Source organism: Oryx dammah, unplaced genomic scaffold (assembly GCF_014754425.2).
Source record: "Oryx dammah isolate SB20612 unplaced genomic scaffold, SCBI_Odam_1.1 HiC_scaffold_2, whole genome shotgun sequence".
NCBI lineage: Eukaryota > Metazoa > Chordata > Mammalia > Artiodactyla > Bovidae > Oryx > Oryx dammah.
Genome location: NW_024070186.1, coordinates 190132846 through 190201883, shown reverse-complemented (window position 1 = coordinate 190201883; position 69038 = coordinate 190132846). Strand labels below are relative to the sequence as shown.

The window sequence follows — 69038 nt, the reverse complement described above, 5'->3', positions numbered from 1 at the left end:
TCCAAAGAAATCCCAGGGTTGATCTCCTTCAGAATGGACTGGTTGGACCTCCTTGCAGTCCAAGCTGGCCTGGAGAATTCCATGGACTATAGAGTCCATGGGGTCACAAAAAGTCGGACACTGGCTGAGCAACTTTCACTTTCATTATCTTAATTAGCATTTCTCTGATTATAAGTGAGGTTGAGTCTCTTTTCCTATGTTCTCTAGTTGGGCGTGTCTTCTCTGCAAATTGTCCATTTCATTATCTTAATTAGCATTTCTCTGATTATAAGTGAGGTTGAGTCTCTTTTCCTATGTTCTCTAGCTGGGTGTGTCTTCTCTGCAAAATTGTCCATTCAGAGCCTTTAGCCCATTTTTCTACTGGGGCTTCGGTCTGTTTCTCCTTGCCCTGCAGGCATTCCTTGTCTATTTCAGGTCACAGTTCCTTGTTGCTTAAAAACCAGGATGTGTCATCATCCTCCCGTCTGTCACTTCTGGAACCCCTAGTTCCATCTGGATATTTTTGAAGAGCTCGATAAACTTACTCTAAAATTGACACAGAAGACAGATCCATGAATGGCCAGGTGACTTGGAAGTACCGAGAGTGAAGGGTTCGCTTGCCCTGCCCAACATTAGCACACAGAACAAAGCCGCTGGGAGAAAACAATTTGGTGTGGGTGCGAGAATAGAGAAGCTGGTGACAGCAGTTTAACACACTCCAGGTCCACGGGGAGAGGGTGGAGGTCTTAATAGGATTGAAGAGAGGGCCTCACTCGACCGAGAAAAATTACAACCTCATCCCGGTTTAATATTATCGTAAAAAGGGGACTCCAGATGGATTAAAGATGGAAATATAAAAAGCAGAGTTCTGAATTTGCTAGAATCAACTGTTGGAGAATAGCTTTGTAACACAGGAGTGGGGAAGGACTTCTTCAAACAAAACCCCTGAAGCACAGATCTGAAGGCAGAAACGGCGGGCCCCATAGCCTTATCCAGGGGAAGCGGCATTTCCTCCCGGATGCCAGCCTGGACCCTGCCCACCTGGTGAGTCATGGGCACTCTCGAGGCTGGCGGCCTGGCCCGCCCTTCCCGTCGGTCCCCAGGCGGGAGCAGCCTGCAATGCCCGGCTTATCTCGCCCTCACCCAGGCCCTGCAGACATGAGGTCAGGGCCGGGGATGTGATGGGGGGTGGGAGGAGGGGCAGGGGTCAGGGAGAGGTCAAGGGTCGCTGGCAAAGCTGTCGCTGCCCTTTCAAAGTGGGAGTGGAAGACAAAGCAGGCCTTGAGCGACCCCGCCAGCCCCTGGGGCTGGGGGCATAGGAGCAAGGCTCCTGTCATTGGGGACGGCAGGGGTGAGGGAGCAGGGACACGTGTGGCAGCCTAGCCCTAGATCAGGATCCCTAATCTGGGAGTCTCTGCACCCCCTCCCACCTCCCAGCATCCTCTCCAGTTTCTCCATCAGTTCTTTGTTACCGGCTCTTCCAACCAGACCAAGAACAAGCAGGAGTGTGTGTCCATCCGTCCACTGTCTGCGCGCATATCTGTGATTCACCCTTCGGGTCTCCCCGCACCAGCCCTCTCCCCAGGGCACTCCAAGTCCAGGGTGGGCTGAGTCCCTCTCAGAAGCAGGGTACGCGGACACCTGGGTGCCCAGGTCCACACTGGGTGCGTCTGTGACCATGTGTGTGTAGCTCTCTCCAGCCGTCCCGCCCCCTTCTCCTGTCCCCGAGTCTGCGCCGCCTGTGCTGGCCGCTCTTCCCAGAAGGTCCCTGATGAGTGGGACGAGATGGTGTGTCCTCCACCTGCTTCTGGGCATTCTAGCCAGTGCTGGGCAGCAGTCTGCAAGCTGGGCAGTCAGTGGATCAGCACATATTTATTTAGGGGTGTATAGGTCGGCCTTGAGGGGCTTACCGCCTGGTCTGCCAGCCTGCAGGGACCAGGAGGAGGGTATAGGTGCAGTTGTCTCCTCTGGCCAGCAGTGTTAGTCTCTGCAGCTCAAAGACCACCCCCACCACAACCCTGAGCCCGTCCCCTTCCGGCGGAGGGGTGTCAGATCTGAGGGTCTTTGTTCCGGGTGAGTGGGGGAGAGGGGACCTGGTCTTTACCTCCCTTCACCCACCTCCCTGCAGGGAACCCAACATGCAAGTGTTATCGAAGTTTTCTCGAGTACACATAGCTAAATGATGGTAGATGTTTGTGCCTGCTCCGTCGCTCCAGCCGTGTCCAACTCTTTGTGACCCCGTGAACAGCAGCCGACCAGGCTCTCCTGTCCATGGGATTCTCCAGGCAAGAATACTGGAGTGGGCTGCCGCTTCCTCCTCCAGAGGATCTTCCTGACCCAGAGATGGAACCCGCATCTCCTGCTTTGCAGGTGGACTCTACAGCTGAGCCAGCAAGGAAGCCCAGATTTGTACACACACACACATATGTACTTACATAGATATTCAAATACTGTGACTCATTTTTGAACTCTTTAATCACAGCATTATATTATTGGGTTGGCCAGAAAGTTCGTTTGGGTTTTTCGTACCATCTTACGGAAAAATCTGAATGAACTTTTTGGCCACCCCATTGTTCCTCTAGAAAAGCACAAAAATCATATGTGAACTCTCATCAACTCCAATGTGAATTTTCACAAACTGAGCACATTTGTGTTGACAGCACCGAAATCAATATAGAGACCTTTGCTGGGTCCCCCAAAAGCCACCTTACACCCCTTTTCCGTCTTGATGACTGCTCCCCCTGCACCCCAGGATGACCACTCTGCCGGCCTCTCTTACCATAGACAAATTTTGCCTGTTTATGAACTGGATGTAACTGGAATCGTAGAATATGTCCCCATTTACGTCTGAGGTTCATCAAAGCTATTGCGTGTAGCTGCCAGGGTCGTGTTTACGTGTTTATTTGATGCAGGCAATGGCCTGTTCCTCCCCTTCACCACCTGAGCTCTCAGGAGTCCACCCCTCAGATCTCTGAAGGGCCCCTCCTGGACCCTGCAGTCCCTTGCTGGGTACCAGCGGGTGGTGTTCTGCACATAGATGTGATGCCCTGAAGGCCATCCGAAGATGCAAGTCTGGTCGTGTGGCCCCTCTGCTTCGAACCTCCCATGGCTCCCACTCGCCTCTATAAAAGCCACGCCTGGAGGGATCCAGCCCCACTGGCCTCCCCGCCTTTTTCTTTCCACTTGCCACTCTCAGGCACCCTACCCGAAGCCCAGCCTTCAAATCTGGCTTGTGTGTTTTCTGAATTGTGGTTACCCTAATTGCTATGTCCCTGTCTCCCTTTAAACTAGCAAACATCTTCTTGTCTTTGAAGACTTGGCTGAAATGCGCCCTCCTCCAGGAAGCCTTCTCTGACTGCTAAGGCAGGGTCAGCGCCTCCTCTGGCCTCCCACAGACTCCTGCTCCCCTCAAAGTACCCCCATCTTTCCATTTCAGTAGCATCAGTTCACATAACCTGGGTGCATCCGGCTTGGGAAAGATGTCAAGGGGTCCTGGCCAGAGAGCCCAAAGGAGAACCATCTCTGCAAGGGTGAGCCAGCTTCTCCTCCAAGCTGGCTTGGCAGCAGAGAAGGCGGTGTGACCCTTCGGGTCAGAAGCCAGTCTTGGACAGCACCTCTGATCAGGATCTCCTGTGACTCCTCCAGTTTCCCCCAACCAGGATCCCACAGCCCTCTAACAGGGCCCTCCATCTACCCTGTTGCAGCCCAAGAGTAGCTGCTCATCCCCATATCTGATCATGATGCTCCCTGTCTCAAACCTTCCATGGCTCCCCAGTGCCTTGGGCCCACATCTTGGTGTGATTCCTGTGGTCTGCTGACCTCCCCAGCCTCACGTCCCAACACCCATGGCTCATCCACAGCACTTCACTCCGTCAGATAGACCCTGGGCAGTTCCCCAAACTCTGCCCCCCGAGCCTTCGCCCACCACACTGCTCTGCCCAGAGCTCTCTTTCCGTCCCCCAGCTCGGCCCCAGGTACAGTAGAAATGGATCCTGTTCTTTCCAGAGAGGGCTGACTGCTTTGCCTTGTCCCCGGGCACCCCCTGTACCATCTGTCCTAGACCTTGAGATGCTGGGGGAGCCCCTCTGGGTTTGTCTATCGTCCCCTCTAAACTGTAGATGCTGCTTGGTGCTGCACCGTGCCTGGAGCCTGGCACGCAGTGAATGTCCGATGAAGGAGTGAATGCACCCATTTCACAGACAAGGGACGTGAGGCCCAGAAGAGCGGGGACAGGGCCTCTGATCCGTTGCGGAGTGTAGACACAGCCCCTAGAGTTTCTCAGAGGGTGTGGGCCAGTTTCTAGCCTCTAGGGTCTTCCCCTCTGCACCTGACCCCAGATCATCCCCTGCAGGGAAGAGTAGTTTTGACCACCCCTCCAAGGGGCCTGGAAAATCGGGGCCCCCTGGAGCAGTCTTTGGAGAACTTTGGGGCTGCTTCCTGAGAACCAGGTCACCAGGACATCTGTTCTGCAGAGCTGGGAGCTCTGGCCAGGCCCTAGGCTCACCTCTGGGCCCCCCTCTGCCTCCCCAGCTGGGTGGGACTCAGGGTGAGACGAGCAGCAAGGGGAGGACGCGGCCAGAGATGGGAGGTGCTGGGGAGAGGCAGGCCTGACTTATGAGGCAAGCAGTGATGGGACCACTTGGCAAGGTGGGCATGCATGACAGACCCTTAGAGATAAGAGCCCAGAAGTATGTGAGCGATGTAAACAGTAGGGGGCGGACACGGCGGCCGCCCCCCCCCCCCCCACACCCCCCCGACCTCCCCCCGCCCCGTACCAGCCGGAGACACCGGGACTGGGGCAGGTTAAGGACGGAAGGTGTCAGGACCTTCAAGGACCCAGCCCACCTTTCCCCACGAGCTGGCCTGAACCTCTCGTTCATGGGGAATGGCCACCTCCACACATCACTCCATCCTCTCTCAAAGCAAACCTAGTCCTTTCTTTCATCACTGCCTTTGCTCAAGTCAGTCTCTCCTCTTCCTGGCTCATCATAGCCCTTCTCAGTCTCAGCCTTGGGGCTTCCCTGCTGGTCCAACGGTTAAGGATCTGCCTGCCAATACAGGGGGCATGGGTTCAATCTCCCATCCGGGAAGATGCCACACGCCTCAGAGCAACTAAGCCCCTTGTGCTGCAACTATGGAGCTTGCACGGCTAGAGTCCATGCTCTGTAACAAGAGAGGCCACCGCCATGAGGAGCCTGCACACCACGACTGGGAGTAGCCGCCTCTCACTGCAACCGGAGAAAGCCCGTGCAGCAACGAAAATCCAGCATGGGCAAGGATAAATAAATAAGTAAACACAAATCTTAAAAACAAAAAACAACAAACAAAGCACAGCCTTCCTAAGTGTGCCTCACACTTCGTACCACCTTGGGGGCCTTTGCACACATGATGCTTGATGCCTTGTCTCTAAACTCCTTCTCTGCACTGATCTGCTGGCAAACTCCTACTCAACCATCAAAACCCATCCCATAAGTCCCCTCCTTGAGAGTCATTCCTGCCTCCCTAAGGTAGGAGAGGGGTTGCCTTCAGCTCCTGCAACCCCCAACCCTGTCCCGGTCCTCTTGGTCACAGTACTCAGCACTCTTGCCCGCCTCCTCTTTCTCTGATGGGCTCTCTAAGGCAGAGGCCTCATGCACGCCCTCTCTGGGTCCCTGACCGCCATCTTAGGCTAACAAGGACTCAGAATCTCCAAGTTCAAGACTAGAGGCTCCCTCCTTTTATAAAGAGGCCAGAAGGATCAGACCTCCAGCATAGTCCACCTCCTATACACACCCACACTCTCTCTGTCGTTCCCCGTAACCCAATCCTGGGCCAGAGACCCGAGAGAGTCCTGGCCATTGCACTTGATCCTGATCACAGCGGTCATGTGAATGACAAGAACCCCTCAAAGAGGAGGAAACTGAGGCTAAGGGTTGGGGGGCACATACATATCCAAACCATCCTCCAACCAGCCCAGGCCGGTCCCCAGGCAGGGCGCGCAGGTGGGGAGAGGTCAGTGAGTGCAAGGGCAGAGGCTGTACCAGCTGCCTGATCAGGACTGAGGACACGCGTGGGCAGGGTCATACCAGTTGTCCCCATGGGGGCAGGGAGATGACCAGCTGAGAGCAGGACACAGAACCAGGGCGTCGGCTCCATGACAAGGCTGGTGTCCACCGGCGGCCTGCACGGACAGGATGGCAGCTGCCTGCCCACGGCGCTGCCACCCGGCACCGACTGTCCTTGGCTGTGGACACGGCCCGGGGACCCACGTCTGCAGACAGGACTTGGTGTCTCAGCAGAGCCCCGCTTCTGCAGACAGCTGAGACCCCTTCTCACAGCCCTCCCACAGGAATGCGTGACTCGGGATGGAGACTGTGTCATCCAAGAAACATTCCGTGTTTTCTTTGGTGCGTGCTCTGGGAACGTGGCAAGAACGGCTGCCCACATGGCCGTCCACATACTTGGGCGGCTGCCGGAAAGCTGGGCTGCCTGGGGCCAGCCACGGCCTCCGTCCTGAGAGGACTGGCCCCCGGGAGGCCACCGCCCCCACCACCTCTCTGGAGAACAGGTGGGGATATCCTGGGGCTGGCATCTGGATCGGAAGGAGGAAGGGGAGGATGCTGGGGACGGAGGTCTCCCACCCAGGCCCAGGGTCCTGCTGGCCAAACACTGTCTTTGAGTCTGGGAGACAGACAAGGAGGCCAGATCCCTTTCTGGCCACAGCCACATGACTTTGGGCAAGCCACATCCCTCTCTGAGCCTCAGTCTTACCCTCCAGACAATGGGCTCTCTTCAAGGTCCTCTTAGCTCTGAGGGGTCTGAAGATAAAACCTGGGCCTTAGAATCTGAGCATCTCATGACCAAAGGGCTCACTAGAACCACCTGCACCTCCCCCCCACCCCAAGACATCAGGGACATGCCAGCCTTTGTGCCTGTGGGCATCCTTCCTGAAAAACTGCCCCCTTCCTGCTTTGAGCTCAGCGGCCAGCCTGCTACGGTGTCCTTAGTCTCACACCGGCCCCACTTTTGTGCTGCGACAAAGCAAAGTGGGAGCGGTGAGGTGTGCTGTCTGCCCTACTCCTCTCTCAAAGGAGGAGCCCAGGCCCAGCCCTCCGGCGGCTCTGAAACATCTCTCAGCCTTTCCCTCCTTTGACCCCTCCCTTCCCCCAGAAAGGCCTCCCACTGAGGCAGCGGGTCTGGGTGTCCCTGGGCCTAGAGTATGCGGTTGGCTGGCAGGGAGCACCCACCTGCCAGCCCTGAACTTGCCCGCGATGGAGTCTGAGGCAGAGGTGTGCATCTGGGCACCAGCCCCCAGCCCCGGGCCCGTCACTGGCTCTCCCGGAGTTAACAGCAGTGCTCCAGCCCCTTCTGTTTTCAATTGGACATGGTGCACAGAGCTTCAGGATTTCCATGTTGCCTTAAACATCTCTGGCTGGGGCCTGGGGCAGGGGCCGAAGACAAGCGACTTCAGGGAGGAGCGGCAGGCACCACCTGCCCGCTCCTGGAAGGCCAGGTCTACACAGAGACGTGGGGTTGTTGTGGGCCACAGGCTCACAGGGCGCCAGGAGCTCGGGGGTGACAGACGAGGAAGCTGAGGCCCACCGGGCATGGGCACGGAGCCCAGATGGGAGCCCAGGGCATCCAGCCCTTAACCTTTGGCTGCGCAGCTTCTAGCCTGTGGCAGCTCTAAACAGTGATGTCTTTGGGACCCAAAGACTCAGGGTGAGGTGGGTTTCTCTATCTGAACTGGGGCTGTCCCTCTGTCTCTGGGCTTCAGGCTCTTGCGTGGGGTATACATATATGTGCATTTGAGAGGTGTCAAGGCTATGCCCTGGGAAGCCCAACCTTCTCTGACTGGCATTTCAGTTTGGGGGATTTATCAGAAAATGACCTTTCAGGGCCTAATGCACCAGCTTCACGGCTCAGGGCCTCAGTTGGGACCCCCCGGAACTGAGACCCAGGCCTGGGTCAGCCTTTGGATCCCTTGACTGGCCGGGCCTGGCCTCCCTGCCTGCCCCCTGCCCAGCTGGCGTTTGCCTTGGCCTGCCTCTCACCAGCCTCGGGGAGGCCCAAGCGCCTGGACGTGGTCACATCCGGCCCAGCCGTCTAAACAGGCCTGAGGCCCCAGGGCCTGCCGGGCCCAAGGGGAGCCCAAAATAACATCTGAGTCAGCGTCCCTGCAGACACCCCCACCCTTTTGGGCCCGCAAGGAGGGGCCTAGAGGCGGCCCAGACGGGGGACTGGGCCGAGGCAAGCGGCCACCTGCTCCAGTGGGGACCCAGCCAGTAACGGTCACAGCCCAGAGGGTGGCAGGACCGTTAGGGTCAAGAGAGGGAGGTTGGGGAGTGGCAGAAGAGGGCGCCCGGCCCTGCGACTCCCGTTTGAGAAGAGTCTGCAGGTGCGGGCAGCCCAGGGTGGTCGAGGTCCCAGGAAGGGGAGAAGTAGGGGCCTGGGGAAAGAGAAGAGAGCCCTCAACCCCGCCTAGGGTCAGAGAAGACACCCAGAGACCAGGAAGTCCTGAAGGATGGGTTGGGTACGGACAGTGTTGTCAGGGCTGCAAGATGGACAGAAGCCCTAGGCACCCCGGGGGCCCGCCCCAGAGTAAGCGGGGCACCCCCACCCCTCGGGGGTCACACGTGGGCAACCCAGGACAGCTCCTGCCCCGGGTCTCAAGCCAGAATCTGCCCCACACCATGACCCAGCAGCCGTGGCCGGGATCTCCATCCCATGCTGTCTCCCACCCAAGCACAGCAGTGGTCCCAGCAAAAGGGACCATCTGCCCTGAGGCTCCCACCTCCTCCGACCCCTTCCTCCAGGCAGACCCCAACCCCAGGAGATGCAGAGGAGGGGAGATCCCAAGTTCGGGGCAGCGTCCAGCCTGGGGTCAGCGCTCAGCCAGGGCTGGAGGAGAGGGGCTCCAGCCTGTGAAGCCGGGTTGACTGAGGGGGCAAGAGGGCCCAGAGTCAGGTGGCCCTGGCTCTTCTTTGAAGGTGGTTCCCAGGCGAGCCCACTCGGGGGGTGTTGTGTCCCTGAGAGGGTGGCAGCTCTGAGGTCGTCCTGCCCCTCCTCTCCAGCCCGGGGACAAGAGGCGGATACCTGAGTCCCCGCTGGCCCGCTGCTTAATCCCCCAGCTTTCCTGAGAACGGCTCTGCTGTTCTTGGCCAAGGGCCTCCGCTGAGCCTGGCACGGCCCCGGCTTGGCCCTCACCAGCGAGTGAGGGCTTGGCGGGGGCCCAGCCAGGGCGGTGGACATGATGAAAGCGGAGAACATGGGGCCCGGGCGGGAGGCAGGGGCCCAGCTGGGCTCCGATCGGTGGCTCTGCAGCAGACTTGGGGCTCACCTCCCAGGGCCCCCTCTCGTCCAGCCGAGGTGGCAGTGGCCTTTTTCCCAGCTTACCTGGGATAGAAAACAGACAGACCCTGTTCCTTCAGGCCTCTGAAACCAATTAGGGCTTCCCCAGAGGGAAGGAACCAGAAGATTGAGAGCAAAACCCTGATCTTTCCTTCCTCCCTCCCTCCCTCCTGTAACAGGCCTTGATTGCATGTCTACCATGTTCCCAGCTCCGTGCCAAAGTCTGCGCAGGGGGCACAGTGATGAATGTTCTACAGACGCCGGGCCACGCCCTCCGCCCTGCTCCAGCTTCTCAGAACAGCTCTGAGCCAGGGATCTGAGCAGGACCTTGGGGGTGCTCCGGTAACGGTTGCTGAACCTCATGCCCAATGTGTGTGCCCTGTGCTCGTGGATGTCTCACCTACCACCCTCTCTAAGAGATGGGGACGCTGAGGCTCGGGGAGGCTACCTCACCCAAGGCTGGGTCCCAAGTGGAACAGTGAGAGCTTGAACTTAAGATCTGTGAGCACAGATCCTTGTGGGGCAGAGAAGCTGTGTCTAAGCCTGCATTTGTCTATGACCCCATGGGTGCCCCTCTGCATGTGTGTATGTGTGTGTGAGTACCTGTCTACGTGTGTGTGCATCTGGGGAAGAGTGGAGAGCCCTGAGGCTGGCTCAGAGGGAGAAGGATGTACAGACCAGGGGGCAGGACCAGGGGGGTTGTCATCGGATGGTGCTCAGACAGTCCCCGAGAGTCATTTCAGAATCCCCAGGGTCCCCCTGGGCCATTTCATTAGCGATTTTCACATCCTTTTATTACAGGTCTCGTCTGTGGATGAGTTTTGTGAAAGTTATCTGGGGAGAAGCACTTCAATCATGGAACTTCAGGTACATACCAAGTTCCATTTTTTAAAAATTGCACTATAATCTCACCCCGGGGACTGGGACTGGAGGATGAAGAAGTGAGCGACGGCAGGCTGGCAGGATGGGAGATGAACATCATGTGAGACCCCCTGATTCACTGATTCTGTTGAATATTGGCATCAGGGAAATCATGGGATGAGGGATACGCCAGACTAGGGCTTATTCATCCTTATATCCTCAGTGCCCAGCTGTTATCGTTCAGTTATGAAGTCATATCTGGCTCTTTGCGACCCCATGGACTGCAGCACACCAGGCTTCCCTGTCCTTCACTGTCTTCCAGAGTTTGCTCAGACTCATGCCACCAGTGCCCAGTTTAGGGCCTGAAGTATTGTAGGTGCTCCATCGATGTTTGGTGAGTGAATGAATGAGCTGCTTTTTGGCTGAATGGGTAACACCTGAGCTTCCAAACTCTCTCTCTCTTAATTAAGAGCTGAGTGCCCTTGAGTGAGTCATTGAAACTCTACTTTTGACTAATCCTAGTGAGAGTCTTAGACTGGATCAGAGGCATTAAAGACACAACGTGCAGGGCACAGCGCCCATCTCTTGTTTCCAGGCAGACGTTACCAAGCAACCGTGCAATTCTCACCTGCTGAAACTGGATATCCCCAGAATCCTTTTTAACACTTCAGGCAGCTGGTGCCAGTCAAATGCGGTCGGTGATGGAGCCTATTTGTCATCCTGGTCGGGACAAGCTCCTCTGGTCCATAAATCTATGAACAAATGGAGAGAAGCTATGGGTAAGGTCCAGGCTGTGGGGTGGGTTTAGGGAAGAGTAAGGAAGGATCAGTAAGGAGGCTCCACATCCCAGTCTGGGGACCCTCAGAGTTGTGGAAACTGATGAGCTTGTCCCACTCCAGGTAGGAATGGACACGCATATGGAGAAGGGATGGGGGACCCCACCTGCTGCCTGAATCCTAACAGAGGTTGGAGCCAACATTCAGTCTGAAAACCACAGGCAGCTCAGAGCTTTTATGAAATCCAGGGCCTGAGGGAAGGGCAGGGGCTAGGGAAAGAGGCCATACAGCCGGCAACACAGGAGGGAAGGACTTCTCCCAAAGGCTGGAGCCACCAAGCTTGGAGAGTGGTTGGGTGGGCAGACTGAGGCCTGGCTCTGCTGAGATTTAAAATCCTCTTGTATCGGGACTTCCCTGTGTGGCCCAATTGTTAACACTCTCTGCTCCCAATGCAGGGGGGCCCAGTTCGATTCTTGGTCAAGGAACTAGATCCCACATGCCACAGCTAAACATTCTCATGCCACAGCTAAAGATCCCATGTGCCGCAATGAAGATCCAGCGCAGCCAAATGAATATTTTTTTTAATTACTTCTGTGTCAAAGTAGATCTGAGACCTAAAAGTGACAAGCAAAACTATAAAAACTTCTAAAAGAAAATAGGAGAATATCTTTAAGACTTTTGAGTAGGCAAAGATTTCCTAAATGAAACAGAAAAGACACTAACCACTAAAGAAATATTGATAACTGTGCCTTCATTAAAGTCAATGATTTCTGTTCATCAAAAGACAGAAAGGCACGACAGGCAAGCTACAGAGTAGGAGGCCTTTACAATACATACAACTAACCACAGAATTGTATCAGCATACATAAAGAACTCTTACAAATCAATAGAAAAATATCAAACAACTCAATTTTCAAAAGTGAACAGAAGTCTTAAATAGGCAGCATGTCACAAACACAGATATTCAAAGGCCCAAAGGTCATATGATAAAGAGCTCACCATCATCACTCATCAGAGAGATGAGAGTTAAAACCATAATGAGATACCCCTGTATATGCACCAGAATGGCTAAAATTTAAACACTGACAGTTCTAAATGTTGACAGAATGAGGAATAACTGGAATTCTCCTAGGCTGCTGATAGGAAAGTAAAATGGTACTTCTTTAAAAAAAAAAAAAACTGTCCAGAAATTCTTCAAATAATGAAACATATATTTAGCATAGAAACCAGCAATTCCACCTCTAGCTCTATACCCATGAGAAATGAGTACAAATTTCTACTAAAGACAGGGATGTTCCAAGCAGCATCATTGACAATACCAAAAAAAAAAAAAAAGGAACCAAAAGCACATTAAAATTACAATAGATAAATACACTGTGGTATATTTATCAGGTGGAATATTACACGGCATTGAAAATGAATGAGTTCTAGTTCTATACAAAAGTGTGGGAAAATCGGATAGTCACAATATGAGGCAAAGAAACCAAATACAAAGAAGAACACACTGTGGGATTTCATTCCTATGAGTTGGTATGAGCTTCCTGAGACTCATAACAAATTACCACATACCTGGTGTGCAAACAAGAGAAATGTATCCTATCACAATTCTGAAGGCTAGAAGTCCAGACTCAAGGTGCTGAAAGGGCCATGCTCCTTCCAAAGGCTCTAAGGAAGAACCTTCCCTGCCTCTCTCTAGTTTCTGACGGCTGACAGCCATCCTTGGTGTTCCTTGGCGTGTAGGTGATTCATTCCAATCTCTACCTCCATCTTCGCATGCCCATATTCTCCCTGTGTGTCTGCACCCCCACATCTTCACGTGGCCTTTTAAACTTTTATTTATTTGGCTGCTCTGTGTCTTAGCTAAGGCATCAGTTCAGTTCAGTCACTCAGTTGTGTCCGACTCTTTGAGATCCCATAGACTGCAGCATGCCAGGCTTCCCTGTCCATCACCAACTCCTGGAGCTTACTCAAACTCATGTCCATCGAGTCGGTGATGCCATCCAACCATCTCGACCCCTTTTCCTCCTGCCTTCAGTCTTTCCCAGCATCAGGGTCTTTTCCAGTGAGTCAGTTCTTTGCATCAGGTGGCCAAAGTATCGGAGTTTCAGCTTCAGCATCAGTCTTTCCAATGAATATTCAGGACTGATTTCCTTTAGGATGAACTGGTTGGATCTCCTTGCAGTTCAAGGGACTCTCAAGAGTCTTGTCCAACACTCCAGTTCAAAAGCATCAATTCTTCACTGCTCAGCTTTCTTTATGATCCAACTCTCACATCCATACATGACTACTGGAAAAACCGTAGCTTTGACTAGATGCACCTTATTCAGCAAAGTAATGTCTCTGCTTTTCAATATGCTGTGTAGGTTGGTCATAGCTTTTCTGTCAAGGAGAAAGCGTCTTTTAATTTCATGGCTGCAGTCACCATCTGCAGTGATTTTGGAGCCCAAGAAAATAAAGTCTCTCACTGTTTCTATTGTTTCCCCATCTATTTGCCATGAAGTGGTGAGACCGGATGCCATGATCTTCGTTTTTTGAATGTTGCTTTTTAAGTCAGCTTTTTCACTCTCCTCTTCACTTTCATCAAGAGGCTCCTCTTCACTTTCTGCCATAAGTGGGGTGTCATCTGCATAGCTGAGATTATTGATATTTTTCCTGGAAATCTTGATTCCAGCTTTTGCTTCATCCAGCCTGGCATTTCATCTGATGCACTCTGTATATAAGTTAAATAAGCAGGGTGACAATATACAGCCCTGATATACTCCTTTCCCAAAAATGGGATCTTAATTGGGGCATGCAAACTCTTAGTTGTGGCATGTGGGATCCAGTCCCCTGATCAAGGATTGAACCCAGGCTCCCTGCATTGGGAGTCTTAGCCACTGGACTACCAGGGAAGTCCCTACATGGCCTTCTTACGAAGACACCAGTCATTGGATGTAGGACTCACCCTAATCCAGTAGGACCTCATCTGAATTAGATTGCATCTGCAAAAACTCTAGTATTAAATGAGGTCACAGGTGGCAGCTATTAGGGCTTGGCCGTATCTTTGGGGGACACAGTTAGGCCCACTGCAAAGTTCAAGAACAGGCAGAACTACTCTGTGGTGAGAGACATCAGCCGAGTGGTTGTCTCTAGTGGGGACTGACCCGGAAGTGCTCTGTATGTTGATGCGAAGGGTAGTGACATGGGTGTGTAAGCATTTAAAAACCCTCAAGCAAAAAAATAACATAAAACAAAAACCCTCAAGCTACCCGCCTACTCTCTGTGCATTTGACTCTGTATGTATTGTGTGAAAGTTGCTCAGTCATGTCCGACTCTTTGTGGCCCCCATGGACAGTATAGTTCCTGGAATTCTCCAGGCCAGAATACTGGAGTGGATAGCCTTTCCCTTCTCCAGGGGATCTTCCCAACCCAGGGACTGAACCCAGGTCTCCCACATTGCAGGCAGATTCTTCACCAGCTCTCACTTTAAAATGCCCTTGTGGAGTTGAAGTCACCTGGCCTGGGGTTGATTAGGGCAGATGAGTGGTGGCCCCGAGGATGAGAGCTCCTTAGAGGAGGTGGTTGAGGTGTGAACTCTGGATTGGCTGGTTTATATGTGAAAGTCCCTCTCCCAGGCAAGTTGTTTACTATCTATAGGAATTAGCTTGCCCTGGGAAGGATGGCCCCTCCAGAGTCAGCAAGAGCCAAAGATGGCAAAAGTATCAAAAATACCAGATAAGAAGATGTGATTGAGTCAGGAAAATAACACCAGCTCCTCATTCATTTGAAGATAAAACAGGTTACTGTCGTTGAAGCTCCCAGCATGGGGCCTGACACGTGAGGGGAGCACAGTACCGGCTGGATCCAAAGCCACGTCCTTCCTCCTCTGAGAAGCCTTCCTGGGTTGACCCACCCTGACATTTGTTCTGCTTGATGGCCCCCAAACCCCTTTAGCAGTATCAGATTTTTTTTTTTTTTCCTAACCGGTGAACTCTACACACACATGGTTCTGGAGGGACTAGGGCTCTCAGCAGTCTGGGTTGATGGAGAAAGAGTGGGCAGCTTAGCCGAACACTGCCGGGCAGGCAGCGCCCCTAGATTCTGCCAGTCTCCAGCCCTACAAGACCTCAAAGTGCGTTCTGAAAGCAGCAGATGAGAACAGTCCTACACCCGTCTGGATAGTTGGCCCATCTGGTAACACCATGTGACCAGGAAAGACCCCTTGGAAAGCCAGCACAGGGGAGGGACCTTCTGTCCTCTAGGGGACATTTTGGAATGTCATGTCAGGAGGTCCATACACCTCCTGAAACCCACCCCACAAATCCAGGCAAGAATCAGCACCAGAGGGACTGCTTTCAGGAACGGGAACAGCGAGCATGTTGAAGGTCAGGAAAGGAATCAGAGCATTAGGAGGGCCCTTGGGGGAGTCTTGGGGGCTTTGGAGACAGACGGCAGGCATAGTGACCCCCGAGAACAATGGTGACCCAAGCTTGGGGGACAAGACCTCAGTTCTCAGCAGCTTGGTGGGAATCCCACCTGTGGCCAGGCGAGGGGTATCAGGAAGGCGTTGTAGGACTGGGGGGGGTCTCCCCCCCCCCAACTCAGCTGTCTACCTGGACGTCACTCAGTCACATCTCTTCCTCACAGCTCCCCCGCGCAGAATGTGAGAACAGTTTGTAAACGCTCATGGTCATGGTGCCTCTCGGACTGTGACATGCAGGAAAAAAAATTCATCTTCATCCAGGCCTCCCAGGCAAACACAGGAAAACCAGACAAAAGAGTTAAGATGCAAGGCTGGTTTGGTCACATGTATTTTACCCTTACATCTCTTCTTTTCTCTCCTTCTAAAATGCTGTTCCTGACCCACTAAATCAATTTTATACCCCATCAATGGGTCACAGCCTGCTAGTAGAGTGGGAAAGCCTGAGCAGAAAGGGCCAGCATCCTCCCAGGGTCAGTTACTGGTGGCCTGAAACAGGGCGGGGACAGCTGGGATCTATGCTTTCGGAAGCTACCTCTCCCCCGCAGGCAGGCAGGCAGGCAGCCCATGGGTGGGCTGAAGGGTACAGGTCTCAGCCAGGGCTTTCAGCCTTCCTGCTTCTGCAGATGCCACCCAGAGTGCATCTCCCTTTGAGAGAAGGGACCAGGATACAGCTCTGGCGTCATCTCCTCCAGGAAGTCTTCCTGATTGCTCCTCATTTCAGGATTGCTGGTGCTAGTGTTCTGCGAGTCCCCCACTCCCAAGGCTCCATGCTCAGACAAAGCAGGCAGCTCAGGAATGTGAAGGACAGAAAGAACTGACAGAGTAGATAACCCCGTCCCAGCAGGACCCCTGGCCTGGCCTCGCCTGCCTCCCACCCTTCATCCTGGCAGCTGCCCTGCCCGCCCCGTGGGACCCGCCTGGCGCCACAGGGATCAGGCCAGTTAAGGGTTCCGGGCATGGGTGGAGGGGTCTGCTCAGGGCAGGGAGTGGCCCCAAACGTGGTGTAGAGATGGAGACTGGCAGGATCCAGGCGAAGAGAGCTCCCTGCCCAGCCGTGTTCGTGGGTCAGGCTCTTGGAAGGGCTCCTGGGCACGGCGGGCTGGGGGAGGCGAGGTGATAAGAGCGTGCAGGAGAAAGTAGTGCTGAGAGTCGGGCAGAGGGAGCATGGAGGAGGGCGGGGTGCACAGACTGCTCTTCCCACCAGAGCCCTGTGGGAACCCCTGAGGGCAGACAGCTCAGCCTCGGGCCCTACTCTGTGCCCCACCCAGGGAAGAGAAGGCCCTGCTCTCCATTGCTTGATCAGAAGACAGGTGGCTGAGGGGTGAAACACCGCAAAGGCCTCAGCTCCAGGCCACAACACCTTGGGGTGAACTTGGGCCGGGTGTGTGCTTTCTTAAGGCTCAGTTTCCTCATCTGGGAAGCAGAATAGTTTATTTGGTTATGAATACCTGTAAGTGTCAGTCCTGAATCCCTCTCCTCCAGCAGCTTAGCAGGCTGCTGGCCAACAGGGCTGAAGTCACCCTCACTTTGAGTCGGAATCCCAGAAAGACAGGAGGCCCAGAGGGAAGAGGTCCTTCTCGGGGACCGGGAGAGCCCTCTGTGACTCCCAGGAGGGGACTGCCCCATGAAAGCCTCCCCAGGCCCCGGGTCCCTAGCCACAGCGCAATGCAGGGTACACAAAGGCACAGAGGCTCCCACTTGGCGATTGTTGAGCCAGAGCCGATTCTAGGCTCCAGGGCTTAGCGGAGATGCCTGGATTTTGGTTGAGGGTGGAGGGAGGAGGCAGAGAGGCCCAGTAACTGGGATGGAATTCGCTGCCCCCGCCCATGTGACAGGGGCTCAGAGTTAGAATTAAATAGATCTGCAGGAGATAGCAGTGCTTTCTGGCGGCCCGAGTTTGTAGACAGGCCTCCTAACCCCTGTGTTTATAAACTTGGTTAATAATATCTCAGATCGAAAATGGAGATGTGCTTTTGTAAACTGTCAAGTGTGAAAGCAGCGAGAGGCGTGTCCTGGACTCCTCTGTTCCGGGTCCCCTGGGGAGGGGGGCTCAGAGCACCCAGCTCACGATGTCCCCCACCCCCACCCCCGACGGCAGCAGACAGCCCGCGAGGCAAAACGGGAACAGCACAGGGCAGAACGGCCCGTCCGGGACACCCACCCCCTGGCTCGAACAGGCCAAGGACCCAGACTGACAAATGACTCAGACATACAAACACCCGGGCCTGGGCAGAAGTTACTGGATCGCAGACGCGGGCCTCGGGAGCCGGGACACCCTGGGACAGCATGTGGAGCTGGGGCGTGGGGCGGCGGGGGGGGGGATGGTCCTCCTGGGCCCTCTCCTCCCCCAGCCTCAAACGTCTGCTTCAGTGGACCCTGTCCCGCTCTTGAGTACTTGCTGTGTGTGTGTGTGAGTGTGTCTGTGTGTTAGTCACTCAGTCGTGTCTGACTCTATGCGACCCCACGTGCCTGCCAGGCTCCGCTGTCCATGGAATTCTCCAGGCAAGAATACTGGAGTGGGTTGCCATTCTCTTCTCCAGGGGATGTTCCCAACCCAGAGACTGAACCCGGATCTCCTGCATTGCAGGCAGATTCTTAAACATTTGAGCCACCAGGGGCTAGACTCTTAAAGCCGCAAGTTTTCCCTCATAAGGGCTTGTGGAGACCCCGTCCCGTCTCCATAAAAGGACAAGGTGGTCTGTCGCAGCTCACACACTGATCAGCGTTAATCCCTGTCACAGTGACAGCCACTGGCCCGTCTGCCCTCCCAGCCTGCTTCCACCACCCCAGCTGGGGGGTTGTAGAAATGCTAGCCCGCCTTCCCAACTCCCAAACCCCGCTTGGAGCACAGGCTGTACTTCCCTTGGGTTTACCTGGGTTTGGGCTGATCCCATGTGATGAATTAAGAGTCCACGAGTGGCCCAGATCTGCAGTCTTTTTTCAGCTGCAGATGCTTTACCGCCAGGAAGGTCCGCTGCGGGGGTCCCAGCCGCCTCTGGGGAGGCCGAGCTGCAGAAGGCCGCTCTTCTCTCCCGGATGAAATGCTGCCTGGTACCCTTCGGTAGGAGGCCGCCCTCCCTGGCTCGGTCACCAACGCAATGGCCTCTCCCCCGTGCTGTGTGCGCCTCGGGCCTCCCACTGAGGGCCCCCGAGGCCTGCCCTCTTCCCTCTGTCCCTCCTCCTCATGCCCTGTCCCACCGGTAACCTTTCAGTAGCAAGAACCACCCTCTTGCTACCAGTGTTCCCTTCTCACTGGTCCCAAGTCAGGCTCATTCCCCACCAGACCCAGACCCCTCGTGGTCTCACCCTGGACCCTCCACCCAGCAGCCACTAGCCGCAGGAGGCTGCTGAGCACTTGAAATGTGACTGATCCAATCAAGGTGATATTCAGAGTGTACCCTACACTCCAGTTTGAAGACTTCGTACAAAAAAGAATGCAAAATATCTCCCGAATAATTTTTTGTATCCATTACTTGCTCCAAATACAATCTTTTAGGTATGCTGCTGCTGCTGCTGCTAAGTCGCTTCAGTCGTGTCCGACTCTGTGCGACCCCATAGACGGCAGCCCACCAGGCTCCCCCGTCCCTGGGATTCTCCAGGCAAGAACACTGGAGTAGGTTGCCATTTCCTTCTCCAATGCATGAAAGTGAAAAGTGAATGTGAAGTCTCTCAGTCATGTCTGACTAGTAGCGACCCCATGGACTGCAGCCTACCAGGCTCCTCCGTCCATGGGATTTTCCAGGCAAGAGTACTGAAGTCGGGTGCCATTGTATAAATATAGCTTATTAAGCAAATTAATTTTATTTGTCTTTTCTTTCATTTCAAGTGGCTACTTGTTATTGTTCAGTTGCTCAGTCATGTCCAACTCTTTGCGACCCCATGGACTGCAGCACGCTAGGCTTCCCTGTCCTTCCCCATCTCCCGAAGTTTGTTTGAATTCATGTCCATTGAGTCGGTGATGCCATCCAACCATCTCATCCTCTGTCATCCCCTTCTCTTCTTGCCTTCAATCTTTCCCAGCAGCAGGATCTTTTCCAATGAGTTGGCTCTTCACATCAGGTGTCCAAAGTATTGGAATTTCAGCTTCAGCATCAGTCCTTCCAATGAATATTCAGAACTGATTTCCTTTAGGATGGACTGGTTTGATCTCCTTGCAGTCCAAGGGACTCTCAAAAGTCTGGTCCACCACCACAGTTCGAAAGTATCAATTCTTCAGTGCTCAACCTTCTTTATAGTCCAACTGTCACATTCATATGTGACTACTGGAAAAACCATAGCTGTGACTACATGGACCTTTGCTGGCAAAGTGATCTCTCTGCTTTTTAATATGCTGTCTAGGTTTGTCATAGCTTTCTTTCCAAGGCTACTAAAACATTTAAAATCAGAAGAGGGGAAAGCTCAGACCTTAATGTCATTGGCAGCTGGGTCTCATGGGTGAGAAGGGATGGGCCAGGGCCTTTACTCTGCCTTCCTGCTGATTCTCTCTTAGAAGGTCTGCACTGGAACCCACACTATCCAACCAGCATGCCATTCCTTCCCAAACCTCACTTAGGTTGAGAAATTCTTGTTCCCACTATTAGTGTAACGAGGACCTTATTTCCCATGGGACCACCTGGGGGACGCTCACTCACATGGAGGTGTAAATGACTGACAACTGAGACCCCTTCATTTGAGGGAACCCCAGTAGGGGGTTCCAGGTCTGGGATGACACCAAGCTCTTCCCAGGCTAACTGGCAGCCTACGCTTACTCTCTCTGGTCCGAGGTCCCATGCAGATAGATAGCACATCCTGTACTCAACGGACAAAAGGACCATGTGTAGATAAGGAAGAAAACAGAAAACACACCTCCCGGGTTTCTGGAGGTCTGTCCCTATCACCAGGACACTGCCCCATCTCCAGGAGTGCACGTCTGTGTTTCTCATCTCATACTCTTCAACCATAAAGGAAGCAGAAATGAGTCCAACCTCACACTTCCTTCAGTTATGGCCAGGCCAGTGGAGGATAAGAATGAAGTACCAAGTTCAAGTCAAGAGCCCTCAGAGAGCTTCCAGGGGCAGCGATGTCGAGGGGCACAGAGCTGGAGGAAGCTGAGACCAGCAAACTCCAACAGCAAAGGTCCAGCACCCAGCCCTCCGGATGAGTCCAGGTGCTGGGGAGCCACTCTATCAGCCAGAGGGGAGGAGAGAGGCAGAGCAGTGGAGCCAGGTCGGGCAAGGCCCTGAAGGACGTGCTCAGAAATCTGGGTTTTGTCTGAGACGCTTTTTCTGAGGGTTTCTGAGCACAGCCATGACTGAGAGCCAAATGGAGGCTGGGGCTCTGTCCTTCCTAAAGGTCTGGAAAGGCTGGTGGCCCATCAATGAGTCACCTGGATGCTCTGGACCAAGTGGGTGGGTAACACTTGTCGGTGGTAACAGTAAAGCCAAGCCCCTGCAACATTTGGTGCCCTAGGCAGTTTGACATTTTCTTTCTTTTTTTTTTTACATTGCTTCATCTGTATAGCTATGTAGGCAGGTGGGCGGAGAGCAATTCAGGACTGTTGTGTTTCTTGAATGAATGAATGTTGGTCTATCACTGTAACCCCCGTTCTTCCATTACGCCTTGAATGCATTGAACTAAGCGGCACTGGATAGTCAGTCTACTGGGTGTGATTCCTTGGAGGTGTACAGAAACCTTGTGGGATATGAGTTCAAGGAGCTACTGTGATACAGGATGCTAAGGAAAAGGGGGGACTCAGGGATGCAGGTGGGGAACAGGACACAGGGGAGAGGCCGGGCCCGGCAGCCTCAAGTCATACCCTGCAGGCGCCCCCACACCTCTCCTGGACCCCACCCCCCGCCCCCCGCAGCAAGTCCTCTCCCGCTGGCTCCAGCCTCCCTCCCAGTCCTGGAATTAATAAAGACTCTGAGCAGACTGCGGTTTGCAAGTCTGAAAGCCGGTTCCTGCCCACGTCACTGCCCTGAGAGGAGTGGGGCCCAGTTTCTCCCCAGTACCCTCGTCCTTCCCCCTCCCCGGGAGGGGGCAGGGACTCAGATCCACCCTACCCCCTCGCCTCCCCTCCCTTCCCCTAGCAGGCACATCTCAGGCCCTGAGCCTCAGCCCCTAACCCTGAGCATCCCCTACCCTCAACAACAAGGGCTGCCTTGGGCTCATCATATCATCAGCGACGCCCCACCGAAGGACCCGCAAATAACACGCACAAGAAGTAAGAGCTGTACACTTACTGTGCACGCACAGCTTCAAGACAGTTCTAGCATGCACGCCCACCCCCTTCCAAACTCTTGGAGCAGCCACTGCCTGAGACCGTGGAGAGGAAGGGGACAGCCCAGGGTCCCAGGGTGACCCAGCAGAGAGCCAAGTCTAATAGCTACAAGGCGTGGGGCTTGCAGAACTAATGTTAACAGCAGCAGCACTGGAACTACGACCAGGGGACAGAGCATTTCGGAACTGCAGACGCGGTACAGAAATATATGACCTCATCTCACCCATCTTTGCGATAAGCTCCCAGGCAGGAGTATTTATCACCATATGACAGATGAGGAAACCGAAGTCCTTTGAAGAGGTTGCCCTGATAGAAAGTGCTTGAGCCAGAATTTTAATCCTGGGTCCCACCGAGCCCAATGCCTGGCTTCTGGCCCTGCAGTCCCGGCCTCCCCCGCTGGCCCTGCCGACTGCCTCGGTGCTCCTGGCTGGAGGAGGGGTCCTTTAACTCCTGTCCTCGGACTGGTGACTGTGCTCTCCTCTTAACCTCCCTCTGGATGCAGGGAAAAGCTCTCAGAACTCACGGCCTTGACTCTTCCCCGTCGTAAGCTGGGGTGAAGTCAGGTACCAGTCTCCCCCTCCTATCCTCTGGCCCCCAGATTTTTTCCCTGCTTAGGTGGGGAGGCATCCCACTCCATCTCACCCCCTCAATCCCCAGGGATCCGATCCCGCAGTCAGGCGAGGACAACCCAAGTCCTTCTGGAAATGCTGGTCCCAGTTGTTTCAGCGCAGGGCCTCCCCCTCCTGGCCGACAGAGGAACTCCAGTCCCAGGCATCCTGGGGCAAGGAGAAACCTGGTAGTCTGAGGGCTACCAGGTCTGGTTTGGGTTCTAGGGATGCTCGGCGTTGGGACAGGTGGGGTCCGAGTGATACAGGTGGGGGATGTTGGGCCACTTATCAGTCTGAGTGGGCTCCCCCGCCCCCTTGGTTCTCTGCAGGGCACCTGGGGATCCAGCCTGATCTTAACCAGACACCGTGGCCCGCGTAAACTGCACGGGGCTGTATCTTCACCCATGACAGACGGAGCCCCTGTAATATATCAGTCTCCAATGTGACCCCCCCGCCGATGCCCCAGGGAATGACACCAACAGGGTCTCAACCCCCAAGCCATTCTGCCCACCGCCACCTGGCCTCTGCACACCTGGATCCTAGACCAACCCATCACCCCCTCCCCAGCCTCAGGCAGGAGGCTGTGACCTTAACCCACAGAGAATGGAGCCCTGCAGGGCATCAGGGGCCCCTTCCCTGCACCCAGATGCCCCACGGGGGCAGCAGCAACACGGTCTCACCTTCCCAGACATTCTGCCCACAGCCGCTTGACCTCTCCAGACCCTGGCCTGGATGGACCCCGGACCCCAGGTCTGACCAACAACCCCCTCCCCAGCTTTGGCCTGTCTCTGGCCGGGTCTGGGAGTGTTGAGGGAGTCTGGAGGGCCGAGGTGGGGGGGCAGAGGCGCGGGACAGCTGGCCTGTGTCCCCACACTGGGCCCAGGGCCCAGCCGGAGGGGCGGGGGCCTGGCCACTCAGGCCTTGGCTGGGGCCGGATTTTTGGCCGGGCTGCAGGGCCCTCCCTCCTGCTTCCTCTCCCGAGGGCTGTCCTGGCAGAGGCCCCCCTCGCACTTTCTGGCGGGAACAGGGCCAGCAGCGAAAGAACAGCCGCAGAGGGAAAGCAAGAGAGATGGGGGGAAACTCTGTGTGTGTGTGTGTGTGTGTGTGCGTGCGCGCGTGTGTATGTGCGCGCGTGTGTTTTAAGGGGAAAAAAAAAAAAAAGAGCCCACAGTCCAGTCCAGTCAGACCCAGCCTGGGAGGCTTGCGAGCTGGCCTTTCGTAATTGCCCCCTCCCCGTGGCCCCCTCCCCGAGGCCGCCCCCTTCTCCCGCCTTCCCGCCCGCCCTCTCTCCCTCCCTCCTTCCCTCGCAGCCGCCGAGGCAGCAATTACGCTTTGGGGATAAAACGAGGCGCAGCGAGCGGGCTGGGACATTTCTCCCCGAGATGGCGGGTCTGACGGCTGCGGCTCGGCGGCCCGGAGCCCTCCTGGTCCTGCTCTGCATCCTTCACCCCTCGCAGCCCGGAGGTAGGCCTCACCCTGTTCCCCCGGAGGACCCGCAGCCCTCGGGCCGCCCGCTCAGGTGGCTGAACCGACCGACGAGAGGGCGCCCTACCCTCCCAGGACCCTCCGGGGGGGTCCCAGGCAGGAGCCCCTCAGCCACTGGACCCTCGGAACCACCCCTCCCGGGAGCCAGCCGTGCGGAGCAGAAACCTGTCATACGTTCGCCCTGAGACTCAGAATGGTCCCAGACCAGCGCCGGCTTCTGCTGCCCCCACAGGGCGGATGAACCTTGCTCTGTCCTGGGGGGCTCTCTCAGGATGGGGGTCCCGAGCACGCTGGGGAAGGGCTGGCGAGGTCCCATCGGGTCTGTGAGCACCGGCAGTTGGCACACCTGTGGGCCCAGTGGCTGTGCACACGTGCCCCAGCGGCAGGGGACCTGGGCTGCAGGCAGCTCTGCAGCAGTGAGCTCTCTGACCTCGGCAGGTTCCTCGTCCCCTGGGAAGTCGGGACCCACTCCAGGGGATGTCAGGGTTAAGTTGATTGCAGGATTGCGGGTTCGAAAGCTGCCGCTGTGGTCTGTCCCTGGTGAGAAAGGCTGGGACTTCTGAGCCTGTGTGTACGTGTGTGAGTGTGCGTGTGTGCACGAGTGTGTTACATGCCCTTGCACAGGTGTGCATGGTCTGTATATGTTCAATCGTGTCATCAGATGAAGGAGGAGGCTTCTGGGAGGGGATGAATGTTCACAGGTTCATCCTGGGACAGGTGTGTGTGTGTGTGTGTGTGTGAGTGTGTGTGTTGGAAGGAGGGGTGTTATAGGATACGTGAAAGTGCCTGTTAGCATGTGCAAAAGTCTGCCACCCAACAGGCGTGTCCCCAGAGGCAATCTGGTGTCCAGGTGTCACTGGATGTGGTTTGTCTCTGAGCACGTGCGTGTGTGTGAGTGTGTGCATGCGAGTGTGTGTGGTATGGAACACCAGCAAGGACAAGGAAGCTGGGGAAGGTATCTGTCTCCTGGCAGAGGGAGAGCCCTGAGTGCTGGGGACCTGCGTGAACCTGGGGGCACTCCTGGGCCACCTGGCATGTTCCCTGCCATGGTCCCAGAGGACACCCCTCTCCAGGCTGCTACGCACCTTGGGGGGGACTCTGGGAGTGGTCCCCCAGCATCCCCCGAAGGTGCTGCTGGCCGTGGGGAGAGAGAGGTGCAGGCAGGCTCCTGAACCTTTGGTGGGGTAGCCTGGGTGGGGTCTGGTTTCCAGGAGAGTCCTCTTTGCCGTGAGAACCAGTGGGGGCCAGTGTCGGGATGGGGGAGCCACTGGGTGGAACGGGGCCAGGCTGGAGGGCAGGAGCAGGAGCTGGGCAGGGGCAGCAGCTGTTTCCGTGAGATTGACCAGCAGGGCAGGACCGCAGGGAGCAGGGGCTTCCTGCACAGAGGTCAGCTCCCGAGTCTGGACAAAGCTGAGGGATGCTGGCGCAGCATCAGGTGGGGCCCTGTGGGGGGGCAGAGAGACCATCCCAGGGGAGCAGCCGTCCCCGGGCCTGAGATGGCAGCTCGGGTCTCATCTGAACCTCCTCCCCGGAGTCTGGCCCCTGAACACCTGCCTTCCCAGAGACGGCTCCTCGCTAGAGCATGACACCTAGCCCCCGCAGAAACCCTAAGAGTAGAGAATTTTTATCTACGCTCCACAAACAGGGAGATTGAGGCTGAGGCAGGCTAAGGCAGCACCAGGGGGTGAGTACCAGCCAGCTCATCCCTGGGCTAAAGGATGAGGGAGGTGGGGGCCAGGTTCCAAGCGGCATTTGGGAAGGGGCAGGCCTGGGACTGAGTACTCCAGGGTGGGCCTGCCCTAAGAAGAATGCACCCTCAATGACCGGGCTAAATGCTCCGCTGGCCCTGTTCTTTTTTTGCAAACATAAATCTCAGCTCTGTCCCGGGTGGTAGAGTAGCCGGGTCCAAATAAGGGGTGTGTGAACTGATGCGGTCTTCTGGGGTTTGTGCCCAGAGCCTCCCAAAGGAGGGGCCCCCTCCCACATGCACAGGCTCGTACAAGCACACACACACCCACACCTGCCCGGCTCTCCTGAAGGATGTCACCCTCATGAGTCCCCTAGTCCCAAAGAACCATGTTGCCAGTGGAGACAAAACAGGGACAACCCAGGAAGGCTCCGCGATGGAAGGGTTGTCTGGACCCATTTAAGATGGGTCAAAAGTAGCTTTGAAGATCATTTGCCCCAGACTCCCTTGCCATTTAAAGAGAGAGAGAGAAATTAAATCAGTTATAATTGGGACCAGCTGCCCCAAACCCCCAGAAATTTTATCATTTTAGCTTTGGGTGGTTTTTCATTTTTGTTTTTTCTGATTTTGGAACTGAAGATGGTTTTGAAACAGGGATCTTTTTTCAGCCTATTGGAATTACACAGGGAACTTGAAACCATTCTGACATGCGGTCTCACCCAAAAATTCTTGCTTTACTTGATCTGAGGAGGGACCCAGATGTGTAGGTCTTGTTAAAGCCACCGCCCAGGTGACTCTGAGGGGCCTCCAGGGCCTCGGACCCCCAGTTTAGGGGTTGATGCTGCTCTCTGAGTCTCCTGGGGCCAAGGCAGGAAGGCAGGCGTACCCGAGGGGAGGGAGGGGACAGACTCAGTCACTGAAGGGCGGATTGTTTTTGAAAAGCCCTTGGCAGCCTTTCTCCATGCAAACAACAAACAGCTTCATGTGGTCTTATCTGCTCCCCAGGCTGGCCCCCCTGGACTTGGAATTGGCAAAGTCCCCTGCCAAGGCCTGCTGGCCCTCTGCTTGCTCCCAAACAGCCGTCTCCCAGCTCTTTGAACCTGGAGCCCAGGGCCCAGGCAGAAGGCCCTGTGTGTGACTGGGGTCAGCTGTGGGTACCTGGCCAGGCATTTCATCTCTCTGGTTCATGGATGGTTTCTCTGGCTGTAAAACAGGGAGAAGCATCCTTGCCCAGCATATCTCCTAGGGCCGGTGGGTGACTCCAGCAATGTCACATTGCAAATAATACATCAAGTAAGAGGACTACGGGAATGCGAATTTTAAAAACCATATATTCTCTTATTGGGGATTTGCTAGAGTGAACTAATATCAGCCTTTGTAATTCATACACATTTTTAAGGTTTAATTTTTCTCTTGCCATTCATGCCACGTTTTGTCTAATGGGGAGGCAGCCTATGCGTAAACAGAGACGCAGTAACGGAGGAAGCTGACAAGACTGGGAGAGGGGGTGGTGTAGAGGAAATCCAAGAAGGCTTCATGGCAGAGGTGACATTTCCATTAAATCTTGAAAGAAAATTAAATGTTTGAGGGGCTTCTGTGGATAGGAGGTCTTTGGGATGGGAGCCCCTCAGTCTTTGGGGCTCTGGGGGGAAGAACTGGAAAGAGGAGCAGATTCTACCTCAATAGGAGGGAGAGCTCTCTGTTGGAAGAGCTGATAGCATCAGGAGGTGGTGATTTGCCTGTCACTGGAGGCGTGCAAGCAGAAACACAAGATGTTTGCAGAGGAATTTCAACCCAGGCCAAAAGACTGTTATGATCCCTGAGAGTCTAGGACCATGATTCTAAGATGCAAGAGACAAGTTCCACCCTGGGCTAGCTGGTGAAACAAGCCAAACCCACATAAAACAAGACAAGTATGCTCCAGGCCAACTGCTTTGGGCCAGCTGAGCAGTGGGAACCACAGGCTCAGAGACAGCAGAGGGGAGAAGCTGAGCCCAGTCTCGGTGGAAGGGTAGGACTTGGAGAGAAGAAAGGGCATTCCTGGCAGGAGGAACAGCTCAGGCCAAGGAGGGGAGGTGGGAAGCAGGATGACCCTTCGCATGAGGGGCAGGACAGGAGACCGCTGCCTTTTCAAAGGCCTTTGATCACCACCAGTCTTATTCTGTTCTCACCTCTCCTGTACTCGAGAGGGGCCCGGCGGGGGTCCTTTACACCCACTAAGGCTTCTCCGTTTCCTCAGTGCAAAATGGGGATCAAAACCTTTGGCTCTGCGGGCTGTCATGGTTCAGGCATGGAGTTTGGCAGACACTGTTGGGCTCTGAATCATGGAGGTGGAGAGCAGGGAGAAGAGAGAGCTGGGGAGAGCTGGGTAGTTCCTGGGGAGAGTGAAAGCAAAAGAGGAGCTGGCCGATCCCAGGACGGGCCCAGCCCCTGCGCTGGGGGGAGAACAGAAGCCCAGGAGAGGAACTGGGGGTTCAACCAGACCAGCCTGAGGTGAGGAGACCAGTAACCTGGTTGGGGATGGAAGAGGTCAGACCAGACCTCCAGGCAACTTCCTTGCCTCCCCTCCACCAAATTCACCCATCCTTTACTGAGCACCTATTGTCTCCCTGGCCCCAGGCCATGTACTGTGAAGTAGAAACAAAGTGTCAGTCATTAATTAATTTATTTATTTTGGAGCAATTATTGAGCGAGCACCAGGCCCAGGGCAGGTGTCTGGAACTCTTTGACAACTCCGCAGCAACCTGGCAAGGCAGAAGCTATCAGCCCCACATTGCTACAAAGGAAACTGAAGTTCAGAGAGGTTAAATGACTTGCCTGAGGTCACACAGATGGTAAGAATTTGGCACTGCTGGGATTAGAGACCAGATGGGGCTGTCCTGAGCCCTTTGCTCCCTCCACACACCACATTGTTCTTGCAGCCCCCTCACCCCAACTCTGGAGCCAGAGAGCGGAGGGGAGAGGAGAGAGGAGGGGGAGGGGAAGGAAGGGGAGGAGGGAGAGAGGCCGAGGCAGAGAAAGGCACACACGAGACAGTGCTCAGAGCTGGAAGCCCAAGCCAGAGGAGGCATCAAAGGACCATGTGTGCGCTTGGCAGTTGATGACAGGGCCCGAGCGCCCATTCCCAGCAGGCCCAGCTTCCTGGGCCACCGCTCTGAGCCCCTCAAGGCTCTGAGCAGATTACTTAGACACTCCAGGCCTGGATAGTAGTGCCTGGGGCGGTGGGGGGTGGGGGGGGAGGGGGCGGGCCGGGGTGGGGGGCAGGGGGCGGCTCAGGGGCTCAGGCTCTGGTGGAGGGGCGGGTGGCGCCGGGGCTTTGGCACAGGGGGACCATGACAGCTTGGCATCCTCCACCCTCCTGGGCCATGGCTGAGGCTGACCAGGCCCTGGGGCCAGCAGGCCCAGCTGTGCAACACAGCCGGGCCACAGAAGCCAGATGTCTGCTGGGCATGCTGGGGAGCTGCCTGACACGCTCCCCTAACCCTGTCCGTTCAGCCATGTTCAGCTGGGTGGTGCCGGGGCTCAGGCTGGGGCACCGGCAAGGCGGCTTGTCAAGGGGCCATTCAGTGGTGGTGGAGTCAGGGCCTGGTCTGCACCAGGATTGTCTGTTGCCATGACTACACATAGGCTGGGTCTGGGGCCCGGCCTCCCAGTGTTCCCCTGTGAGAGCTTCACGGGTCCGTGGGGACTGAACTCGTGATCCGGGCTGGGCAGACGGCCCCTTTGGCCCAGCCAGTGAATTAGCTTTTCCTTAGGAAACTATTCACTTTGCTCATTCATGGTGTCCCCCTCTGGGCCCCCGCACCTCCTTAGACAGCTCTGTGTCAGACAGCCAGAGCCCCACCCAAGCTCTGCTGCCCAGCGGCTAAGGACGCTGACCTCATGCTTTCCTATCAGTGTGGGAATGGCTGGGCCTCGGCTGGCAGCAGCTGCGTTTCCTTACCGCTTGCAGTCACAGCCCGGGCCTGCTCTCCCACAACGCTGGGTCCTGCCCACTCCGCCCAGGGCTGGAGAGACATGGAGGCCCAGCCAAAGGAGCTCAGACCCAGTCCTCGGCCAGGCCCTCTCCAGGTAACACAGCGTGAGCCATTTGCTCAGAGGAGTGGCCTGGCTTTGAATTCAGCCTCCATCTATTTGCAGCTGTGTGACCCCCAGCCCGTGTCTTAACATCTCTGAGCCTGAATTCACATCTGTTAAATTGAAGTTAATAATCCCTGCCCTTCCAAACTTAATGGGCCATTTTGAGGAACAGGAAAGAGAAAATGCTTTGGAAACATAAGGTGCTTGGGTAATATTGGTTACTTTGTAGACACACAGTCTTGTTGCCATCATCCCTATCTTTTATTATTAGCTTTTAATTCATTCTGGCTCATGGGGGACTCTGCCTCCTTCCTTCCAGGGGTCCCAGGAGCTGTTCCTGGTGGAGTTCCTGGAGGCGTCTTCTTCCCAGGTAATGTACATGAAATTTGCACGTGCCCAGGTAAGACAGATGCTGATTAAATCTGCAAGAGGCAGACATGTGGACACTGCAAAAGGGAAAAACATTGGCATGCCTGCCGCAGAGGACTCAGCAGTCACTCCTGTATTAAAAAGCTGTTTACATGATGCTGTTCTACAACTACTGAGCATAAATTTTCTAAAAGATGAAACTCAGTGCTTGCAAAACGGGAGGAAAGTGGCCGCCTCACCATCCTCTGTTGTTTACTATTCGAACCATTAACCCCACTCTTGGAAATCCACTCAAAGGAAATAATTGAAAAGAAGAGAGAGAGAGAAAAAAAAGCCATCTGCCCCAGGGTTCATAGGAATGTTACTAGCAAAAATGCAAAACAAGAAACCCGCTTGACAGGAGGGTGTGATTAAATAAACTAAGGTTATGCAACTACTAAAAAGTATGAATATGCTCTCTGATGGTCAAGTGATTTTCAAGTAAAAACAATATAAAAGCAAGAACAAGGTGCAGATGAAGGGAAAAAAAAAAGGGCAGAATGTTAGCTCAATGGCATGGCTGGGGGGTGGGGAGCTGGGGGGGTGGTGGGTAGAGGGGGAGGCAATCTCTTCCTTTAATTGAGAAAAAAAGCATGATGGTTTAACGTAGATTGAAAAATCACAAGTAATAGTTTCAATACTTAAAAAGTGTTTAAGGGACTTCCCTGGTGGTCCAGTGGTTTAGAAACCACGCTTTCACTACAGGAGGCACGGGTTCCAGGTCCAGGGGACTGAGACCCCTCATACCGCACAGTACAGCCAAATAAACAAAGAATAAAAGGGTTTGAGCATTCAGAACTCATGTGGAAGTGAAAGAAGCCACCAGCACATTCCCAGGCACACACAGATGCAGGAAACTTTGGCCAGATGAGACATGAGGAAACAGAGGCTCACAGAGCTCAAGGCTTGCCCCAGATCATGTGGTTAGGCAGCGATGGATTTGACCATGGGTCAGTGGATGGCTTCTTGGCAGGGACCTTGATGGTTTTCCCTCTCTCTCTCTCTCCCGTGCCAACACAGGGGCTGGTCTTGGAGGCCTGGGAGTAGGAGGTGAGTTCAAACACCAAACTTGCTCCTCAGTGATGGGGTCTGGGTCTCAGCCTTATCCACACATATCCTTAGACCTCAAAGCTCAGAAAACCCAGGCATTAAGGGGTCCCTCGTTTCCCAGACTGAGCGTCTAGTGAGGATGGACTTTTCTAAAAGCTAGATCCCCCAGCCCCCTAAGCCCTTGTCCCCTAAGCTCTTGCCCCCAGTCTCTTTTCCCTGGTGGGCCCTGCCTTCTTTCATATTTCTTTTGATCCTTAGTAATATCCATGCAAATCCAGCTGAGTGGGAACCATCACCCTCTTCAGAGGCCTGATAAAGAGTGAGAGAGGGGGAAACCCCAGGTCAGGATGGGACCTGTGCCCCCCACCCAAGCATCTGGGTGCTGAGCTCCCAGCAGCTCCTTGTACACAGGGGAGGACCATTTCTGACCCCACAGTGAGACCCCACAGTACCCTGTGGGGATCGTAGTGGGACAGGTGGGCTGGGACTCCCCATTAACGACTATCTCTTCCCTCCTTCCCTCTGTAGCACTGGGCCCTGGAGGCAAACCAGCTAAGCCAGGTAAGCCCTGCAGCCTCTGAGCACTGAGCTAGGGCCAGGGGGCAGGGGAGGGAAGGGGCCACAGAGCCCTGAATTGGGCCTGTGGATGGGAGGAGGGAGTGAGGTGGTGGACGGACCCTCCCCTCTAGTCAACGCCTCTCAGAACCAGGCTAGGACCGAGCTCCAGGGCTTCCAGGGTCAGGAGGCTAGAGGCAGCTTACAGTCCTCCCTGGGTGGGGTGTCCAGCGCCAACTCTGCCCGGGCCTCTGTGCCCCCCGAGAGTCCCCTCTGCACCAGATCCCAGAAAACAGCCCTGGTGCTGGGGTCAAAGGTCAGAAATGATGCTCCAGTGGCCACCAAGCCTGTGAATGTCACTCTGGGCTCAGACACAGATAACTGGACCCTGGCCTCTGCCTGAGTGATCCCTGACTCCCAAATGAAGCCCCCTCTTACTCCAAGCCAAGATCGCGGTTATCCTTGACTCTGATGATCCATTCTGAGCCCTTATCCTGACCCCAGGCTGAGCCTTGACCCCAGATCAAAGCCCTGCACCTAACCCTAGGCTGCACCCTGACCCTGACCCCAGATGAGCTTCCTTCCTGATCCCAGGCCCCTTTCAGCTGTGCTCCGACCATGGAGTTTTCCAGTAAGATGTGGTTGGCTGTTTCTTGGCGCACAGGGCTGCAATCCACTACTAGGTCCACTAAGCTCCAGAGAACACACCACCCCCCCTCCAAGGAAAGAGGGAGGGTGCGTTCCTCTGGGAAGTCCTGGTGGATAAGGAGCAGGTGGAGGAAGGGGTGTCTCCGTCTGGATTTATGATCTGATCAACATGAGATATAGCCTCCCCCCTCCTCACCCCCGCCCCGCTCCATGTCTCCCTGGCTTTGAAGCCTGAGACTCCAGGACAGTTTGCATGTCCAACAGCTCTTACGAAATCCAACCCCCCCCTCAATGTTCGATGATTCAAGTGCAAATGAATCTACGAGACCCAGATTCCCCTTCCCTGCAGCCCCATCTGGGTTGTGAAACTCTAGGGCTGGGGCCAGGCAAGAGAGAGAGACACAGGAGGGCAGGAGGCCTGGGCAAGGGGTTTACTGGGGTCTGTAGGAGTCTGCAGGGCTGGGAGCCCTTTGGGATTCACTGCTTATCCCAGCAGAACCTGTTTCCTATCTTCTCAGAGGAGTGAGTGATCTTAAAAGGGTCTTTGATGGTGGAGAGAGAACAGAGGAAAGGCTAGATAAGCAAGGGTGTGGAATTAGGATCGCACGTATCTGGAAAGACCCACATGGAGGAAGTCGTGACTGCAGAGCTAGAGGAGGGACGGGTTGATCCCGTTGGCAGCCAGGGACACACGGTCGGTTGTGATGAAACACCAGAGAGAAGACTGAGAAAACTGCACACAGTTGCAGTTGATAAAGTGAAGCTTTGAGTAACGGAAGATTGAGCGTAGACTTCCAGAAGGACTTCCAGCTTGGGGTGAAGATGTAGACCGAGAGGAAAGTCAGGACCTTGACAGATGAAAAGCGACTGGACTCCATGACCTCCCAGAGCTTATCTTCCAGCCTTAGGACTCCGGGCTCCAAAGACCTGGACTGGGCCACAGTGCCCCCCAACACAGGGCGGCTCCCCACATCCGGGCATGCCCAGGAGAGATGGAACTGGGCACAGGCAGCGAGTGTCATGCCTGGGAACAACTAATCCCTTGGCGAGTAGAGGGTGGGTGGCCTGGCAGCTGCTCCTCGTGGGGCTCGGTGGGCTGGCCCCGCCTGGGCTCTCAGTGGGGGACCAGGCAGCTGGGAGCCAGCACCACCCCCACCCCCAGCACTGGCTGAAGGCCAGTCACCCACCGAAGAGCCCAAGAAAGAGCAGGGGGGACATCCAGTGGTCACCCCAACAGGCTGCAGGCACAAAATGCTCTCTGCTCACAAGCCCTGTGGTCCCAGGAAGGTTGGGGACACGCCAGCCCTTTTATACGTGGGGAAACTGAGGGCAAGTGAAGGGCAAGTGACTTGCTGTTTCATGCAAGGAGTAGCGTGGGGCAGCAAGATTTAAATCCAGAGCTCAGTGACTCTGGAGAGTGACGGTTGGATAAGCCAGGCCTCTCGGGGCTCCCAACCTTGGCCATTCTCACCCCTCTCTCCTCCTCACCCCTCTCTCCCTCTTTCCAGGGGCTGGACTCCTGGGGGCATTTGGGCCAGAGAAGTCCACGGGAAGAAGGAAAGCAGGGGTGGGACTCTGCTCAGGCTGCAGGGCGACCCTGGGGGGGAGCACAGGAAGAGGGCAGATGGCTGCAGAGAGCCACCTGCCCCCACCCCACCCACCCAGCCTCTTCTCGCTTCCTGGCCGGTCCCCATCCTCTCCTCCCGGCCCTTCTGCGGTCAGGAAAGGCCAGAGGGTGTCTGCTGCCCTGCTGGACCTCAGGAAATAGGCCAGGCTGGAGAGAAACACCCCCGACAGAGCTGGGGTGGGGCGGGGCCGGCAGCACTGGGAAGTGAACCCAGGCACACCCCGGGCCCAGCCAGACCACACCACACCTGCCCGGAAGGGAGATGGACTGGAGGCAGAGGCCCATCTCACAGAGGGCCTGGCTGGCTTTCAGACGGGCCAGCTCACATAAGTAGGAAGTGAGACCAGGGGACCACACCCAGAGAAAGGCAGGCGAACTCGGGCTCAGCTCTCCTGCTTGTTTGGGGTCGGTCCCCAGAGAGGCCGCCCCTGAGCTTGGGACTCTGGTGGCCAGGACTGGCGCTTGTGGGAGAGATTCTCACATAATTGGAAGCAAAACCCAGCACGGTTGTGAACTCCAACCTGATTGCCCATCGGTCCTGGCCAAAGCCGTGGAATGTCTCCTGGAGGGAGAAAAGCAGAGATCGAGCCCAGATGTGGGAAGGAGAGAGCCAGAGGGACCCATTTGGCTTTTTATAAACATTTTAGCATCTGTCTGCAGGCAAGGAGGCTTCCAGACTGCAGGGCAGGCTAGATGGACGACAAAAAGGGCTCCAGATACAAGGGAGAGGGTGTGGGCTGAGCCAGGGGACTCCTGCAAGGAAGCCGAAGAAAGGCCTGGGGTGGGGCTGACGTGGGAGCAGGGCAGGGCTTGGCCTGGCCTTGCTGGCAGCTTCTGCTCAGCTCCAGCCCTGAGAGAAAGCCCTTCTGGGTCCCCCGTTAGCTGGCAGGACTTCTAAGGAAACTGAAAGGTCTGGTTGGGATCAACACAGTGGCATCCACATGGCACAAAGCAGTTTTTACTAAACAGTGGTGACTATCTTACCAGGATTGGCTGCCAAGTACCGAAAACTTGAGTCCAGCTTAGAGACCTGAGTGGCCACACAGATCCCAGTATTGCCCGGTTCCGCAAGTCCCTTCCCACCCTGGGCCCAGGAATGATGACCTACACCAGCCTCCTCTCACCTGGCTGTGTTCTTCTCCCTACAGGTGTTGGAGGGCTTGCTGGCGCTGGCCTTGGGGCAGGTTAGTGTTAACATCCAGGCAAGATGCCCCTCTGGGGCATTGGGGGTACAAGCAGTCAGGGGTACAAGGGTGCAGACCAGGCCTGTCCTGGGCACTGGTGTAGGGGGTGATGCTAAGACCACCTGCCCGGGGCCCCGGGAATGACAGCTGGGTCTTGGCGCTATTATAACATGCTGACGAGGTGGCCCTCGTAGTGAAGAACCCGCCTGCCAATGCAGGAGACATGATGAGAGGCAGGTTCGATTCCTGGGTTGGGAAGATTCCCCTGGAGAAGGGCATGGCAACCCACTCCAGGATTCTTGCCTGGAGAACCCCGTGGACAGAGGAGCTACAGTGGGCCACAGTCCATGGGGTCCCAAAGAGTCGGACACGACTGCAGCAACTTAGCAGGCAGCACGCAAGAAGAGCTGGAAGGAAACAGCCCCAGGAGCCCAAAGAAGTCACCCAACTCAGCAGGGCTTCAAGAAGGCTTCCTGAAGGAGGGAGGTGTGGAAGTCTGACCCCAAAAGATCCCTGTAGCTTGTCAGGCTTAGCGGAGCAGCCTGGGCCATACTGCATCTCTGACTTTGAGCCCAGTCCTGGGAGCAACAGTCACATCTTTGCACGGAGCAGAAGAGCCTCAGATGTACCTCCTGGACGGGGCGGGCCAGGGCTGGGCTGGGGGAAGGACCTTACCCATCCTCCTCTCTGCAGGGCTCGGGGCTTTTCCCGCAGGTGCCTTCCCAGGGGCTCTGGTGCCCGGTGGCCCAGCTGGCGCTGCTGCAGCCTATAAAGCTGCTGCCAAGGCGGGTGAGTATTACCCTTTGGGATGTCCCATAAGCCCTCTGGACTCTGTGGGCTCTCCACCTTGCAAAGAACCTTTCCTGGGTGGGGGAGGCAGTGAACAGGATCCTCAGCTCCAGTCTCCTGGGGGTGATGGGAGGCAACCAGCTATGTCCGAGTCTCAAAGTGAGGCAGAGGCAGGGCCAGACCTCAGTCCAGCGTCCTCCTGCCTTTCGTGGCTCCTGGTGTGACCTGTCTCCGCCTCTGCAGGTGCTGCTGGTCTCGGCGGTGTCGGCGGCATTGGTGGTGTTGGTGGCTTAGGAGTGTCTACAGGTATGGAGGCGAGACCTGGGTGGCCTGGGGGGAGGTCGTGGGAGGAGGGGAGCCCCCTCTGATGTGGCCCCTTCCCCTCCAGGTGCGGTGGTGCCTCCGCTTGGAGCCGGAGTTGGGGTTGGAGCGAAACCTGGGAAAGTGCCAGGTCAGTGGACCGAGTCCCTGGGACTGGAGGGCAGAGGTCAGGGAGAGGCAAGAGCTCCCAAACTCCCCCACCCCAGGGCAGGAAGGTCAGGGCCTAGCTGCAGTGGGGCAGGAGTCAAGGGGCAGAGGCAGGCCCAGAGCGTGATCCCAGGTCCCAGACAGGGGTGAGGGACTCCAGCCATCCTTCCAGGCCCTTCCTCCAGGACCTTGGAGCAGACCTGAGAGACAGGCTCTGTGGCAGGCATTCGGGTGACCAATGGGGACACTGAGGTGCAGAGCAGGGAGTCAGTGCAGCAGGGCCCGCCCAGTCCCGACAGGGCTGGGGTGAAGCCCCATCCGGTGCCCGTCCCTCCACACCAAGCCCTCAAGGAAATGACTTCAAGTTCAACCGAAGGCGAAGGCGGCCTGAGTCCGCACAGCGGGGAGGGAACATCTGGAAGCTGTTAGCCCCGAGGTAGGCTGGGCCGGCCGTGTAAACAGGCTCCGGGAGACAGGACAAATCCACGCACAGAAGGATCTGTAGATGACTTCCGGAACTCGTGGGAGGGGGGCCTGCAGACGCCACACACACGTCCCCGGCTCTTCCCCAGGGGCAATCCTGGGGTGCTAGCTCGGGAGCCTTGGGGCTGCCACAGAGGGCAGGGCCAGTAGAGGCTCCTGGAGGCAAGACTGCTGCTCACACGGTTTTCTTTTGGCCGTAGGTGTGGGGCTCCCAGGTGTATATCCAGGTGGAGTGCTCCCAGGCACAGGTGAGAGCAAAGAGGAAAAGGGGAACCCTAACTCGAGGAGAGCAGCCCCTGGCAGCCTCCCGGGGGGCCCCCAGCTCCCCCAAACAGTGGCAACCAGAGTCCTGACGGGCACTGTCGCCCTAAGCATCAAAGCTCAGGCCACTGACCTAAGATAGCTCTGGTTGTCTTTCCCCTAGGAAGACCAGAGAGCTCCCCCCAGCCACCCCCCCAGAACCCCAAGCCTAGGCCCAGACCCAGACCAACATCACAGTCTGCGGTGGGTCTCCGGGGACAGACCGAGTCCCCAGGGTGGCCAGCTGTTTCCCAAACGCCATGAGTCACCAGGGGGGCCCGCCCAGCACATCCGCCCTGCAGGAGACCCTTGGAGTTGCCCTCTCAACCTCCTTTCCCTGCCATGGCCTGGCTACCCTGCGCAACATGTGACCTCCTGAATTCCCCCAAAACCCCAGACTCAGGCTGGCTGGGTGGGATTGGCTGGCAGAGGGTCCCCCCCGGCCCCTCCCAGCCCCTCCCTGCCATGTGGACCAGCCCCGGTGGGGGAGAAAGGAGAGGTGGCAGCAGGGAACGCTGGAGACCTCCCAGCCAGAGCAGATGACGGCTTTGTGTTTGGTTGTGAATCGCATCCAGCGAGAGCCCCTCCCCCTGCCGAGGGCACAGCCCTCCCCAACCTGCAGTCGGTTCCCTTGTCTGTCTGCCTTCTCTGATGAGGCTGGGCAGGGCAATGGGAAATTAACTCCAGTTTAAGAGACAGGCCAACAGAAGGGCTAGGAAATAGGATTAAAACTTCTGACCTTGGGGCAGACAGGGCAGAGAAGTCACCACCAGAGGGGCCCTCCACCCACCGCATGAGCCACGCCAGTAGCTGACATCGAAGGAGGCCAGCTGTGTCATGGAGGGTGGGTGAGGTGCCAGGCTGGCCCTTCCAGGTTGGACCTTCCCCGCCCTCATCACCAGCCTCCTCTTTGTCCTCTCAGGAGCTCGGTTCCCGGGTATAGGGGTACTCCCCGGGGTTCCCACTGGAGCAGGAGTCAAGCCCAAGGCCCCAGGTATGTGGGACTCTCTGATTACCCTCAGTCCTGGGTTGAGCGGGGCAGGGAACTTGGGCTCAGCTGGCCCAGATGGGTGGTGAGAAATCCCCAGTGTGTTTGTGATGAGCTGGGAGGTCTGGGCAGAACTGGCCATGGCTTGGGCCAGCACTCCCCTCACTGGAGCTGGGGTGCCCTGGGCCCGTGGTGGCCAAGCCGCAGTGATGGCTCCTTGTCATTGCAGGTGGGGGCGGAGCTTTTGCTGGAATCCCAGGTAAGGCAAGGCTGGGTCCCTCCACGCCAGGGAGGGTGGGCAGGCCCATGGGTGGCCAGCCAGGCAGGGACTCCTGCCCTGGGAGGAGCTGAGCACTCCCATAGCTCCAGGCCTTGGACTGGCTTCGGCACAAAGTGGTGTCCGTCACAGGCCTGCTTCCCCTGCCCCAATCCCCTGTCTGGCAGCCTAGGGGAGCCCAGAAAATGCAGCAGCCTGTGCCAAATGGCGAGAGGGCTGCAGTCTCTCCAGCCACAGGAAGGGGAGGCATCCTGCAGCTTCCTGGAGGAAGCGGCCCATCTCTGGGGGTTGCTCAGCTGACTGATGACATAAAAAGGCAGGAAGGCCCTCTAGGCACGATGCTTTCTGGATTCCGATGCCATGGGAGCTCATTCTAGTCTGAGCAGAAAGTGGAACTGGAGGCTGGAAGCTTCACAGGGGCTCCTGGCCCACGTGGCTGGAGCCTGATTGTTTTGCTCTCCTTGTTCCCGCAGGAGTTGGACCTTTCGGAGGGCAGCAGCCTGGAGTCCCGCTGGGATACCCCATCAAGGCACCCAAGCTGCCAGGTAAGGCAGGCAGAGGATTCAAGAGACTCCACTCACTGGGCCTCCCTGCTGGGAGGTCAGCTTGAGAAGGGACTTGTTTGCCCACCTGTATCTTGGGGTGGCTGGAGAGGGTAGTCAGGAAACCTGGATAATTTTGCCCACTTCTGGTCAACAGCAAAAGAAAGCAGGGAGGAACAAACTTCCCTCATGGGTCCAGCGGCTGAGACTCCACACTCCCAATGCAGGGGGAAGGCTGGGTTCCAGCCCCGGTCAGGGAACTAGAGCCTGCACGCTGTGACTAAAAACCCCCCATGCCTCAACTGAGATGCTGCAAAGCCAAATAAAGAAAGAAATATTTTTTAAAAAAAAGAAAGAAAGCGGGGAGAGACTAACATCTTGCAGGTGCTGGCCTCCCATACACACACATGTATCTGTGTCCACACACACATACACAGGCATAGAGACCCGTAGCCCCGATGGGAAGCCATATGTGTTGATGGTAAGAAACACCATTCACTGGAAAGAAACCTCTGATATCAGTCCACTCCAGCTGTCAAGCTCACACGATGATGAGCTATTTCTTGCTGGGGAAGAGAGTAAGGAAGACCCTCAGACTTGGGGGCCATGGCGGGTAGAAGAATGGCCGTCCCTTTGCGCCCTAGAGTGGGGCGTCCTCTCCTTGCTCCTCCTCCAAGGCCTTGGCTCTCCTGAGAGCCTCTGGAAGCAGCTCAGGACCCTGGTGGACGGAAGGAGGCCTCAGGCCTCAGTGCGTGTGGGGACTAGGTCTGTCTGCCCAGGTAGCGGGGGCCCGGTGAGGCGTGGGGCCGCGGGGGGCAGCTGCTGAGCCCACGCTCCATCTCCCCAGGTGGCTATGGACTGCCCTACAGCACTGGGAAACTGCCCTATGGTAAGGCCCTCTCAGACTGGCGGGCTTCTGGCTCCTTCCAGCTGCAGGATTCCAGCCAGGGAGCTGTGGCCCCAGTCCAGGGCTAGGAGAATACCAACTGGGGGGTAGGGTGGGTGTGCAGTCTCAGAATGGAAGCCCCCTAAGGAGGGGTACGTGGAACTGGGACTCAGGACAGCCTGGTTCTCAATCCTGGCCCTTGCACTTATCACCAGGCCTTGAGAAAACAGGTTTTCTTCTCGGAACCTCAGTCTCTTCATCTGTAAAATGGGAATAACCATTCCACACATGTTTGTATTTAACTCTGGCTGGGTGTGACAAGTGGAGGCTCTGGGTGGCCTGGTCCTTGAAGGGCAGGGGAGGGGGCAGCCACCGTGAGATCGCATGGATGCCCACTGAGCCTCTCCTGTCACAGGCTATGGGCCTGGAGGAGTGGCTGGTGCCGCAGGCAAGGCTGGGTATCCAACGGGGACAGGTAAGGAGAGCCTCACCCCTCCGCCAGCCAAATAACTCAGGCTCCAGAAAGCCAGCCAGCCCACTCTATATCCAGACCCCGGTCTGAGTCTAAAGAAGGACCGTGGTGGGGCAAGGCAGGAAGCTGGGGCAGCTCTCCCAGCCTCTGCTTGCTATATGCCCCACATCCACACCCAGATATGAACCAGTTGGTTTTCTTGGGCCTGGAAGAGATGGGCTCCGGAAATGCTGGGGCACATTTTCCAGTCTCTCCCCTTCCTCTTCCCCCAGGGGTTGGCCCCCAGGCTGCAGCAGCAGCGGCTAAAGCAGCAGCGAAGCTTGGTAAGTACCCCTGGAGCCCCTGCCTGCTAGCTGCCAGCCCTCCAGCCTCACCATGCTTATTACCACTGAGAGCCTAGTTATCCTATTAACTAACCAAGGTGGCCCCTCCTCGCCCCACCCCTGTTTATCCGGCTGTTTCAACACCACCCATTCCTACCTCCCTCCCCCCATTCATTCTTCCTTCCACCTGTGCATCCGCTCCACCCTCCAATTCTGCATCCCTCCACCCCTCCATCCATCCACCCACCCCTCGACCCATCCATTCACCCATCCCTCCCTCCTCGGTCCCTTCCTCCCTCCATCCAGCCATGAATCCACCCCTCCCTCTGTCCATCTATCCACCCATTCATCTCTCCATCCATCCATCCACCCACCCCTCCATCCATCCATTCATCCATCCCTCCATCCTTCCCTCCTCTGTCCCGCCCTCCGTTTCAGAAACCAGGGACAGATAAGGGGTCTGCTCAAGAATTTCTGCACTGTCGTGGGGCTCAGGAAGAGGGAGATGTTGCTTCTATCTGGAGATAATCAGGAATGGTTCTCAGAGAAAATGATATTTGATTCATAGCCTTAAAATATAGGTAGAGAGTTTGCTGGGTGGTTAAAATAGGAAGGAGCAAGCAGAGGGAGAGGGTACAGCAGTGGTTAGAATGATCATTTTAGGTGGTACATGTATGAGCGCTTAAACAGTTTAATAGTTGAGTATCAATTTAATATATACTATAGAACTTTTAACTAGCTCCTCAAGCCCACGATCCCTTAGCTAGTCGATGTGGCATGGCCTTCTCTCGAGCCATGCACGGGCCGAGTGAGCCCCTGGTGATTCCCCAGTTCAGAGTTAGATCATGGGGTTGAAGTCTTCACCTTCAGCCCCAGTCCCAAGGGAGCCCCTTCTTGCAGCCATGATGGGATGGAAGATGCCTGCCCACTAGCCCAAGGGGGCGAGAATGGACCCCACAGAGGTCCTCTTCCAGGCCACCAAGGCTGGAGGGGATGGCTGGAATGTGGGAGCAAGAGAGCAGGGCGGCGAGGGGCTGCGAGAGCCAGGCGGCCGGGTGCTTGGATTACAAACTTGGCCGCGTGTTCGGAACAGAGAGAGAAAGTCTTGAACATTCTTGCAGGGGCCCCTCTGGCCCGGGGAACGGCCGCTTGTGGTTTCTCAGTATGTGGCAGTGATTAGAATGGGATTTGTCTGAAAACATACGAGTCCCTTAATGAGGCTGTTGAAATGGACACTTTAGGGGTGAGTCAAGGAACAGTGGGGTGGGGGCCTCTTCCCAAGCAGTCCCAGCCGGAGATGCCTGGGCCTCATTCCCAGAGGAGATTGCAGCGGTGAAAACACCAGCGTTCAAGCAGCCTTCCTGCCTGGCTTCAGGAGGGGGCCCTGGGAGCCACATCTTCACTGTCCCCACTCCAAACAGGTGCTGGAGGAGCCGGAGTTCTCCCTGGCGTTGGTGTTGGTGGTGCCGGCATTCCTGGTGTGCCTGGCGCAATTCCTGGCATTGGAGGCATTGCAGGTAGGGTCCATCCCAGCAGGCGGTGAGGGGTGTCCTTGAGAAGGTTGCAGGGAAAGGGCCTCACCCTCTGCCGCTTTCTCTTCAGGGGCCGGGGCTCCAGACGCTGCTGCTGCTGCTGCCGCTGCTGCTAAAGCAGCCAAATTCGGTGAGTGTCCCCGGAATGGGCAGTGCCAGGGCTCCAGCCAGCCCCGGCCTCAGCATGCACCTTGGAAAGCTCCAGGCCTATAAGGCTGGATGGACTTTGTCTTTGTCAAGCTGGGACACTGTTCCCCCACCAACCCCTCAAGCATCATGGTCAGGCCTCCCTGCCTCTGTCCAGGAGGCTCTGTCCGCTGCTCTCCACTGATTGGCCCAGCAGTGTGGGCAGGGACCCTGCTGACTCCTCCCACTTTACCCCCTGGGCCACTCACAGCTGCTGTACCAACTGCCTGGGCCCAGTAGAGCATTCTGAATCTGCTTTAGACTTAGACCTTGCTCTTCCCAGCCACAGATCCAAACCCCTAGAGCTCTGTCGGGGTTCCCTCAGTTCCCTCCCCTTCTCTCGGGTGACTTGGATCCACACAGAGGCAATGCCCCCCCAGCTAGCATCCTGCACACAGGACCCGCAGCTCCCGAAGCTCCCCAAAGTCATGCTCCCGAAGGCCCCCCTGAGGTTCCCTCAGGGTCCAGGCCAGAACAGCAATCCTTCCATCCACAGGCGCTGCTGGAGTCTTTGGCCCAGGAGTAGTTGGCGTCCCAGGAGCTGGAGTACCTGGTGTCGGGGTCCCTGGTGTTGGGGTTCCAGGTGTTGGGGTCCCTGGTGTTGGGGTTCCAGGTGTTGGAGTCCCAGGTGTTGGAGTCCCAGGTGTTGGGATCCCTGGTGTCGGAGTTCCAGGTATTGGGTGCTCGGATATCATAGGTGGACCAGCTGAGCTTGGCTATTTGTGCGCATGCATGTTTGTGTGTGCAAGAGAGAGATGTTAGAAATTATTGCCAAGACTTTCTGATTCTCCTTAACACATCACCCTCCTATCCTCTTCTCTCCATACCCTTGGTCATCTTCTCTTTCTTGGGCTATAAATTAACTACTGCCAGCCTCTTATCTTCTTCAATTTACCTTCTGGTTGTCAGTATGCTCCATGTCTTTTTCATCTCTGTGCTCCCAGCCCTTCACAGAATATGTGTTCAGTAAGTGGTGGATAGATGGGAGGGGAGGTGGATGGATGGATAGATGTCTGGGGAGATGGATGGATGGATGGATGGATGGGCAAATGGGCAGCTGGGGAGGTAGGTGAACAGCCAGGTGGATGAGTAGGCAAACTGATGGATGAGAGAATGGATGATGGGTGGATGAGTGGAGAGATAAAAAGAAGGGTGGTTACATGGATAGATAAGTAAGATGGGTAAAATGGTGGATGGCGAGATAAATGGGTAGATGAAAAGAGAGATGGATAGGCAGGTAGGGACAATATAAGTGGTTAGAATGATGGATGAATGGATGGATGGTGGATGAGCCGATGAATGGGTAGGTAGAAGGCAAATACAAAATAGATAGTTGCTTACACATTTAGATGAAAGGATAGATAGGCAGGCTGATGGATAAATGGATAGATAAATGCATGTGTGGGTGGCTGGAGAGATGAGTGGTTGAGTGGGTAGATTGAGATCAAAAGATAGACAAATGGACAGACATTTGGGAAGGTCAGTGGGTGGATGAATGGGTGGCTGGGTAGACAGATGGACAGATGGGTAAGTGGAGATACGAGTGGGTAAATGGATGGACAACCCTGTGTTGGCTCAATAGATAGAAAGAAGATGGACTGAAAGTCAGAGGGATATATATCTACATATCCTGAGTGTCCACTCCACTCTCCCCCTGAGCGTTGGTGTTTCTCTTGGTCTCTCCAGGGGCCGTATCACCAGCAGAAGCTGCTAAAGCAGCAGCCAAAGCAGCCAAATTCGGTGAGTGCCGAACGGATAGCTCCGCCCCGCCCTGTTCTGGCCTTACTTGGACTCCAGGACCCTCATCTTCTACTCCCCATTGTACAGCCCAGAGAAGGGGAGTGACTTGCCCAGGGCCACACAGCAAGTCACTGGCAGAGCTGGGACTTGGACCCATTGGGCCCCAGGATGATGTGTCCCCCAGGTGTCTCCCACCACGAGCCCGAGGGCCTGAGTGATAGTAGAGTCCCAGTATGTCATTCTCAGTGGAGACAGTGTCCCTGACCTCCCTGTCCTGGCCAGGACCCTCTCAGAGGAGAGCCCCAGCCTGGCGGGGGATAAGACTGCACACTCTGCCCATCACCAACAAAGAGACCCTTGCCCAGCTGCTCAGAGGAGAGAGGGGCTGGGGACACACCAGGGGGTGTCAGGAGGGAGGAAGCTGGTGGGGCTCAGGCATCTCATGGCTTCCTGTCCTTCATGGACCAGACTTGCAGGGAAGCTCGCATGCTCTCCCCAATCCAGCATCCTCCAGAGCCCGCCCCAGCCTCTCCCACTAGACCCTTTACCACTTGATTCTCTTCCCTCCTCAGGGGCCAGAGGCGGAGTGGGAGTTGGAGGCATTCCCACATTCGGTGTTGGCCCTGGGGGCTTTCCTGGCTACGGAGATGCAGGTATTCCGGGAGCAGGAGCCGGCCTTTCCCATGAGCCTTAGTTCCCTGAAGGCAGATGGGGGTGGCGGCGGTGGGGACAGGGAGAGGGATGGAGGCTGGGGAGGGTGGACTGAGCTCTGGGAACTCAGGCAGGACATGGGGGAGAGCGCGGGGCGGGCCTGCCGTGCCCTTGGTGCACAGCCAGGGGCACAGCCCAGCTGAGATCCAGCAAGGTTTCTGAATCTCTTTCTCGACTCCTCATAGCAGCAGCTCAGGCAGCCGCCGCCGCCAAGGCAGCCAAGATCGGTAAGTGCCCCAGCCCTGCGTTCCCTGCCCCCTCCGCCTCCCCTCCTCCCCCTACTCCTCCCCCCAGGGCCAAGCCCTCCCTGCTCCCCTCCACAGCCAGGCTCTCCTGTGGGGGCCAAAGCTCAAAAATCAGAGCAACCTCACACTCTTGGCCTCTGGGGCTAAAAAGGCCGGGGTTAAGTCAGACGCCCCTGGCCCCATTTTCCAAAGCCACAGTGAACATTTCTGCCCTTTTCAATTGCCCACTACTGGGGTCATTGGTACCTGGTTCATCATCCCCCGTCCCACACCAGTGAGTTAAAGGTGCCCGGACGATCCCCGGCCATGATGCAGCCCCCACCTCCACCCTCGGCTCCCGGGGGGGGTGCTTCAAGGGCAAAGCTGCATGCTCTTCATCCTTCCAGGTGCTGGGGGAGTAGGAGCCCTGGGAGGGCTGGTGCCAGGTGCCCCAGGAGCAATACCAGGCGTGCCGGGGGTTGGAGGTGTGCCAGGTGTTGGAGGGGTGCCAGGTGAGCTGTGCCCCAGCCCAGACATGGGTTTGGTTTATCTCATGGAAGGGGCCCTGGAGTTGATGTAGATCAAGGGTCCCATTTTACAGATGGCAAGACTGAGCCCAGAGACAGGGGTAGAGAAAAAGGGATTTCCCATACTTTGAAGGGAAGTGTCTCCACGGGATTCCAGATCGCTGAGTGAACCCAGAAAGTCTCCTTCCTGCCCTCAGGGATGCTCAGGATGTCAGCCTGAGAGGCAGCAGAGCTCTGCTTGGCTGGGGTTTGGGGAGACCTCGTTCATCCCCTGCCCCACCGGGCCTTTCTGCTTTCTGATCGGGTGGGAGGGCCTGTGTTAGTCTCTGTTTACCCGGCACTCTTTCTCCAAAGGGAGGAAATGAGATTAGCTTACAACCCTCCTTGTCGGTTTGTGGGTTTTTTCCACCAGAAGAGTTCTCTTTTGCATTTCTTCTTCTTTCTGGGCGGGGAGGGGGCGGAGGGGGGGGCAAAAATCCCCTTTTGCTTTTCTCCCCCAAGAAATAAGCCGTTTCCTCCAATAGCTGCAGAGTCAGAGCTGCTTCTCAGGGAGAGGACATGCCCAGAGCGGCTGGCGGGCCATCTCAGTGCGGGCCTGAGAGAGGGGGCAGTTCCCGAGATATGGACTCTGTGAAGTCTTTCTACCATGGGGAGTGGAAGAGAGAGGGGAGGGATGCTGGGGACCGCTCCTCATCCTTAATCTTCGCCTTTCCAGGGGTCGGGGCTCCAGCAGCTGCAGCCGCCAAAGCCGCCGCCAAAGCCGCCCAGTTTGGTAAGAGTTGTTTCGTCCCTCAGTCGTGTCCAGCTCTTTGCGGACCCACGCCTGTGGCCCGCCAGGCTCCTCTGTCATGGGATTTTCCTAGGCGAGAATACCGGAGTGGGTTGCCGTTTCCTCTCCAGGGTACCTTCCCGACCCAGGGATGGAACCTGCATCTCCCGCGTTGGCAGAGGGATTCTTTACCACTGAGCCACCTGGGAAGCCCCCTGCCAATTCTGCCTCCCAGCCTGATCCCAGAGCGCTGCTCTCTCATATCTCTGCTTTGGAGTCTGAGAGCACCCCTCTCCAATGTGACCTCTCCAAGCTGTCACCTTCTGGGCCTGGGCCTTCCTCACAGGTCTTGGCCCATCCAAGCACTTTGAGGGATGGGGGCGAAGTTTCTGAGCAGGAAGACAAAGAGAGAAGAGATGCCGGAGAGCCCTCCAGCACCCACCCCCACCCTTCCCAAAGGCCTTGCTGCCTTCCGGTCCAGCTGGGGCCTTGCCCTGTTTCTGGAACAGGCGCTGGGCTTCTCTGAGCTCCCACCCACCCTGAGCGACAACAGTGCTCTCACCCCCTGACCAGGAGCTACATCTCCTGCTTTAGCCAAGGGCCACCCTGGCAGCCCCAGGCTCCCACACCCTCCTAAATATGGCACAGCGAAACGGCTCACTTTAGAGCCCAGCTGCATGCCAGAGAAATCTTAACCTCAATTCTGTTTAATTGCTGAGTCGTGCCTGATTCTTTGTGACCCCATGGACTGTAGCCCCCTAGGCTCCTCCGTCCATGGGATTTCCCAGGCAAGAATACTGGAGTGGGTTGCCATTTCCTTCTCCGGGGGATCTTCCCAACCCAAGGATCGAACCCACATCACCTGCCTTGATAGGCAGCTTCTCTATCACTGAGCCACCAGTGATTCCTAAACTCAGATATGGCAACTCATGTTTGTAAAACTACTATTTGCTGAGGGCTTCCCTGGTGGCTCAGACAGTAAAGAATCTGACTGCAATGTGCGTTCCATCTCTGGGCCAGGAATCTCCCTCCTGTTTTCTTGCCTGGGAAATTCCATGGACAGAGGAGCCTGGTGGGCTACAGTCCATGGGGTCACAAAGAGTCAGGCATGACTGAGCTACTAACACTTTCACTTTCAGCATTTGCTGAGGTAATCCTTACACCAGCCTTATGAGATTGGTTCTGTTACACCCATTTCGCAGATGTGGAAACTGAGTCTCCAGGAGCTTAAGTAGCTTGCCCATACTCATGTAGCTAAATGGTGGCTGAGCTGAGCTTTGAAGCCAGGCCTGCCTGTCTTGCCAAACTCCCTTTACTACTGTTGTTGCAGTCATTTAGTTGCTACATGAGTCTGCCTGTATCACCCTCAGAGTCTCAAAGGGGTCCCTGGAACTCCAGAAGTTGAGCTCCTGATCTTGCACAGACCTCTTATTAGGGATGAAGAAGCTGAGGCCCATCAAGAGAAAGTAACTTGCCCAAGGTCACACAGCAAGTCTGTGCCCAGCTGGAACAAGGATCCAGGGTTCCTGACCCCCCAGCCAGCTGCCCTTTCCATCAGCTTCTGTTCTCCTTGGTCAGGACTTGGTTAAGGATTGGCTCTGCTCTCTTTTGCAGGATTAGGCCCTGGAGTCGGCGTGGCTCCCGGCGTCGGCGTGGCTCCCGGTGTCGGCGTGGCTCCCGGCATCGGCGTGGTTCCCGGCGTCGGCGTTGCTCCCGGTGTCGGTGTGGCTCCCGGCATTGGCCTTGGCCCTGGTGGCGTCATAGGTAAGCTGTGTGAATAAGTGGGCCTGAGTGAGGGTCCTCTGAATCCTCCAGGGGTGCCATCCTTAAACCTCATCCTCTCCCTCTCCTGCAGCCCCAGCTGCAGCTAAGTCCGCTGCTAAGGCCGCCGCCAAAGCCCAGTTCCGTGAGTATTCTGCCTGCCTTCTCGGTCTGGTGTGACCCCAGCCTGAGCTGGGTCCCTGGACACCCAACCTCTCAGACCTGCCCTTCAGCCTCCTGAGGCCCCTCAGGCAGCAGACATGGGCATTAGAAACAGATTTAGCATAAGGGAGACCCCACACCAGCTGAGTGACCTCTGATGTCCCTGTGTGGTACCGAGGGCACCTGCCAGGGAGGCTTGTTAGGGGAATCAAATGAGTTCATCCAAGAGGGAGGGACAGGAGGTGAGGCTGCAAAGGGCAGCGGTGTCCAGCACGTGCGGCCCTGCCTGACGGTCTGGGGAGGGGCTGGACTTGGTGATCAGAGTGAGTTTTAGGAAAACTGGTGGCAGTGTAGAGGGCAGATGAAAGGGACAGGGCCCCCTCATGAGACTGGGCCCCTTCTCCTGGGCTCTGACTCAGCTTCCTGGGCAGGACACCCCCAAAAGGGCCTGTTTCCTGCCGGCCGCCATCACCCCACTCCCCCATCTCCCGCAGGGGCTGCTGCTGGCCTTCCCGCTGGTGTTCCTGGCCTTGGAGTGGGCGTGGGAGTTCCTGGCCTTGGAGTGGGTGTTGGTGTTCCCGGCCTTGGAGTCGGGGCCGGAGTTCCTGGACTTGGGGCAGCAGCAGGTAAGGGGCCTTCTGGGGGCTGAACAGCAATGCCCCCCGAGCCCAAAGGAGGCAGGGCTCTCTCCCCAGCATGTCCTCCAGCATCCTCGCACCGAGGCGTGTGATAAATGCTCTGTTAGATCCTCCTGAGCAGTCTGAGACAACTGGGATAAGTGGTAGGGGGCAGGCCAGGTGAAGGGCTCCAAGCTGAAAGGAAGCCCACCACCCAAGGAAGGAGGGTGGGTTCCCTGGGGTCAGTGGAAGTGGTTGGGCCCACCTAGCTCCCCTTCAGCAGTGTGCGGGGGCGAGGGGGCCACGAGGAACTCTAGTTCTTCATCTCCTAGTTACACCAGCCTCAGGCAGACCGTGCTGGTCCTTGAGGAGCCAGCAGAGGATAGAATGGAAAGAGGAGGCACAGTTCAGCCATCAAGCACCCCCAGACCAGACTGGTAGAGACACAGGTAGATACTGGAGCTCTGTCCCTGGCCCGGTGAGCTCCTAGCTGCAGAGTCACGGCTTCAGGGCTTTGAGAGAAACAAAGAAAGCTGAGGAAGTCAAGGAGGGCTCCCTGGAGGAAGCAGAACTCCCAGGCACAGAGCTCAGCTACTGACCTCCCCAACTCTTCCTTTTGCCCTTTTCCCCAGTACCTGGAACCCTGGCCGCAGCTAAAGCAGCCAAGTTCGGTAAGAGCCCCTCAACACACCACCCCCAGTGGTTGATCCCCTTGCTGCCCCACCATCCCTGATAGCACCTGGTCACCTGTCTCCTCTCCCCCTGGGCCAGGGCCCAGTGCCTGGAGCCTCCATCACAGGGCTGGGATGGTCAGCATGGAAAAAGGCAGTTTCTAGGACACATTAATGACAGCCCAGCAGACTCCGGCTCCCACCCACTAAATCCTGAGCGTGACTACAGCCCCAGGACAACCCAAACTGCCCCTCACGTTTCCAGCCCCCCAGGGGGGCAGTTCCACGTTGGTGAGGACCATGGTCATTAAGGCCTCTCAGACCCTGACAGTTTCATAGGGCCCAAGGCCAGGGAGGGGCCAGGGCTGATGTCTCAGCAAAGCCAGGACTCCTCATCTGGCCCCCACCTTGCTGTCAGCAGGACTGTGCCCGCCACGAGGACGTGGCAGGCCTGCCCACCCCCACCCCCGACGCTTGGCACCTAGGCAGCCCCAGCCTGGCCAGACCCATGCTGTCTGTGCCCCCTGCATTCCAGCCTCCTAGGATCTGGGCCGGGGCCTCCACCAGGGAACTGCCAACCAGGTCTGGCCGGTCCACTTGAGGCCAGTCTCCACCTTGGAAAGTGTTCCACCCGTGGCGGGCCTGGTAACCCACAGGCCTCTCTCCTGTTCCTTGCTGGCGGCCCTGCTGGTCTGAGCTCGACAGCCATTGCCAGGGAAACAGAGCCGCTAAGGGCTCTGGCTCCAAAGTCATTTCCTGCCCTTGAAGCCTTGAGCACTTTGCTTAACTTCTGCTGTGCTTCAGTTTTCTCATCTGTGAAATGGGGCTAATGGTACCTACCTTTCTTGCTGCCTGGGACAATAAGCCTGCTAACTGAAGCACTGACCATGAGTGTCCCCCTAAAGCGCTAGCTGTAACTCCTGGCAGCTCTGTCCTGGACAGTGGTTCACACTCAGAGGACCTTCACACAGAGTGTGTCCTCTCACTCTTCAAACACCTGTAGGTGAACAGGGAAAGGATCATCATCCCCTTTAGGGTCAGAGAGGTGACAGCTTTGATGAGCAGAGAAACCAGAATTCAAACCCAGGGCTGCCAGGGCCTGAGGCTAGTCCTCCACCCTTGGCAGCTCATGGCCACAGCCACCACTGGGACCACCTGCAGCTCCCAGTGCCAGCCTGGAAGGAAGGAGAGGAGGTGGGCAGGTCAAGGATCAAGATGGGGTCTGTCTTTGTCCAGTGGGTCAGGGCAGAGCCAGGACTCAGACCCGTGTGTCTGGGAATGGACCTCTGTCCTCTGCTCCTTGCCCTGGGTCATGTGGCCTTCACCACCTGTCTACTTGCCTAGTGACCTTGGGGCAGGGAAGCCTCGTCCTTCAGAAAGGGGGAAGGGCTGACTTTCCACCCTCTCTCCATAGGACCAGGAGGGGTCGGGGCCCTTGGAGGGGTTGGAGATCTTGGTGGAGCCGGCATTCCAGGTGGTGTGGCAGGTGAGTTGAAACCCCATGAAGCCTTGAGCACATTACTTAACCTCTGCTGTGCCTCAGTTTTCTCATCTGTGAAATGGGGCTAATGGTACCTACCTTATTGGAAACCCCGGATGGGCTGGGCATTGAGGGAGACTGATCCATGGAGGCTCCCTCCCTGAGCTCCCTCTGTGTCCCCAGGAGTCGGACCTGCTGCCGCGGCTGCTGCTGCCAAAGCTGCCGCCAAAGCCGCCCAATTTGGTGAGCACGGTTGTGAGGTGGGGGCTGCCCTGGGAGTTGGGGGGGTGTCTGATTACATGCCGTGAAGCATATATTCCCTGGCCTGCTCCCCAAGGCCTTCAGGGGCATTGTCTCTGGGGGGGTCCAGCCCACCTCTTGGCCCCACCAGCCCTCCAAGGCCCTGGGGGGGCCCAGGCTCCACCCCTCTGCAGACAGAGCCCGCTGCTCTCACTTGCAGAGTTTAATACACAGCTCTCTCCACAGGCCTGGGGGGAGTCGGTGGGCTCGGAGTTGGAGGACTGGGAGTTGGTGGGCTTGGAGCTGTCCCAGGGGCTGTGGGCCTTGGAGGTAAAGTGTGTTCTGGAATCAGTGAATGAATGGTGTGGGATGTGTGTGTGTGTGTGTGTGCACACCCGTGCACATACTGAAGTGACTTAGCAGCAGCAGCAGCAGCACATATGAATGAGAGAGAGACTGACTTTCTTTCCCATCTGGCCACACCTTGCTCAGGCGATCCTCTTTGCCTGGACCCTGCCCACACTTCATCGGCAACTCAAGGTTATACTGAGCCCTGCCCCCTTCTCTGGGCTCCTGCAGCATTTGAAGGGGCCCCAATGGCTCAGCGGGTAAAGAATCTGCCTGAAAGCAGAAGACATGGGTTCGATCCCTGGGTCGAGACGATCCCCTGGAGGAGGAAATGGCAACCCACTCCAATATTCTTGCCCGGAAAATCCCACGGACAGAGGAGCCTGGCGGGCTACAGTCCACGGGCTCACAAAGAGTCGGACACGACTGAGCCACTGAGCACAGAGCAGGCTTAGTGAGGGCTGCCCTTTGCAGTTGGGTGTCGCAATCTCTCCCTCTCCTCTCTCTTTCAATCCGCCCAACCACCTCCAGTGGGAGTTCAGAGAAGGAAAGCAAAGCCTGGAGGGAAATCCCTTTCCCAAAGTCTCTGCCATTGTGGTGGACCTTGTGTTAACATCTCTCTCTCTCGGGTCATCGTTGTGTCTCTGAACTAGCCTGAAATTTCTTACCCTGTGTGCTCCACAAATCTGGCCACACAGTAGGAGCTTAATAAAGATTTCTGGAGAGATGGAGGGGTGGAAGGATGGTGGAAGCATGAGTCAGTGGGCAGGGGCAGATTGATGGCAGTGGTCAGGAGGAGGACACGACTCTGGGAGGCAGGAGATATTCCTAAGCCCTCCTGCTCCCCATCTTTCCAGGTGTGTCTCCAGCTGCAGCTGCTAAAGCAGCCAAATTTGGTGAGTTGCTCCCACAGCCCCCCCCGAGCCCAGGCCTGCAAGCTGCTTATACCCCACCCTCACTGCCCTGTCCACGAACCGGCTCAGTCCTCAGTCCTGCTCACAATACCCATGAAGGATCCTTCCTGGAAATCACGTCCTCAGACCCCGGAGGGGATGCTCAGGGCCCCTTACGCTGTGCCTCATCCTGACCCCCATCTGCCCTCTTCTCAGGTGCCGCTGGCCTTGGAGGTGTCCTAGGAGCCGGCCGGCCATTCCCAGTTGGAGGTAGGGGCCGCCTCTGCTGTGAGATCTGCAGCTGAGCCTGGCTGGCTAGCAGCAGGGACTCCAGGGCTGTATCAGCACAGGGACCCGAGAAAGAGGGTGGAGGGGATAGTCCGGGAAAGGCTGCAGGGTCGGGGGGACACGTGGGCCTCAGACACCAGGCTGATGAGGCTTTGTTAAGAAAGCTGCTTTGCCAAGGGGAAGGGGGAGGAGGTGATCCTAGGCGGAGAGGAGTAGGTGACCAGGCCGCGGCGGGTCCCAGGGTCCCACCCCAGCCCACCCCATGCCCCCATGCCCCCACGCCAACCCCAAACCCCTCCTGCAGGAGTCGCAGCAAGGCCTGGCTTCGGACTCTCTCCTATTTTCCCAGGTACGGCCAGGTACCCCAGCCCTCCTCTTCCCCTGCCCAGAAGGGCTAAGCCAGGCTACAGAGTGGGGGGCCCCCCACGTCCTTAGATTGCACAGAGCTGGGCCTCCTCCTCTTCTCTTCCTCCTGTGCAACATCAGGGAGCATCGGATTTTACAAAACATCGCGTTCAGATGAGACAAACTGAGGTTCAGAGAGGGTCCAGGGTCACACAGTCACTGGCAGAGCCCCCCACGCCCCAGCCCAGAACTGGGCCCCTCTCAAACGAGGCCCACACTGCCGGGGAGGGCTTGGTGGGCTCCCTGGAGACGCGCACCCTCACCACCCCTCTGCTTGCCTTGCAGGTGGAGCCGGGGGCCTGGGAGTTGGTGGTGAGTTTACCAGTCTCACAAGTCGGGGCCTCATTTCAAGCAGGGCCCTGAACTCCTTTGCAGCATGGGCCGGGGGGTGGGGGGTGGGTCCATCCTATTGAGGGAATGGTTAGTGCAGCCACAGCCCTGGGCTGGCCTTCTGGTATGGGGGCTTGACGGAGCCCACGGGAGAATCACAGAAGCTGAAAAGACCAGCCTTGGGATGTGGGGACCCGAATTCCTAGAGCTCCCAGCCTGGCACTTGATGGGGCATCAGGAGTGAGATGGGGATGTGGGTCATGCCAGGTCTTAGGGTCTAACCAGAGAGGCTGACAAGGTCCCATAGAAGAGGAAAGATATTGTTGGGTAAAACCAGGGCCTATTCAAGCAGGTGGTCAAGGAGGCCGAGCCTGGACCCCCTTGGCTGGGGGGTGAGGCTGTCCCTGGGAAATGTGGCCTGGGGTCTGACTGTGGTGGGAGGGGCTGCCACAGAGCTGCTCAGACCTCCACAGGCTGCAAGGAACGAGGCTGGGCGAGAGGGTCCGGCTGGGAGCAGAGACCTTCGGAACCTGCTGCTGCAGGCGCGTGGGTGCTGGGTAGAGGGGTGGGCCGGTAGAGATGGGGAAGCCTGGCCACCTCCCCAGCCCCTTGCCTTCCCTCCACAGGCAAACCTCCCAAGCCCTTCGGAGGGGCCCTGGGAGCCCTGGGATTCCCAGGTGAGTAGACTCTGCCCCTGGAAGAGGGCAGGGTCAGGGGACAGGCTGGAGCAGAGGGCGGCATGTCAGACGAGGCCCGGCAGGGAGGCCAGGGGTTGGGGAGCTGGACACCTTACCCTCTGCTTCTGCTGTCTCTGAAACAGATCCTCAGAGCTGAGAGTGGGCCAGGGACCCTCCTGGCTCTCCCAGGCCAGGCCTGGCAAGCCCTCCCTGCCTGGTACCCACACCCCCACTCCTGCAGGGAGAAGCCAAGAGAAAGAAAAGGCTAGGGGAGGAGGGACTGGGAGGGAGAGAGAGGATGGAGGTGACAGGGGGCCCTGATGTCAGGGAACTGGAGGGGTAGACCCCGCGGGGCTCCTGGAGCCACGCCCTTGCTCCAAGGGGCAGACATGCGTCTGGCAGTGTCTGATCACCACCCTCAAGGCCTCTCCCAAAGATGCCTGAAAGTGACTCAGAAAAGCCCCAGCTCCACCCTGGCAGTCGCTCAGGCTGTGGATCCCCTTCTACCTGCACCTGCTTCCCACCGCCCCCACCCCACCCTGAGACAAGGCAGCCCAGGGAGAAACAGAGGCCAGAGCAGCCTGACCTCATTCAAGGCGCCCAGCTCTCAGTCAGGCATCAGCTGGTGCTTGTGGCCCATGACCCTGCTTGCTTTCTTTCCCAACAAACACCCTGGATGAGCTCTGCAAGAGATAGTGTCTCTACCACTAGGCAGCTTACTGCCACCAGGTGGCGGTAACGAGCTACACCTCGCTCCTGCAGGGGTAGGCGCTAGTCCAGGCCCCACCACCCGACCCTGGTGGCTTGATGATTTGAAACAAGGTTAACCAGTCAGATCCTCCCCAGGAAGGGGCAAGGGCCCTGCTACCATCCACTTGCCCAGTGGGAGTTTGCACAATGAAAGGGCGCAGAGTTTGGCCTAGGGTGGTGGCCAGTCTTCCTTCCGCCTGGCTTCCTGGAGCCTCTGTTTCCCATGGTGATGATGCGGATGTGAGAAGAGCCTGGAGTTGGGCAGAGTGGGCAAGGGCTTGAGCACCAGCAGCCAGGACTGACTGTGGGGCGTGCCTCCCCTGCACCCAGGTGGGGCCTGCCTGGGGAAATCCTGTGGCCGGAAGAGAAAGTGAGCTTCCCAGGACCCCTGACTCACGACCTCATCAACGTTGGTGCTACTGCTTGGTGGAGAATGTAAACCCTTTGTGACCCCACCCCACTGTCCCATGCCCCCTCCTAAGTTCCCACCCCGGGTGGGAACGGGGCAGGCCGGGCGGCCTTGGAAATCCACAGGGCAAGGAGGCAAGAGAGTGGTGGCCCAGTGGGCCCCAGGGGGCCCCCCTCCTTCAGAGGCAAGGGGTGAGTGGGCTTGGCCCCCTGCGCCCATGCCCTTCCCACCTAGGAACTCCCCCTTCACACACTCTCCATCTCTAGGGGAACTTGGTGCTACGTGCTGGTGCTCTCACTCTTCCTTCGGGGAGGGAGGAGGGAAGGGCAGCCCCTTAGGGAACCCCCTCCCTGGGGCTCCTCTGAAGATGGTGCAGACACTTCCTGGGCAGTCTCACCTCCCCCTGCCCACCAGGACCCACCTCTGGCTGCGGTCCAGTTGGTACCCAAGCATTGAAACCCTCACGCTGGATTGGGTCACACCATCTCTTGGCCTCCTTGGCCCCCCTTTCCCCGACCCACCGCTGTTCCCCATGTCTGAAGACTCCCCCCAGTATTGGGAACAGCCCTCTTGCTCTTGTGGAATTCATCTGCCCGTCTGGCCATCCATCCGTCCATCCTTGTCCCGGTTTGGCCGCCCGGCACCCCTTGCTGGCTGGGCGCCCCCACCATCGACTTGGTTAACCTGTTGTGACAGCCTGTGCCCAGCCTCCACCCCATCGCACACACCCCTACAACGGGGCCCCGAGCCTCTGGGTGTGAGGAGCTGTACCAGCCGGGGCCGCAGGAATCTACCCCCCAACCTGGGTCTCCCCCCACGCAGTACTGTATCCCCGTCCCCTCCTCGAGCCACTGTACTTCAGAGCATTTCTCCCCCGCCCTGCCCATCTCTATGTGTCTCGCTGTGATAGATCAATAAATATTTTATTTTTTGTCCTGGACATTTGGGGATTATTTTTGATTGTTGATGTTCTCCTTTCATTTTACTTGTGTGGTTTATGGAAAAAAAAAAACCACCTTTTTTTTCTGATCTGGGGAGCTATATCCCCATTAGAAAATTCATTTTAATCATTTTGGTATAGCTCTGGATGAAACACACATTTTAAAAAAAATAAGAAGAGAATTAACTGCTTCAGAAAAGACTAATAAAAGAAAACCTTTGAAAGGAAACTGTGTCTTGGCCTCCTTTGTAAGCACTCATCTGCCCTCAGTTCCCGGTCCAGGTAGGGGACAGGGCTCGGGGAATCTTGGGGAACCTTGGGTCTTCCCAGGTGGTACTTAGTGGTAAAGAATCTACCTGCCAATGCAGGAGATGCAAGAAACGCACATTCGATCCCTGGGTCAGGAAGATCCCCTGGAGAAGGCAATGGCAACCCACTCCAGTTTTCTTGCCTGGAGAATCCCATGGACAGAGAAGCCGGGTGGGCTACAGACCATGGGGTCGCAAAGAGTCAGACACGACTGAGCGAACTAATACTTTCACTTTCACACTTTCACTTCACCAAAATCATCTGCCATTGACTTCTGGTGAAAGGATCCTTCTTCAAGTTCAGCCTGTCCTTTAAAAATGATAATCTCTTTTAGAGGAAGCAGGGCAGCCAGTCTGACACACTCATCCCTCCGAGGAGATGGGCTCACCCAGACACACGTTCCCCAGCCCTCACCCCTCAGACCCAAGTCCTTGGCCTCTGGGTGCTGTGGCTGCAGCTGGATGAGCTGAGGAAACAAAAATGACCCTTCTGTCCAGACCAAACCTTGACCTTGGTGAACAGCCAAGAGAGAAGAAATGGTCCAAAGGAAAAAAACAGGAGCATGCTTCCCTCTCCACGTTCCCTCCCTGTCACACCTGGCATAAGGCACCACTTTGCTTCCTGACAAAACATAATGAGGGACACCCTGATGGCTCAACAGGAGACTGAGGACCCCCTTGACTGCACCCGTTCCCCAGGGCCATCCCCCTCCCCTCGGGCCACTCATCCATCTGATGCGCCCTCCCCGGAGCCCACCCCTCCCTTCTAGAGCACTCTGGGTACCAGATTCCAAACTTCCCTCCCCAAACCACCAAGTCCACTTCCAGGGCCTGTATGGGCTAGTGTCCGTCCTCCCCAGAGAGAACCCCAGGGCCAGTGGGCACCCGGGGAAGCCACAAGGGTGGCAAGGAGGAGCTGTGTTGGGAGTGCAGGTGGGGTCTGCCCGTGTAGACGCTAGTATCTGCGCATCTGAGCACAGGGGCCCTCACGCTGCCAGGAGTCTGGCTGGAAAGACACGGGGGTGGGGCGATGCTCAGGGACCCAGTCCCGGAGGACAGCAGAGCATAGGAAGCAATTTACCAGGCCGAGAATAGCGCAGAGAGCAGGGAGGGTCAGGCCTTTCAGGGAGGAAGAGCAGCCCTGTGAAGGTCCGCAGTGCCTGGCCGGAGCGGGCAGAGCCCAGGAAAAAACGGAAGATGGGTCGGAAGGGGGTAGGGGTGCGTTCGCAGAGACCATAGGGGGCTGCGGTGACCACCAGCGAGGAGGGACAACCTGCCCAAGAGCAGAGGCAAACGAGATCCATTCATCACTTATTTGTTCATCGAAAAGATCCCTTGCTCATTCCTCCACAAGCTCTCCAGACTCTGAAATTTGGCCAGCTCCAGCATTCGGCCCGGGGCCCCCCCAGCTGTGGTTTCTCATAATTTATGGCTTTAAATACCATGTATGCATTAGCAGTTCCCAAACTGATACCTCAAGCACAGACCTTCCCCTTGAACTCAGGACCTGCACGTTCACAGCCTGAAAGTCCCCACATCCCCACCTGAAAGTCTCATAACCCTGAGTAGCATGGGTTCCCCCTCCCACCGCCACCATAACCTGCTCCCCCCTGGCCCTCCGCACCTTCCCCATCTCAGTTCCAGAGGTTCAGGCAGCAGCTTAAGAATCCTCCCCTCCTCCCATCTCACACACCTGATTCACCAGCAAACCCCGGGGCACCACCTCCAGAGGGTGACCAGGGTCCAACCACCCCTCCCAACCTCCAGGGTCCAGGCCGTGATCCACAGCAATTCTTGCCTAGACGACTGACACAGCTTCCAAACTGGGCTTCCCCATCCTGACCTGGCTCCTTTTCAGCCTTTGCTTCACACAGCAGCCAAAACAATCCTTTTAAAACATAAAGTCAGCTCAGGTCATGCATCTGCTCAAAATCCTGCAGCGGCTGCCGTCTGCCCAAGCCAGAGGCCCTTCCATGGCTGAGGAGCCCCTTACCTGAGTTGGACCAGCTGTTCTGATCTTGCATCCTGCTACCTGGCCCCCTACCGGCCACCTAATTACCCTGCCCTCTCCTCATTCCTCTCGGGCAGAGGCCACCCCCTCTCCAGCCACCACCTCCGCTGTCTCCCCTGCCCAGCACGTCCTTCCCCCCGCTATCGACGTGCTTGGCACCCTCACCTCCTTCAGGTCTTGACTCAGATGTCACCTTCTCAGAAGGTGCTTCCCTGACCCCATTTCTGAAATTGCAAACTGGTGATCCAGAGGCTTCCCTGGTAACTCAGCTGGTAAAGAATCTGCCTGCAGTGTGGGAGACCCCAGTTCAATTCCTGGGTCAGGAAGATCTGCTGGAGAAGGGATAGTATTCTTGGGCTTCCCTGGTGGCTCGGCTGGTAAAGAATCCGCCCGTAATGTGGGAGACCTGGGTTTGATCCCTGGGTTGGGAAGATCTCCTGGAGAAGGGAGTGGCTACCCACTCCAGTATTCGGGCCTGGAGAATTCTATGAACTGTACAGGCCGTGGGGTTGCAAAGAGTCAGACATGGCTGAGCGACTTTCACTTTCTTTTCCAGCCGTTAGGGCTTCCCAGGTGGCGCTAGTGGTAAAGAACCCACCTGCCAAAGCAAGAGACTGAAGTGACTAAAGTGGTTAGGACTCCTGACTTTCACTGCTGGGGGCAAAGGTCCCTGATTGGGGAACTGAGATTCCACAAGCTGCACAAAATACATTTATTAATTAACTAAATAAAACTGAAAACTATACCTTCCTCCAGCACCAGGCCCTGCCTTCTTTCTCCAAACACCCGTGACCAACACCCGTTGTCAAGTCACAACGCAACACAGCACACTTTGTTGTTGTCGTTCAGTCGTTAAGTCGTGTCCACCTCTTTGCGACCCCGTGGACCGCAGCCCACCAGACTCCTCTGTCCATGGGATTTCCCAGGCAAGAATCCTGGAGTGGGTTTTGCCATTGCCTTCTGCAGGGGATCTTCCTGATCCAGGGACGGAATCCACGTCTCCTGCATTGGCAGACTGATTCTTTACCACGGAATCATCAGGGAAGCCCAGAGTACACTTTGCTTCTTTGTTTATTGTCTATCCACACCCCTAATGCAATTCCCTGAGGATAAACTTTGTTGTAAGAACAAAAGAGATTAAACTTCCTGCTTTCACTAGTTATACACACTTTGAGAGAGATGGTGATTTAGTCTCTAAGTCGTAGCCAACTCTTGCGACCCCCATGGACTGTAGCCTGCCAGGCTCCTCTGTTCATGGGATTCTCCAGGCAAGACTCCTGTGCCAGGCTGATAACAGTCTCAAGGAGACCTGGGTCCTAATCCCTGAAACCCTGTAAATACCACTGCTTGCTAGTAGTCTGTTCAGGCTGCCATAGCAAAGTGCCACAGGCTGGTTGGCAGGAATTTATTTTCTCACAGTTCTGGAGGCTAGAAGTCCAAGATCAAGGTGCCCGCAGGGCCAGTTTCTCCTAAGGCCTCTCTCCTCGGCATGCAGGTGGCTGCCTTCCACCTGGGTCCTTGCATGGTCTTCCCTCTGTTCATATATGTCTCCTAACCTCCTCTTCCAGAGAAGGCAATGGTGACCCACTCCAGTATTCTTGCCTGGAAAATCCCATGGATGGAGGAGCCTGGAAGGCTGCAGTCCATGGAGTTGCTAAGAGTTGGACACGACTGAGTGACTTCACTTTCACTCTTCACTTTCATGCATTGGAGAAGGACATGGCAACCCACTCCAGTGTTCTTGCCTGGAGAATCCCAGGGATGGAGGAGCCTGGTGGGCTGCCATCTATGGGGTCACACAGAGTCGGACACGACTGAAGCTACTTAGCAGTAGCAGCAGCAACCTCCTCTTCTTATAGGACACCAGTCATAGTGGATTTGAGCCCATTCTGACAAACTCATTATTTTAATTCTTGTGTTCTTTTCATTTTTGTGTGTATTTTTTTCAGTATTGATTTATTTGGCTGCACCAGGTCTTTGTTGCCATGTGAAGGCTCTTAGCTGTGGCAAGGGACAGTCTTAGTTCCCTGACTAGGAATCGAACCCAGGCCCCCTGCATTGGAAGCGTGGAGTCTTAGCCACTGGACCGCCAGGGAAGTCCCCGATGACCTCATTTTAACCTAATCGCCTCTTTAAAGATTCTATCTCCAGACACAGTGACATTCTGATGTTGGGGGTTGGGACTTCGACATATGAATTTTAAGGGGGCATGAATTTTAAGCCCATGGCAGCTACCTTATATGAAAAAAGAGTTTTTGCGGATGTAATTAAGAATCTTGAGATGAGGATATTATCCTGATGGGCCCTAAATGCCATCACAAGTATCCTTAAAAGAAGCTGGGAGGTGGAGGGAGAGGAAGGGTAAAAAAAAAAAAAAAGAAGAAGAAGCTGGGAGACTTGTATGCCAACAAATTGAATAACCTCCAAGAAATGAATAAATTCCTAAAAACACACAATCTGCCAAGACTGAATGGTAAAAAAATAGAAAATCTGAACAGACTAATGGCAAGAAAGGAGAATGAATCAGTAATCAATCCTCCCAACAAAGAAAAGCCAGGACCAGATGGTTTCACTGGTGAATTCTACCAAATATTTAAAGAATTTATACCAATTCTCCTGAAACTCTTCCAAACGACTGAAGAGGTGAAACAGATCCAAGGTCATTCTAAGAGGCCAGCATTACCCTAATGCCATTTCGTTGCTCTGAAAGCCAGACAAAGATACCACGAGAAAACTACAGAGAAATGACATTAGCAAGGTGGCAGAATAGGAGGTCTTCAGCCCACATACCCTCACAGAAACAAGCCTAAAATTCATCCAGAACCTCGAAAGATCCCCAGTCAAAACAGTCTTGAACAGGAAGAATAAAGCTGAAGGCATCCCTCTTCCTGACTTCAAAATACATTACAAAGCTACAGTAATAAAGAGAAAGAGAGAGTCCAATGGAACAGAATAGAGTCCAGAAATAAATCCATGCATTTACGACCGACTGATCTCCGAGGGCTTCCCCTTGTAGCTCCGTTGGTAAAGAATCCGCCTATAATGCAGGAGACCTGGGTTCAATTTCCTGGGTTGGGAAGATGCCCTGGAGAAGGAAATGGCAACCCACAGTGGAGTATTCTTGCCTGGAGAATCCCATGGACTATAGCCCGCCAGGCTCCTCTGTCTGTGAGGTCACAAGAGTCGGTCACAACTTAGCGACTAAACCACCACCACCAGTCTTCAACAAGGGCACCAAAAACACGCAACAGGGTAAGGATAGTCTCTTCAATAAATGGTACTGCAAAAAGCTGAATCTCCAGATGCAGAAGAAGGAGGGTGAACCCCCATCTCACACCACACTCAAAAATCGACTCCAAATGGATTAAAGACAACTGTAAGGCCTGAAACCACAAAACGTTAGAAGAAAATAAACATATAGAAGAAAAATATATTAAAAGAAAACGTAGGAGACAAGCTTCCTGACAGTGGTCTGGGCAACAGTTTTTTGGGATAAGACCCCAGGAAAACAGATGACAAAAGCAAAAATGAACAAGTGGGATGGTTTTAAACGAAAAAGCTTTCTCACAGAAGAGGAAACCATCAACAAAGCGAAGAGACCACCTATGAAATGGGAGAAAATATTTTTGGATCGTATCTTTGATATAGGTAAATAGCCAAAATGTATTTGAAACTTAAGCAACTCAAAAATCTTTTTTTAAAAAATCTAATTTTTAAAAATAGGCAAAAAATCTGAGCAGACGTTTCTCAGGAGAATGCATCTAAGTGGCCATTCGGTAAATGAAAAGGAACTCAGCATCACTAATCACCAGGTGATGCAAATACAAATCAAAACCACAATGAGATATCACCCCTTTCCTGTTAGAATGGTTTCTTATCAAAAAAAAACAAAAGATAACAAGTGTGGGAGAGGACGTAGAGAAAAAGGAACCCTTGTATACTGCTCGTGGGAATGTAAGTTGGGACAGCCATAATGGAGAATGGTATGGAGGTTTCTCAAAAAAATTAAAAATAAAGATTTCCCTGGTGGTGCAATGGATAAGAATCCACTAGTGGACCGAACCCTAGTCTGGGAAGATTCCACATGCCTCGGGGCCTGTACTCTAAAGCCCACGAGTCCACAACTACTGAAGCCCGCCTGCTTACAGCCTGTGCCCCACAGAAAGAGAACTCACCGCCAAGAGAAGCCCGTGCACCGCAGCGAAGAGCAGCCCCTCCCGGCCGCAACTAGAGAAAGCCCTTGCACAGCAACGAAGACTCAGCGCAACCAAAAATAAATAAATTTTTTAAAAATAGAACTATCATATGACTCAGCAATTTTACTTAATAAGCAAAGAAAATGAAATCACTGTCTTGAAGAGATATTTGCACACCCATGTTTATAGCAGCATTAACCACCTTAGCCAAGATATGGGAACAACATACGTTTCCAACAACAGATCAATGAAGAGAGAAAATGTGTCGTATATCTACAGTGGAGTATTATTCAGCCTTAAAAAGGAAGGAAACCCTAAAAATAAATAAAGGAAGGAAATCCTGTCACGTGCTACCACATGGAGGAAGCCAGAGGACACCTTGCTGAGTGAAAAGCCCATCACAAGGGAAATTCTGTACAATCCCACTTGGATGAAGCCTCTAAAGTAGTCAGATTCATGGGAAAGAGTATAAAATGGTGGTCACCAGGGGCTGGGGGAGAGGGGAAAGAAGATGGACTCTTTAATGGGTTCAGAGCTTCAGATTTGCAAGATGGAAAAGTTTTGCACTCTGTGATGATCTATATGGGAAAATACTCTTTAAAAATTTTTGGATATATGTGCACATATCACTGATTCACTTTACTGTACACCTGAAACCACCACAGTATTGTAAATCAATTATATTCCAGATAAATAAAGAAATAAAGGCTTTTTTTTTTTCTCTCAAGTTTTGGGGAATTCCTTGGTGGTCTGGGGTTAGGACTCTATGCTTCCACTGCAGGAGGCACAGGTTCGAGCCCTGGTCGGGGAACTAGAATCTGGCAAACCAAATGGCATAGCCCCCCGAAAAAACAAAATTAAACTTTTGGAGATCTGTTTCACAACAGTGTGAATGTACAGTTTACATCCATTGCAGCTGGGAGTGTCCATTTATACCCAGATTTTTTTTTCAATAAATATAGTGCCTGTATTTTCATTTTATAGGTCTTTGATGAAGTGTGGGGGAAAGTTTGTGTTTGAGTAGAGATCGCAATTTGCAGAATCAAAAGAACAGGGAGTTGAGTCCTGATTCTTTCCAGTTTCGGCTTCCTGGCCTGGGTGAGTCATCATCTATCAACTCTTTTGGTTTTAAGGCAGAGATAGCATCGTGCAGATTTTACGACTTTGTGTGTGTGTGTGTGTGTGTGTGTGTGTGTGTGTGTGTGTGTGTCTGGGGGCAGCGGAAATGGACGAGAGGGGGTGTTGGTGGCCCTAACCCCCTGAATTGTTCACGTACCAACTGTACTTAAACCACTGAAACGTACACTTAAAAATGGTCAAGATGATTAATTTATATTATGTGTGTTTTTTTAAAACACAATTTTAAAAGGAAAAGAAGCCGGAAAGGGAAAGGAACAGATTCTCCTCTAGAGACTCCGGAAGGAATGCAGCCCTTGATATTGGCCAGTGCAACTGAGTTGGGACTTCTGGCCTCCGGCACTGTGAGCACAGTAATTTGTGACAGCAGCCACAGGAAATGAACACAGTGAACAAACGATTAATTGTAACATCAGGCGAATCAGTGCTAGATCAAAGCCAGGGAAGGAGATGGAGAGTGAGGAAGAATGTTAAGTCAGTTGGGATGGTTGGGGACACCTGATCTCAGGTGAGAAGCCCTGTGAGGACCCCTTGCTTGGGAAGTTACAAGACCAGAGAGGTGCACTGCAGTTACTGAAAAAGAGCAAAGGAGAGAAGAAACAGGAGCAAAGAGCAACCAGGGACGAGGTCCCCTAATGGCTGCAGTAAGAGTTTTGGATTTGAAAGTAAGGAAACATCACACTTTGACCCACATGTGCAGAGGCTCTGGACCATCCTGGAGGAATAACCTGGGGGCAGTTGTACTGTACAGCCAGCTAGACCAAGGAGGAGGCGGGTTGGAGGGAGAAGCAGTGGAGTTTTGGATCTACAGGGAACCAGTAGAATCTGCCAGTAGGATTTGCTGATGGATCAGGTTCAGGTGGCGTTAGTGGTAAAGAACTAGCCTGCAGGAGACGATGCAGGTTTCAATCCCCGGGTCGGGAAGATCCCCTAGAGGAGGAAGTGGCAACCTGCTCCAGTATTCTGGCCTGGAAAATCCCAGGGACAGAGAAGCCTCGTGGACTACAGTCCATGGGGTTGCAAAGAGTCAGACACAACTGACTACACACACACGGGTGCAAGAAAAGGAATAGAGAGAGAGAAGTTGAGGATGTCTTCGAATTTTGGCTAAGCCACTAAAGGACAGGGGTGTCACTTACTGAGATGAGAAACACTTAGGGAGGAGCAGATCCGGGCACCAGTTAAGAGCGCTAATCTGGATGCATTCAGTTTGAGGTGCCCATTTGTCCTCCAAGAGATGCCACAAAGATATTTGAGTCTTTGTGTCCACAGTTCAAGGAGAGGACAGGGGAGTCCCCGAGCCACGTGTCTGGGTGATGTCACGCAGAGTGGGCAAGGAGGGGGCAGGCTGCATCTGACAGCAGGGATCCTGTGATGCCAGCTGTCTGTCCCTCCCTGGGCTAGGACAGTTCAGGCTCTGGCCCCTGTCCTGGGTCACAGTCTTGGGCTCATCCTGTCGGTGTTCCTATGCAGCCTTTTGGCACCAGCTTGTGTTCAGCCAGGCCACAATTTGGCAACTTGGAAAAATCCTAATCATTGACCTGGAGCAAAAGTGAAAGTGTTAGTTGCTCAGTTCAGTTCAGTTGCTCAGTCATATCCAACTCTTTGCGAGCACACCAGGCCTCCCTGTCCATCAGCAACTCCCGGAGCTTGCTCAAACTCATGTGCTTTGAGTCCATGATGCTATCCAACCATCTCAACCCCTTCTCCTTCAATCTTTCCCAGCATCAGGGTCTTTTCCAGTGAGTCAGTTCTTCACATCAGGTGGCCAAAGTCTTGGAGCTTCAGCTTCACCATCAGTCCTTCCAGTGAATATTCAGGGTTAGTTGCTCAGTTGTGTCCAACTCTTTGCGACCCCATGGACTGTAGCCCACCAAGCTCCTCTGTCTATGGGATCCTCCAGGCAGGAATACTGGGTTGCCATTCCCTTCTCCAGGGGATCTTCCCCACTCAGGGATCGAACCCAGGTCTCCTGCATTGCAGGCAAATTCTTTACTGTCTGAGCCACCAGACCTGGAGTAAGTCTTTCCCAAAGGGCTCTGGACCCCTAATCCCAAAACTTGTATCACAAACACAATCAGTAAAATATTTTTTAGCAAACATCACATATATATTTGCCACTTGGATGGCAAATAGGTACCTAAAACTTAAAACCGCCAAGCCAGAGATCTTAATTCGCACCCAAATTAATATTTGGGAATTCTGTGGCAGTCCAGGGAATTTAGGACTCAGCACTTTTGTTGCTGGGGGCCCAGGTTCAATCCTTGGTAGGGAAACTAAGAGCCCATAATCCGTGTGGTACAGCTGAAAAATAAAAATTTAATATTTGTTCCCCAACACACACACAGACATATTCACTTACAAATTACATACCTTCTTGGTTGTATAAATTATTTTTAAAATGCTCATCACATAACAATGCAAAAACAGAATCTAAGAAGAATGTTCTAAAGATGAAAGTGAAAAGTGGAAGTGTTAGTTGCTCAGTCATGTCCAACTCTTTGTGACCCCATGGACTAGAGGAACCACCCAGGCAGGGTCCTCTAGTCCAAGGAATTCTCCAAGCAAGAATACTGGAGTGAGTAGCCATCCCTTTCTCCAGGGAATCTTCCCAACCTAGGTATTAAATCTGGGTCTCCTGCATTGCAGGCATATTCTTTACCACCTGAGCCACCAGGGAAGCCCCTGGTTCTAAAGATGAGATAAACAATATATGAATGTTTTATTTATTAAAAGTAAAAAGTTGGTTTGTTGCTTTCAGTTAAAAAGAGACAACTTGGCTGAGCAATGAGACTGAATATGTCAGATCTGATGAGCTGGTCCTTGGTTTCACGGAAAAACGCAGCTGCCAAGGAGCTCCAACAGGAGAGGGAAGTGTCAGCTCCATCTTCTTGTCTTACAGCATCGGCATCATCTTCAATTTCTGCTTTCTTTTCCAGAATCTTACACAGCCACAAGTCTATTCTGTAAGGGTTAATTGTGTTAAAACTGAGGGATTGTCTTCCAGCTAACTGGGCACAGGCCCACGGCCCCTCTACATCCCCCTTGGTAGCCCCCTGCACTGGGAGCCTCTCCCAAGCCCCTTCACCCAGTAGTACTAACTGCTGCCACACTGAGGCTGTGCCTGTCTTCATGGATTTCCCTTAACTCTGCCCATTCCATTGTCAAATCTCCTTTATTAAACTCCTCAGTAATCCCCGCTGACTGCTCCTGTTTCTATATCAGCCTGGACCCTGCCTGATACATACCCTGAAGGAAACCAACAAACAAGCAAAGACGTTGCTGTCCAGCCTCTGAGGACCTACACACCTCCTTAGGACACTTTACTATAAGTACTTTAGGGCCATCTGACCAGCATAGAGTGAGGACAAGCATTAACCCTGCATGTTAAGAAAGGAGGGAGGAGGAAGAAGGGAGGAAGGGAGGGAGGCAGGGAAGGAAGAAGGAAGGAAGGGAGAAAAAGAAAGAAAGAAACAGCTAGGGAGGGAAGAAAGAAGGAAGAAAGAAAAATTATGTTTTGTTTCCTCCTCCAGGTAGTTGTTTGGCACCCAGAGGTGACTGTCCCTCATGTAGGCCACTGGACAAAGCCCTGGCTAGAGAAAATTTATACACACGACGGCTGGAATTGGAGCATAAACAGCTCTGCCCCTTGTTCACTGGATGAACTTGGGTACGTGGGTCAATCTCTCCCAGTATAGGCTCCCAGGCAGTGGGAAGAGTGGACCTCGGAGAGGCAGTTGTAGGCAGGGTGCTCCACACTTCCAGGGCTGGAAGGAGCACCTGCACTTTGAAAGTGAAAGTGTTAGTCTCTCTCAGTCCCGTCTGACTCCTGGGACCCCATGAACTGTAGCCCACCAGGCTCCTCTGTCCGTGGAATTCTCCAGGCAAGAATACTGGAGTGGGCAGCCAGTGCCTTCTCCAGGGGATTTTCCTGACGCAGGGATCGAACCTGGATCTCCCACAATGCAGGCAGATTCTTTATGGTCTGAGCCACCAGGGAAGCCTGTGCTTTGGGGACCACCCAATTCCTCCGGCCACTTCTCTCAAAACGCTCCTTTTAGTAGTACCTCCTTCTGAACCCTGGGCAGGGTGGCGCCAGCTCCAGGGCTCTAGCACTGGGAGGAGCAAATCCCTGAGCTCAGTTGTCACCGTCTTCCCTGGGGCCTGAACCTTTAGCACACTGCCTAGCTGGTGAGAGCCTCACCTCTCCTCCCCACCCAGCACCCCACCTGCCCCTGGTGGCGCCAGCTCTCACTGCAGCCCTCAGAGAGGGAAAGGACCTGGCCGAGGCCCCTCCCCCAGGCAACTACTACGGACCTCAGGGTCCCGTGACGTCTCTTTCCGATCGGGTCCCGGTTCTCAGCCTCCATCGAGCAGGCCTGGATCAGACGGGCTCTGCGCAGGGAAACCGAAGCTCCTAACTGCAGGCTTCTGGTTTTTCCAGTAGTCATGTATGGATGTGAGAGCTGGATCATAAAGAAGGCTGAGCGCCGAAGAATTGATCCTTTTGAACTGTGGTGTTGGAGAAGACTCTTGAGAGTCCCTTGGGCTGCAAGGAGATCCAACCAGTCAATCCTAAAGGGAATCAGTCTTGAATATTCATTGGAAGGACTGATGCTGAAGCTGAAACTCCAATACTTTGGACACCTGATGCGAAGAGCCAACTCATTAGAAAAGACCCTGATGCTGGGAAAGACTGAAGGCAGGAGAAGGGGATGACAGAGGACGAAATGGTTGGATGGCATCACCGACTCAACGGACAGGAGTTCGAGCAAGCTCCGGGAGATGGTGAAGGACAAGGGAAGCCTAGCTGGGCTGCAGTCCATGGGGTCGCAGAGTCGGACACGACTGAGCGACTGAACAACTGCGGCTTCTACTCCCTCTAGGTTGCCGCATCAGAGCACACGTCCCACCTAAGCCGCAGTTTTCGGATTCCGGATTTGCCTAGGGACTCGGAGGAGTGCTGTCGCTCTGGAAAAGATGAATGAAAGGAGGAGTGGGGCGGGGCCGGTGGGGGCGTGGTAGTGGGCGGGGGGGGGTCGCGGAGGGGGGGGGGCCGCGGACGGGGGGGGGCCGCGCAGGGCCGTTCCGCCGCTAGCCGGCGCCCCGCCCCGCCCCGGTGCCGCAGCTCGGAGGCCCCGCCCCGGTCCGCCCCTCCGCTCGCTCCCCAGGCCGCCGCGGCACGGAGCGGTTGCCGGA

The 69038-nt window shown here is 55.3% G+C and overlaps 1 protein-coding gene across 8 annotated transcripts; it reads left to right on the top strand.

Annotated features, from left to right (window-relative positions):
- Window positions 1–23552: 23552 nt before the first annotated feature.
- Window positions 23553–56262, top strand: ELN (elastin). Of its 8 annotated transcripts, XM_040260963.1 has the most exons (37): window positions 23555–23739; window positions 29847–29897; window positions 30956–30985; window positions 31514–31546; window positions 34964–34999; window positions 35693–35788; window positions 36032–36094; window positions 36177–36239; window positions 36940–36987; window positions 37962–38033; window positions 38257–38286; window positions 38778–38849; window positions 39694–39735; window positions 40148–40207; window positions 40477–40527; window positions 41949–42044; window positions 42130–42189; window positions 42742–42918; window positions 43932–43985; window positions 44558–44638; window positions 44882–44923; window positions 45328–45432; window positions 46163–46219; window positions 47831–47898; window positions 47935–47980; window positions 48072–48122; window positions 48634–48765; window positions 49389–49427; window positions 50842–50913; window positions 51091–51150; window positions 51394–51477; window positions 52353–52391; window positions 52605–52658; window positions 52981–53025; window positions 53367–53393; window positions 54038–54088; window positions 55169–56262. In XM_040260963.1, exons 1-37 carry the CDS (start codon window positions 23658–23660, stop codon window positions 55210–55212), a joined length of 2313 nt encoding a protein of 770 aa, XP_040116897.1. In that variant the 5' UTR covers window positions 23555–23657; the 3' UTR covers window positions 55213–56262. The 8 variants fall into 8 exon arrangements, with proteins under 8 accessions (XP_040116901.1, XP_040116897.1, XP_040116896.1 ...); XM_040260962.1 differs by having other exon boundaries at window positions 35714–35788; window positions 47831–47980; XM_040260961.1 differs by having other exon boundaries at window positions 44885–44923; window positions 47831–47980.
- The last annotated feature ends 12776 nt before the right edge of the window (window positions 56263–69038 follow it).

Coding starts and splice junctions, on each gene's coding strand:
- ELN (XM_040260960.1), top strand. CDS start 23,658: ATGGCGGGTCTGACGGCTGCGGCTCGGCGGCCCGGAGCCCTCCTGGTC. Junction 42,919..43,931: donor CCCTGGTGTCGGAGTTCCAG/GTATTGGGTGCT, acceptor TGGTCTCTCCAG/GGGCCGTATCACCAGCAGAA. Junction 50,914..51,090: donor CATTCCAGGTGGTGTGGCAG/GTGAGTTGAAAC, acceptor CTGTGTCCCCAG/GAGTCGGACCTGCTGCCGCG.